At 48.1% G+C, this 70,517-nt stretch overlaps 1 protein-coding gene, 1 long non-coding RNA gene and 1 pseudogene across 2 annotated transcripts; 1 reads left to right on the top strand and 2 right to left on the bottom strand.

Moving 5' to 3' along the window:
- Window positions 1–14,213: 14,213 nt before the first annotated feature.
- Window positions 14,214–16,445, bottom strand: LOC134729554 (uncharacterized). Its single transcript, XR_010110767.1, has 2 exons — window positions 15,338–16,445; window positions 14,214–15,097 (listed from the first exon to the last, which is right to left on the bottom strand). It is a non-coding gene; the product is annotated as an uncharacterized LOC134729554 (long non-coding RNA).
- A 444-nt stretch (window positions 16,446–16,889) lies between these two features.
- MAPKAPK2 (MAPK activated protein kinase 2) lies at window positions 16,890–66,355 on the top strand. Its single transcript, XM_034945421.4, has 10 exons — window positions 16,890–17,494; window positions 60,803–60,942; window positions 61,128–61,192; window positions 61,489–61,568; window positions 62,065–62,191; window positions 62,776–62,851; window positions 63,226–63,350; window positions 63,722–63,807; window positions 63,921–64,001; window positions 64,659–66,355. The coding sequence occupies exons 1-10, from the start codon at window positions 17,216–17,218 to the stop codon at window positions 64,800–64,802; spliced, it is 1,203 nt and encodes a 400-aa protein (XP_034801312.1). The 5' UTR covers window positions 16,890–17,215; the 3' UTR covers window positions 64,803–66,355.
- LOC106634026 (small ribosomal subunit protein uS11-like) lies at window positions 27,783–28,282 on the bottom strand (annotated as a pseudogene).
- Window positions 66,356–70,517: the final 4,162 nt, after the last annotated feature.

The following is a 70,517-nucleotide window of genomic DNA, read 5'->3' as shown; positions in this document are numbered from 1 at the left end:
ATTATTGGGGGTGAGAGACAGTGAGGAGTCAAGGTTGACTACCAGCATCAGCCTTTGGCAACCAGATGGAGAGTGGTACCTTCTCTGAGTGGCAGGATGAAGGAGGGTGCATGTGTATGTGTACAGTGTAGATAGAGTCAGTTCTGTAGATATTGAACTTAAGCTGTCTGAAAATAGTAGTGAAAGTCCACTATGGGTATGAGTTTAAGAAAAGCATTTGGGTTGAATTTGTAAATTTGGGGGTCACGGGTGTAGATTAGCTGGTAGTTGAAACCTGGGAAATTGTATAAAATGATTAGTAAAGACAGTCAAGGGAGGAGCCCTGGAAAACCTCAACACTTTAGAGGGAGGTCGGGGAGAAGAGCAATTGAAGGAAACTGAGGAGAAGTGGGCAAGGATGGAGAAGTAGAATTCAGAGTGTGAGGTCCTGATAATCAAGGGATCCTGTGCTGCAAAGAGGCCCAGGACAGAGTTTTGAAGGAAGAAGGAAGGGTTGGGGCAAAGTGTGAAATTCAGCAGAGAGATCTAAACTGAGATGGTGAGCTAAGATAAGGAGATAGGAGTGAGTGGCCGAGGCAAAAGCCGAATTTCAGAAGAGTTGAGTGCTCAGGAGTTGAAGAAGTGGAGACAGGAAGTATAGTTAAATTGCTCCTGTAGTTGAGTTTGCTAGGAAAGGAACAAGAGGAAACCAGGCAGGTGTCAGGAAGAGGCAGGACAGCAGGCAAGAAATACTTAAAGATGTTACAGACAGGGGAAAGTGTCACTTGAGTGGAAATGGAGCAAATGCTGTTCCCTACTCAAAACCATCCCCCTCGCTTGTTGGGCCCCATGATGTGTCTGTAATCTCAGCACTTTGGGAGGTTCAGGCCGAAGGATCCCTTGAGCCCAGGAGTTTGAGTCCAGCGTGGACAACCCAGTTGAAGCTTCTTTCTCTAAAAAACAATACCAGAACCAAAAACCCATCCCCCTTTTCCTTCCTTGTGACAGAACCCATACCTGGTTCAGCAGGTGGGTAGCAAAGTGCCAGGGGAAGGTTGGTTCCTCCCCGACCTGGGGAACATTCTGGTTCTTTTGTGCAGCCATTGGTTTAGGAGTGGGCATGTGACCCACTTCTGGCCAATGGGACATTATGGGAAGCCAACTGAAGTTCTCTGGGAAATATTTTTCCCTTGATAAATACCATAATTTTGGAGGAAATTTTATTTATTTATTTATTTATTTATTTATTTATTTATTTATTTAAGACAGGGTCTCACTCTGTTGCCCAGGCTGGAGTGCAATGGTACGATCGCAGCTCAGCGTAGCCTTGATCTCCTGGGCTCAAGCAATCCTCCCACCTCAGCACCCCTGGAGCAGCTGGGACGAGGCACACACTACCACTCCCAGCTAATTGATTTTTATATTTTATAGAGACGAGGTCTCTGTATGTTGTCCAGGTTGGTCTTGGACTCCTGGCCTCAAGCGATCCTCATGCCTCAGCCTCCCAAGGGGCTGAGATTATAGGAGTGAGCCACTGAGCCCAGCCAAGACTTCAATTTTTTTTTAATTTTACTTTTATTTTTTATTTCACCCTTGCCTCTTTTCTTGCTCTGTTGAATCACGCCATGGGAAGATGTGAGACTTAGAGCTGTTGCAGCTGTCTTGCAACAATGAAATGATACGCTGAGCTGGATGGTGGAGAGGTCCTGTCTGCTGAGCATGGCAAAGCAGAGGACGGTCAGACCTGGATCCTTGATGGAGCTTGAGGACTTTGTTGAGCTGCTGAACAACCCGAGATCACCTCCCTTTAGTCTTGTTAAGAAACTATTAGCATCTTTATGATTTAAGCCATTGCCAGTTGTCTTTTCAGCTGCATGTGTCCTAACTGATATAGGATGGTTCTCATATTCTGGATCCAAGGTAATTTAGGCTGGTTTTTAAATGAGATTAGGGTACCAGTAAGACTTTTTGAAATGTTGAGGTAAACCATCTTTGACTGTGGTTTCTTCCCTAAAGTAGCACTCAAGGCCATCATTCTTTAAAACAATCCTGATTGTTTAAACAGACCAATTACTTTGCTATGGGTAGTGAAGATTATGGAAGTCAGGCCTTTCTGCCTTTTTTGGTTGAAGCCAAGTCAAACTAAGCCTTCCAAGCAAGAGACACCCATTTGTCCTCTCCACAGCTTCTCATAATTATTTCCATGCCTTATTGATACGTTGAGAAGTAAACCCTCCTAATTATTGCAATTGGCTACATTTTTATTGTAATATGAGATAAGACTTTGGATATCATGCTTTTCTCTAGAATTTAAGACAAAGGAACTCTCTAGACTGAGAGTTCAAAAGGCTGAGCTTTTGTCTAGAATGTGAGCCTAATGGGAAAGGCGAGATATTTGCAAGGGAGTCATTGCACGCGTACTCAGCAAGCACAGACTGCTCCTCTTGGGGCTACTGAGGAGGGCACAGGTGACTGGGAATGGAGTATCTGCCCTTGAGAAATTGACAACTTGGGAGAAAAAAAAGTCCTCAAAAGTGACGAATAAAAGCCCAAGTATAACAAGCATCATAAAGGATGGATTGGAAAAGCACGGGGTTGAAGGCAAGGAATCTAGTTAGTGAGCTAGTGGAATATTCTAGGTGAGAGAAATCTAGGGCAGTGGCAGGGGAGATGGAAAAGAGGGCAGGATACAGGAGGCCTCGCTGAGATAGAGTCAGCAAGAATTGCCAGCTGATTAGATGTGGGATGTGAGGAGAGGGGTGAATAAAAGGACAAGCCTCCTGAAACAACAGTGGGAGAGATTTTAACAAATCGTCTGTATTGTCTTCTAGGTATGGGGGGAGGATACGAAGACAAGAAAAACATCTAGATCATGGTTCTCAAACTTTCATTTAGCTGAGGAATATCTTCTTCAACAAAGCCATCTACATACAGCCAATATATTTGGGGTAGAATGTGTTTTTTTCCCTCCCCTTTCCTTGTTTAGGAGTTGGGCATGCACCAGGGTAGGATAACAGAAGACAGCACAATTGTTCTGTGCAATGATTCGGGGAGGTTCTATGCAGGGCCAGCTTCATGGGCATGCAAGCCATGCAGTTGCACAGGGACCTGCATTTATAAGGACCCTGTGTGGGTTTAATACTCACTTGGAATTCTCTTCTTTTTTTTCCGAGACGGAGTCTTGCTCTGTCACCCAGGCTGGAGTTCAGCGGCGCGATCTCCGCTCACAACAAGCTCCGCCTCCCGGGTTCATGGCCGTTCTCCTGCCTCAGCCTCCCAAGTAGCTGGGACTATAGGCGCCCGCCACCATGCCCGGCTAATTTTATTTTTTTTGTATTTTTAGTAGAGACGGGGTTTCACCGTGTTAGCCAGGATGGTCTTTATCTCCTGACCTCGTGATCCGCCCTCCTCGGCCTCCCAAAGTGCTGGGATTACAAGCATGAGCCACCGCGCCCAGCCTGGAATTCTTAATAATTTCTGAACAAGGTGCTATGCATGTTTATTTTGCACTGGGTCCGGCAAAGGAGCTAACTGGCCCTGAACAGAGGTAGGGAACTAAAGAAACTCGTCTTTTACAGGCTCGGAGATGCCAAGACAGCCAGGGTGGAAATGCATATGAATGATAATGTCCTAATAGTAGTAGTCTATTTCACAGGGTTGCTGCAAGTGTTGAATGAGAAAATATGTGGAAAGTGCTTAGAACAGTGTCTGGCACATAGGGAATGCTGTGGAAGTGTTTGATATCATTACTGTTCCCTCCTTGTACTGGTTCAACACCTGACAGCCTGAGGTTGATTATTCAAAGGGTCACAGTGGGCTTTTCTCATTTTGCCATTTCTAACCTGTCGCTCACCATCCAGCCCCAGGCTTATGATTGTCCTTTGGGGGAAAAACTCCAACAACAATAATTATCACAATAAATACATAGGTGAGATCACATCCTCTCTTGATCCTTAGTGTAGCTAGCTGGTGCTTCAGGGTGTGTCTGTGTGCTCTGTGTGTCTTTGTTTGTGTCTGAGAGGGAGGTTTTTTTTTTTTTCATTTAATTTTAATTCAATTAATTAGAGGCTCTCTCTGGTGGTTTCATTTTGTTTTTCTTTATCTGCCTTTTTGGTTCATATAGAGAGGACCCTGGAACCACCTGCTTCCTCCCTGCCACCGCATCTCCTCAGGTCCCCAGGGGAAGCCAGGATCTAAAGGATGACTGTGTCACCATTGTCATCAAGATAATGGCTCCCTCCCCCGCTTCCCTCCACTCCTATCTCATTCTCTTGAGCCTGTGGAGTGTTCAACCTTTGTCCCTCGAGTATAACCCTTTACTGACGATAAAAAATTAAAATACTGGCTCAACACCTCTACTCCACAAAGCTGTTGTCTTGACCAAAGTCTGAAAGCTGCCCCTCCTACCCCTATTCTAATCTTAGACATTCCCAGCACATTCTTAGTAAGAGGGAACTCTCTCTCATTGTCCTAGGATTTTAAGTCTGCAAGAACTACGCATTTTTTTTTTTCCTTAGCAGAAGCAGTTGTACTTTTTCCTGACAACTTTGCAAGTTCCCCATAAAGTTGGAAATTCCCTTCCTCGTTACAGCTCTTGATAGATGCAGAAGAAGCCTAGTCTGGTCCTGTCTTCTCTCCTGACCTGCTGTGTAACCCTGGGAAGTTAGCTTAAATGTTTTTGGGCCTCAGATCACAGAGATTAACTTGACTGGGGACAGACTGAAGGCTGAAAAGTGTTTGGGAATGATTTATTTTTAGAGGACCTTGGGAGAAGGGTTTTACAAATGTCTCTAAGGTAAGAATAGCCATTTGGGGAGTTACCAAGCCACTTAGATTCCCCCTCTTGAAAAAATGAGTTTAATAATTTCCATTGCTAATTTCTATGTCCCCACCCTTTCCTCCAAGCCTGCCTCCACCCTCAGCTGTTGATTGATGGAGTAGATGTGCTCTACTCCCCCTCCCACTGATGCACACACTTCTGGGAGGCCCTATATAAATAGAAGCCAAAGGCAAGGCTGCAGAATTATTATTATCATTATGATGATGATTATGTTTTCAGCATGAGAAACAGGAAGTGAAACTGACTAAAATGCCCAGTGATATGTGGCTGACCCTGTCTCCTCAGCTGGACCTAAAGGCAAAGGAGAAACTGGCCAAAGAAAACTGTAGCCCTGCCACAAGCTTTAACAACTTCTGGTGGTGTGTGTGTGTGTGTGTGTGCGTGCGTGTGTGTGTGTTACAAGGAGTGTCTTTAAATAAGCAGCTTCTAGAACTTGTGATCTTTCAACCTTATTTTTATGCCCAAGCTTCCCTCTTCATGTGATATCCTCAGAGTTCTTCCTTACTACTTCCTTCCCCATTTCCTAGAGAGAGCTTCTCACGGCTGTCAGAAGACGTTAAAGGAGAAGTCCAATGATTAATTACTTCCCACTACACATGCCTTATCTACCCAGGCCAGGTCTGAGCTGTGTGCCTTTCTTGATCACCAGGTCTGTCTCCAGGGCAGACATATTCCCTGGGCCCCCGAGGCCTTTCTTCCCTCTCCCTTCAGGGGGCCACGTTTTCTCTTCTGCCTCACTGCTTGAGGCTCCATCTGCTTGGTTGATTATTCATGTCCTTTGTCTTTTTCAGGAATCGATTATGGATAAATGGTAGTTAGAAAACAGGGCTTCAGGGCCGATGTAATTATCCCACTTTGACATTTCCATTTTCAGCACCATGGCCTCTGGAAACACTGACACAGTGAAAATGACCTGATTTTCATACTACCTTGTTAGTTCAACTTCCTAGGGAGAAAAAAGCAGGCAGCTATGTGGGGAGTAAATGAACCAAGTTGGTGTTTCAGAAACGCCTCCTCATTTGGACAATATTCTGAAAAAAAAAATGCATAGGAAACAGAAGAGAAAAAGGCATCTGCGGGGGATAGCAAAGAAAGAGAAAGAAAGAGCATTTCAGCTGTGCAGGGCATTGGGCTCACATTCTGGTCCCTGGGCCCACACCTTTTTTATGGCTTTCATACCAAGATCTCGAGCTAGATTAATAGATTATTGGAATTTTGGGTTGGGAAAAACATAACTGTCTTATTCTCGCTATAATTTTTTCTGAGCCTAGAATAGGGGGTCCAGCGAAGTCCACCCAGGAGCTGGGATGGAGGATGAGGATCATAACAAGGTACCTGATTGAGGAAGAACAACTCTAGTATGGAGCTTTATGCCCCAAATTGCAGCAGTTATGAGTCTTACTCCCTGCATAGGAGAACATGGTGGCCGAGAAGACAGGTGTTAGTTAGGTCCCGGCTTTCTGCATTCAAATCCCCACTCCAGACCTTACTTTAAGTTGCTTAAATTCAATGGGCCTCAGTTTCCTCATCTGGGCCCCTGGAAGGATATTAGTAACACCTATCTTGCAGGGTTGTTATGGGGCATTGATTGAATCAACACCTGGAATCACAGGCATTGTAGGAACATAATAGGTGCTCACTAAAAGAGAGCTATTACCGTGAACTTTTAAATTTGTCTTTGTCTATGTGCCATTCACCATCCTCCATTTCATCCATCCAGCAAAAATACAAATGCCATATTCTGTGATAGGCGCTGGGCAAGTCACCAGGGATAGACACAAAGCAGAATATAAATCTTGTCAGAGGATTTATCCTCCCCAGGTTTCTCTTATTTCTTAATCCAGAGCAGAACACATAACAAGTTTGAACCCAATTTTCACTGTTCCTTGGTCCTGTTCCTCACCCATTCTCTCCATTTGCTTTTTCTGCTTCCTTGCTCTTTCTTTCCCAACTCTGTAGGAAGATAGGCCCCAGGTGTCTCCGCCAAGGAAGGTCCCTGGAATCCTGCCAGGCTCTTCTAGGACTTGTCTTGGTGAGGGAGCCCTGGGAGGGGCAGGTCCCCAGGGAAGCCTGTTGCTCCTCTCACTCAGCAATCCCTCTTGGGCCAGGCTCCCCTTCCCAGGCCCTCAGCTCTCCCACAAGATCTCTGGGGAAGCTGGAAGAGGGCCACTAGGCCCTGTAATAACCACACTTCTTCATGGTAAACAAGAACCAGATTCCTGGGGAGTGACGCAGGCAGGAGCTCTGTGGCTGAGGCAGCTGTGATTATACCAAGACATGAAGAAACACCTCTTGCTCAGCCTTGGCCTGCTTGGGGAAGGCCCAGGAGAGAAGCTGCCCATGTGTCCCTCTTTGCTACCCTTCTAGTCATTCTTGGCCTGAATTACAGGGGCCTTGGCACCAATTGGCTCTGCAGACACAAGTGGGCAACCATCAGCCCCGATCTTCCAACCAGACTAGGTTCCTCCATCACCTCTCCTTTTCTAGGATTTTCCCCACTCTCTCCCCTACTCATGTGTCTGACTCCCACCCTTGGCTGTCATCCTGCACTCCCTGTGCCTTCCTTCTTGAGGGAGAATCATGCATGTCCCTCACCAATGCCAGTCGAAGCCTTAGGCTCCTGTGCAGAGGCCTTGATCCTGGGCACCCAGGAATGAAGCTGCCCTGAAGGGGCACTGGCCCACAGGCTGTCAAAGCTGGTCCAGGGCCTTCATCTTCACAATGTGACTTCTGAGTGTAGGATCAGGTCTCCTGGATGTTTAGGCCAAGCACAGTTCTTGCTAGTTCCTAGATGGAAGGTTGAACTGGCTTAAATACTTCCAGGATACACAAGAAACTGGGGCGGGGAACTGGGTGGCTGAGGGCTTGGGTGGCTGAGGGCTTAGTTGGCCAGGGAGACATTTTACAAGATGCCGTTTAGGGCTTTTGCATTTTGTAGCATGTGAATGTATTAAAAGTTTTCAAAAAAAAGAATTCTGTGATCTTGTAAACCTCTTGTATGTCAGATATAGAGAATTTCTGGCCCCTGTCCTCATGGTGGAAGGGAGAGTGGGATAGTTGTGTGGAAAAGGCCTCATTTGGGTCAGACTTCAGGCTTAGAAGGGGCTGACAAGGGCAGGTGAGCATCTGAATGACTTAGAATCTTGCACGAGGAGGATAGTGTTGTTGAGTGTGATGGTCCTGGAGGGAGGAGGATGGGCCTGAGCTTCTGTCCAGGCCTAGAAGTACATTTGACTTTCTGTGTCTATGAATTTGACTACTTAGGTACCTCAGATAAGTGGAATCATATAATATTTGTCTTTTTGTGTCTGGCTTATTTTATTAGCGCAATATTTGCAAGGTTAGTCCATGTTATGGCGTGTATCAGAATTTCCTTTTTTTTGAGATGGAGTCTTGCTCTGTCGCCTAGGCTGGAGTGGTATATATATATATATCTGTTCCATTCTTTTTGGTGTATCCCCAGAAGTGTAATTGCTAAATCATATGGTAATTCTATGTTTAATTTTTTGAGGACCTGCCATACTATTTCCACAACAGCTGCACCATTTTGCATTCTCACTGGCAGTGCACGAGAGTTCCAATTTCTCCACATTTTAGCTAACACTTATTTTCTGGGTTTGTTTTTATTTTAGTAATAGCCATTCCAATGGGGATAGCCTTGAGAAGGTTTAAGCATGGTGCCCTGGGGCTCATAAATGGGAGAGATATATGCAGGAAGCCCTCATCTAGATGGTGACATTTGACCTGGGCCTCTAAGCATGGGCAAGAATTCTCCAGGTGGAGGAGGAAAACCACATAGGAGAAAGGCTTAACAAAAAAAGGAACGGAGAGAGACAAGAAACTGCATGGCCTGTTTAGAGGCAGCAGGTGGTTAGCACCAGCAAGAAGATAGGGTTTGTAGGGGAGGGTGTCAAGTTGTATGGCTAGAGGCAGATTTAAGGGCTAGAAATTCCTCTCAGGCTTTGGACTCTGGTCAATAGGGAGCTATTGGTAATGTATGTGAAAGTGTTGTGCAAACTTCAATACAGTTTATAAATATAAGAATTTAGAATACAAAGGAGAGAAATGTTTTTAAAGAAACAAAGTGTGGCTGGGCATGGTGTCTCATGCCTGTAATCCCAGCACTTTGGGAGGCCAAGGCAGGCAGATCATTTGAGGTCAGGGATTTGAGACCAGCCTGGCCAACGTAGTGAAACCCTGTCTGTACTAAAGATACAAAAATTAGCCTGGTGTGGTTGCATGTGCCTGTAATCCCAGTTACTTGGGAGGCTGAGGCACAAGATAGAGAATCGCTTGAACCCGGGAGGCGGAAGTTGCAGTGAGCTGAGATCATGCCACTGCACTCCAGCCTGGGCAACAGAGCAAGACTCAGTCTCAAAAAAAGAAACAAAAGTACTAAGATCAATGCACAATGCCTGCTGTGTATTACACAATATGGAAGTAGTGTCTGGCATTCATCTAGGAGAATCTTGGGTACCCATGGTGCTGGCACTGCCCCATTCCCTCCCTGTCAGCTCCCAAATACAAGGCTAACCAAATAGCACAGAGGGCCTGCCCCTGTTGACCTCCCTGGGTCAGGAGGGCTCCTGTTGTCCATTAAGTGGGACAATCATGAAGCCATCACAATTCCCTGCAGCCTCAACCTTTTAGGCTCAAGCAATCCTCCCACCTCAGCCACCTGAGTAGCTGGGACTACAGGCTCCTGCCACCATCCCCAGCTATTTTTTTTTTTTTTTTGTATAAACAAGGTCTTGCTTTTTTGCCCAGACTGGTCTTGAACTCCTGGTCTCAAGTGATCCTCTTGCCTTGGCCTCCCAAAGTGCTGAGATAATAGGCATGAGCCACTGCACCCAGTGTACACTCTCGTGGTACAATAAATGTACACCAGAAGTTCTGAGAGCCTAGTTTGTCTTTTTCTTTTTTTTTTCTTTGAGATGGAGTCTCACTCTGTCGCCAGGGCTGAAGTGCAATGGTGTGATCTCCACTCACTGCAACCTCTGTCTCCTGGGTTCAAGTGATTTCTCCTGCCTCAGCCTCCCTAGTAGTTGAGACTACAGGCACACACCACCACGCCCAGCTAATTTTTGTATGTTTTGTAGAGACAGTTTTTTTGCCATGTTGGCCACGCTGGCCTCAAACTCCTGATCTCAAGTGGTCCACCTGCCTCAGCCTCCCAAAGTGCTGAGATTACAGGCGTGAGCCACTGCACCTGGGTTAAGAGCCTAGTTTTTAAAGTCACACACCTACCTGTCTATATGATGGTGTAGAGGTGGTCTTTGGAGGGAAGGGACAGATTGATCTGTACATGTCCCTTTTGTCTCTACAATGTTGTAGTTTTCACCACTTCATAAGCAATGTGGGAGGAAAAATTAGGTCCTACTTCGATCTGTCATGGAATGAACAAAAACAAAACAAAATATAGTGTGTATATATATATAGTGTATATATATAAGTGTATATATAGTGTATATATATAGTGTGTGTATATATAGTGTGTGTGTATATATGTATATACAATACACGTATGCTACATAAATTATCTCACATATACCTCAAATATTTAGGTACTTCCTCAAAAGTTTACAAATGCTAAGATTCCAAACCCATTAATGCTCAAATTACTCTATTCATTGCCTTTAACTGTCTGTCTTAGTGGTAGGGACAGTCTCTGGAAGTTCTGAGTAAGTTGCAGTTGCAGACTGTCTCCTTCTCCTGAGCCATGCACACAGGCTGGGATGGCTTCCCCAGGTCGGCCTGGCAGGTGTCAGCTAGCTGGACCACTTTCAAGAGCATTTAAGAACATAGGCTTTGACACATGTGGAAACAGATCTTCCCCATCTAGTTGTGTGATGACTGGCTGTTATTTAACCTTTCTGAGCCACGTTTTCACTGATCAAAATACTGGAAATACTACTACTTAGAGCATTGTTGAGAAGATTGAATGAGATGGTTAGTATGAAAGTACCTGCTGCATAGTAACTGCTCACATTTATAGAGGCCAAGTACTATGTGCCAGAAACCATTGAAAATGTTACTCCTGTATTTAATCTAGGGAATATTATTCCATCCTTCATTATACAAACAGTACAATGAAGTGCAGTTAAGTATAGTAGTGAATAATGAGGTGGGATTAGAACCCAGGATTTGATTCCACCATGCTCTGCTGCCTCAAAGTTATGTTCTCATGTGAAGCTATGGATCATTATACCCTTAGGAAATCTCTACCCATTCCACATATACATGTGTATATCTCTCCCCTACCTTTTCTACCCTTCCACTTCCATTTACTTATCTTAAGCAAGGGAGAAAAATCCAGGCATCACCAGGTCACCAGGTAAGAACCTGATGATCCTTTTGGTTGACCCACCTTGATTGTGTTCCTAGATAGTTCCCCCTTTCCTCTCCTCCTTTCCCAATCATTGTCCAGGCTGTTACTCATCTAAGTAGCAACTGATATGCCAGATATAAGCTAGGTTGGAGGGCAATGCTTTTAATACAAGGACAACAGCCTTGGAAGCCTTCTTGAATACAGGTGGATATTTGCCTCTCTTCCCTACATTTCCCATTGTAAACTGTGGATTTAGCATTAGACATCCTGGCCAGGTGTGGTGGCTCACGCCTGTAATCCCAGCACTTCAGGAGACCAAGGCGGGCGGATCACCTGAGGTCAGGAGTTCGAGAACAGCCTGATCAACATGGTGAAACCCCGTCTCTACTAAAAATACAAAAATTAGCCAGGTGTAGTGGCAGTTGCCTGTAATCCCAGCTACTCGGGAGGCTGAGCCAGGAGAATTGCTTGAACTCGGGAGACGGAGGTTGCAGTGAGCCAAGATCGCGTCATTGCACTCCAGCCTGGGCAACAAAGCAAGACTCCATCTCAAAAAAAAAAAAAAAAAAAAAAAAAAGAATTAGGCATACTGTAGTCCTAATTACTCTCATTTGTAGTCCCTTTGGACCATATTATGTCTGTTGATGTGCAGAGGTGAAGTTTCTGTTCCCCTTTGGGTACTTCCTTCTTTCTCTTTCTATTCGCATTCTTTGCCACTGCCCCAGCTGTTCCCTGCCGTGGCATTAAACTATCAAAGGATGAAGTGCAGATGAGGGCACGGAGGGCACCAAGGGCACCGTGGGTGGGGGAAGGATTTTTCCCCTCTGGGATGTCTTAACTAGGGCATTACCAATGGCACTTGCTATGGGTAGAATTCCTTTCTGTGAGGCAGCCGTTAACACCTTCAGAGAGAGCTAAGATAGAAGGGATGATAGAGGCCATCCTGACCAATATTTTGAGGTCATTTTCTGGGTCAGAAATTTTTGTGACTGAGTCTTATGTATATATATCTGTCACTTTTGCTTTGGGGGAATTTCTCATTTTATCACAGAAATACTAGCCTATGACATGAAGACTATTTCTCTCTGGCTCTAAGGCATTTTTCTTTCCAAGAGTGGGTTTTTAGTGGACAGAGCTTCTTCTGTAAATCATGCTCCTTCTTGCAATATTTTGTTTGCGGTACTAGCAGTGGATACAAAGGCTGCTTTATCTGTGTTCATGCACAGATCCGCCAGCCTGTGGATGATCCTCTCTCATCAAGAGAGTGTTAGCTGAAAATTTCCAAGAGATCCACCTCCATAAATTTCCACCCTCTGTCACTCGTTCATAATGCCACGTCATAGTAAAACAGGAAACTTTTATTCCATGATGGTGTGAAGGCTGTGTGGGGGAATCTTGAAGAGAAAGATTGTCACAATGTATCCTATCATATAACCCAGTCATGCAAATTAACATAGACCTATATTCTGTAACAGATTAGGCCAAGATGGAAGGAAATTGAGGTGTGGAAAATTTATGTTGCTCTAAAATGGAAAGAGTAGCCCATACCTCTTCAGGCAATTCCTGCCCAGAAATAGCAGATATCATATTTCTGACATTAAGAAGGATATGTGAGTGTATGTCTGCTCAGGATCTACAGTAAGGACCATGAGCATGGACTTTGGGTCAGAAAGATTTGGGTCCTGTCCTTCGCTAATGGAATGACTCTGAGAAAGTTATTTAATTTCTCTGGGACTCAGTTTTCTTGTTTATACAACAGATAAGTGAGGATAACAGTACAGACCTCATAGGGCTGTGTAAGAGTAGGATAAGGTTTGGCTGTGAATGATAGAAAACGTAGACCATCAGTCACTTCAACAAGGAGGCCATTTATTGTTCTTTCATATAAAAGTCTGGGTAGGTGGTCCATTGCTGATATGATGGATCCAGGTTCACCAGTATACAGACTCTTTCTGTCCTTTTGTTCTGTCTTCCTCAACCTGTAACCTCCACTTCACCATCCAAGATGGCTCCAGCTGTGAAATTTTTATTCCAGTCAGCAGGAAAGAAAAAAGAGAAGGAGAAGAAGAAGGACATACTTCTTTCCATAAACCACTTCCATTTACAAGTCATTGGTTATAACTGAATCTTATGAATGTAACCGGCTATAGTGGAGGCTGCTCAAGTGGGAAATGTAATTTTTATTCCAGGCAGTCTTGTGCTTAGCTAAATATGGGGTGCTCTTTGCTATCAAAGAGAGGAAAAAAAGGTGTTAGCCCACCCAACTAGCAATCTCAGCCACGGATCGTCATGAGATTTAAATGAGACAATGCAGGTAGAGGGATGAGCACAGTGTTGGGCACTCAGGAAGCACTCAAAAAACATTGTCATCGTCATCATCATCATCATCATCATCATCATCAACATCATCATCACCATCATCATGAGAAGGTGAGGAATACTTTGAAACTATGACAAGGCATTTTCTTATTTTAACCTGGTCTTGCTGCTAACATCACCCTTGGCCACCTCCCTTTTAAGGTGATTTGAGTTTCATCTTTTATGATACCTTTGAACATGCCTTCATGAAACAAAACTATATAAAAAGGAAAGCAAGGGAAAGGTGAACATAGGACTCAGGATGATGGGGTCTTGGGCCATGAAAATGGAGGGGTTGGGGGAGTGTGTGTGGAGGAATCATCTAGTTAGATGTAAATTATTGTCGAAGTTCTAGTTTTTATTTTGGGTAGTGGATTCACAGGTGCTTACTGCATTATTAAAAATAATTATTAACTAACAATAAAAGTGGAGCTGCATGGATCAATGATCCAATGACGAGAGTGTGTCATGAATCAAGGATTATAATTAATCCATTTCTATGTACCTGAGGTCCTTAAATTGTCTTTGTGTGTACTATATTGCATGGCATATGTGTTTGCATGTTAATAGTAGATAAAAATAGTACTTTCTATTTGCATAGACTTTCAAGTTTTGAAGCGCTTTTACACATCCATAAAAACTGTTTATTAAGTAGTTCATTACAGATGGCTAAGAGCCTGGTGTTACACAAATAGGACTTTGGACTGCTTCCTGTAGGAAAGTTTTTATTTTATCCTTGCACAAGCCCTACAAAGTAGGCAAGGCAGATGTTATTGTCACTATTTTGCAGATGAGAAGGAAGGAACTGAGAGAGCAAGGGGCTCTCATGAGGTTACATAGCGAGTCAGTATCAGAATGGAACTTAAGACTCAGGATCTCTTGGCCAGTGCTTCTGCATTTAGCACATCTCACTCCTCAATTATTCATCCACTAGGCGTTTATTCTGTTACATGGCACACTGTGCTTATGTGTTGTGTTCATATATGTGTGTGTTTTCTGGTGCTGTGTGTGCAGTTCATATAATCTCTATCCACTATGTATGTACCCTCAGAGTCCCTGTGTGCCCCCTAGGCCTATTTGGCTCTTGCAGCTCCGGGAGGACTCTCAGGTGGGAATTCAGTTGTCCTGTTATTCCTAGATCATTGGGCCTCACCATCTCCCTGGAGCTCCAGCTAGGTGGGAAAGCAGCTTTGATATCAGGAATAGATCCGTAGGCCATGAGCACAGAGCAGAGGAGCAAGCCAGCAATGTCTAAATAATGGTGATATTTAATATTTAATGATAATGTATAGTTTATGCTTTAGGATGTGTTCTCGTAATTACTATTTCATTGTATTCTCTCTCAGTCCCGAAAGTAGATTTTGTTGTTTTTTTCTTTTCTTTTTCAGATGCTGAGAGATGTTACATGTCTTGCTCAAGGTAACCCAGTTGGAGGACAGTCTTGGCTTCAGCTCATTTGTCTCTAGATCCTGTCATCTTACCACTGTGCCTTGCTGCCTCTGAAAAGGCAGAAGGAAGTTATTCTCTTTCTAGCTTTGTGGAGAAAAGCAGGTGATACCTCAACACCAAGCCATAGGGAGCCTCCAGTGACTCTGCAAAGAAAAAAAAGACCAACTCAGACTCCAGAGCAGCCCCACCAGAGCCTGAGCAGTTGGAGCCTTCCACCTTCCCACCCCTGCGTTCCTCTTGTCCTTGGGCATCTCCTGTGTGTGCTTCCGGAAGGTGATAGCAGTGCTATAGAAGTGGTGGAGTGAAGGTGTTTTCCTATCCCCGTGGCCTTAGATAGTGTCTTTGTCTTTGAAGAGTCAGGGGCATCTGGGGAGCTGTCTAACCGTATCTATCCTGTAGACTCGGGAGGAAGCTGCTGGCTGCTGTAGACAGAAGAGAATCCCTGTGCTTCGGGCTCCTAGGAAGGTGTCTGCCATCCTCTCTGTGCCACTGTTATCTGTCTTCTTCCCCACCAGATAACACCATCCACCGCTGCAGGGCTGAGCACGGCACCTTGTACATGGAGCTAAGCAGATGCTGCTTGAGAAGAGCATATGTTTGTGTCGGGGGAACCATGTCTCTCCTTGGTCCACAGAGCCCTGCCTGCCCCAGGAAAGGACAGCGTTGGGAGGGTAACTCCCACCCCTCACTCCTCCCCCTCATTCCTGCCTCCACAAGCATCTTCTGGGAAAGGTGAATGAGGGAAGAGACATTTGCACTTGTCCCTTACCTACCTAAGTTCTATCCCCAATGGCCACTTCTGGGGGTGTTGTCTTCTCTCTGGAGTTTTGGGGGACCTATTAGGGGGCATGTGTGGCCATAGGTCAAGCCTCATTCTCTAACTGGCCTTACCAAGACTTAAGCTGAGGTTTTGTGTTCACCTGTCTGGGTCGCTTGCCATTTCTCAAATGTTCTGCCAGTCAGAGGTGGGAGAGGTCGGCAGGGATGTACTTGGTCATCTCGAACCCCATCAGAATGTGTGTGGAGGCCTCCTGGCAGCTTCTATGCAGGGTCCAGCTAGATCCCTGGGCTTTTCCTGAGATACACGGGGCTAACCCACTTCTTACGGATTAATTTTTCCACATCGGAAATCAGAAGCCATTCCCCAGGGCCTCCCCTTCAGTTTCATTATCTCCTTTGACTCTGCCCACAACCTTTGAAAAGGTCTCGCTGTTCTTCCCACGGAGAGAGAGGTGCAAGGCTTGCTCAGCCTCACACAGCCAATCCGTGGCAAAGGATGGCGGGAATTCAGGTGGCCCCAATCTCAACCCATCCTCTTCCCACCCTGTATCCTTTTTAGTTTATTTACATGAAAACATGTTCAAAGGTATAATTACTAAAGTGCTCCTGGTTACACAATAATACGTCTTTACTGAAAAACAATAAATTAATGAGAAAAGAGATGCAAAAAACCTCAGAGGAAAATGTTGAAGTTAGGGAAATATTTAATACGCCCGCCTTTGGCTCACACCTTTTCCTGGGATGAATGACCCCTGTGATTCCAGCTCCCCCCCACCCCCCCGAGGTCTCATCTAGCGGGATACCTACGAGCCATCCCTCTCCTTGGAAATACACCCCTCTCCCAATTCGCTGCCGCTAAGAAGCCCAGACAATTGGAGAGGAGTGGATTTTCCATCTGAATTATGCAGCTCCTTTGACACGCCTCCCCTCTCCCTTTGCATAGCCTTGGTTAAGAACTAGCATTTCTTCGTCCCCTCTCCCTGTCCCCTCTCACTGTCCCCGAGGCAGCAGCCCCCAGCCTACTCCGCGATCCTCCCAGCTCCCGGCACCGCGCGTCCTCCCCTTTAAGGCCCGCCCCTCCCCCCACGCCACGCCTCCCCAGGCCCCGCCCCCCGCCCCTCCCCTTTAAGGACCGGCCCCGGACGCAGACGAGGCTGTGACGCGGCCGCCGGCCCGGGGCTGGGTACATTGTCGCGCGGCCGCTTCCCCCCGGCCGGGCCCCCGCCGCCCCACGGTCCCCAGAGCGCCAGGCCCCCGGGGGGAGGGAGGGAGGGCGCCGGGCCGGTGGGCGCCAGCGGCGCGCGGCGGGACCCACGGAGCCCCGCGACCCGCCGAGCCTGGAGCCGGGCCGGGTCGGGGAAGCCGGCTCCAGCCCGGAGCGAACTTCGCAGCCGGTCGGGGGGCGGCGGGGAGGGGGCCCGGAGCCGGAGGAGGGGGCGGCCGCGGGCACCCCCGCCTGTGCCCCCGCGTCCCCGGGCACCATGCTGTCCAACTCCCAGGGCCAGAGCCCGCCGGTGCCGTTCCCCGCCCCGGCCCCGCCGCCGCAGCCCCCCGCCCCTGCCCTGCCGCACCCCCCGGCGCAGCCGCCGCCGCCGCCCCCGCAGCAGTTCCCGCAGTTCCACGTCAAGTCCGGCCTGCAGATCAAGAAGAACGCCATCATCGATGACTACAAGGTCACCAGCCAGGTCCTGGGGCTGGGCATCAACGGCAAAGTTTTGCAGATCTTCAACAAGAGGACCCAGGAGAAATTCGCCCTCAAAGTAGGTCTGGGGCCCGGGGAGGGGAGGCGGGGCCGGTCCCGGGCCCTGGAGCTCCACGGCGTCGGGTGCCCGCCCCGGCCTGGGTCGCGGCGCGGGGCGGAGGGGTGGCCGCGGCGGGGCGGGGCGGGGCGGCCGGGCCGGGGGTGCCGAGTGCGGCGCGGGCGGCGGGTCCCAGCGCCCTCGCCTCCCTGACCGCTTCCGGCCGCTCCCGGGCGGGAGCCCTGGGACCCGCTCCCGGGGACTCAGGGGACCCTGCCATTTTGGGGTTTGAGCGGGATCCAGCCGAGTCAGAACGGTTGGCTTCGGGACTTCTGCTAATTTCACTCCATCTCAAGGAAGTGATTTTGGGGGTGGTGGTTCCCCGTCCTCTCCTCCCTCCTTTTTCTCTCTCTGCGGGCACAAAAGGCCCGTTACTCATTGAGCCGGTTGGTCGGTTGGTTTGGAGAAGTCGGATCGCAGAGGTTTATTTAGCCTCGCTCCTTATTTGGGAGCCGGAATGTGTGATTTCACTTCCCCGAGCCTCGCGAGGGCAGCCGGGCCGCCTTGGGGCGCGCCGGGCAGGAGGTGTGCGGCGGGAGGGTCCTGGGTGTCCCCCGGCTGCGGGGGCGGGATTGTTTGGATCCCGGAGCTGGCCCCCTCCCACGCCCGCGCGGGGCGGCTCCGGGGAGAGGCCGGCGGTGTCCGCGGCCCGGCTGATCATTGTGAACAGAGTCTGTAACCCGCGGCCGGGCCCGTGCTGATTCCGCCTCCTAGAGAGGGCCACTTGCTGTCCTGGACTCGCGCCGTGATGGGCAGTCTGAGGAAACATTATCCTTGAGCCGGGGGAGCCCATCCCTTTTCTTTCTTTAAGGGGTGTGGTGGTGGGGAGAATAAGGATTCAAGTGAGAATATCGACTTCAGAAGTTAAACACAATGGACTGGGAGGTCTCATGAGATGGGTGGGTCCGCAGTGAAGGGTGAGCCGGTCTTGCAGGGTCACCAACAAGGTTTTCCTCTCACAGGGGTTTCAGGTCAAACCAGTCTCTAAAGGTGACACCTCAGGTCTGTTTCCCCTGGGGTGCCTCAATGATTGGAGGAGGAGAAAAATACTTCCTGTGTTATATTTTTCTCTTCCCCTTCAGCCCCCACAGCGAGCTGTATTTCAGTTATCAAGTACAAAACTCAGAAATGTGGTATGGGTGGAACTATTGGAATATACGATCAGATGTTTTAAAAGAAACACCGGTACTTCGGGGTTGTACGGGGCAAGCATGTTCCATTTCTAGATTTTAAGGCCTCTAGAATTGTTTTCCTGCTGCTCTCATACTCAGCCCTGTCACAGTGCTTTGCTTTCTACTGTAAGTTATTGCTCTGGGATCTCGGTTGTTGTTTAGTATTGACTGTTGGAGAGGGGATAAGTATCTTCAACACTTCAACATTTGTGTCTTAGACTTCTCTTTCCCTACTCATAACTGAAGGGAAAGGAGGAGGAGGAGTTGTTTGGATTGAGCATGGCTCTGACCTTGGGGACTGGAGTTGGGTGAATGCAGTTTGACCACAGTTAACCTGTATCATTGAGGAAGTGACAGACGGTCTTTACAGGAGTGTTTGCTGTCCCCTCTGAGATACCATCTGCCTTCACCCATTAGTAGTTTGGGGACACTGGCTGTTCATTCTCTTGGATATTTGGAATATTATGTAAAGACTTCAGAACAAAAGCTCCCAACTTCTGCTCTGTATTCTGTTTAATAGACACACGCACAAAATCATCCTATAAAATGCTTTTGAGTGGCAATTCAGATTTCTCTTGTAACTAACGAGAGAGAGAGGTTTACATATTTTTCTACTTTGAATAGTTTTGGAAGGAAAAATCCAGCAGCGTGTTAAATAACACTCATAGTTTATCCCTCTCAGGTTAGAAGTGGGCGAAGAGTGAAGTCAGTCTGTTTTGACAGGCAGCCTGCTCCCAGATCTTTTAAGTTGACTCAACTGTTAAATTGTGGATTTCCCACACACGTCTTTGTGTTAAAACTTAATAATGGAGGAAGAAAGGAGAGACAAGGCATTTGGAGACTGACAGCAGTGTTAACAGCACTTCCATATCCAAATATTGGCTGAGACGTAATTACAGCTGTGGGGGGAATCTGGTTCAAAGAACGCTGTTCCAGAGACACACACCAAAGAGATTTCTAGATCTTGAATTTTGATTAACCTCAGGTGCTGAGTAGTGAAATGGTTTTCAAAACCAGGAGTCTAGTGATTATAAAGCAGGAGAGGAAGATGGAGTGGGGCAAGAGGGATTACCCCCTTGGGAAGGTGCCTGAGAAAAGGGGAGGAGACCTCTATTCTACAGTGTGCCGAGGCCAATGCTGGGGGGCTAGGGCAGAGCTGGAGGGCAGGAGCCCAGCCTCTGCTGGGGTTCAGAAGTCTGCTATGTTGCAGCCCCTAGAGTTGATGGGAGCTGGCAGCTGCTTAGTTGCTGTCCTCTCTGCCTATAGTCGGTGACCTATTAGCCCTGTTAAGTGAAATCAGCATTTGAAAAAGAGTCCCAGCTCACCCTGCTGCTTCTCTCCCTCCACCTCAGAGAGCTCCCATTTAAATGCTTTTGGTGGGTGCTTTGACCTCACCTCACCATCTCTCCTGGCTGCTTTTGCTAAGTTCTGAGTCATGCTTCCAGTCAGAGTTGCAAGGGACTTGAGAGGTCATTTTGTCCAGCCCCCTTATTTTGCAGAAGAGAAAACCAAGGCCCAGAGTGAGGGAGTGACTTGTTCAAGGTACCATAGCCATTCACTTGGCAGAGGCAGGATTGGAACCCAGGTTGCCTGACTCCCAGTCTCAGGCTTCTTCCCACTTCCTAACTGAGCCACGGGCTCAGGCACATGGCCACCTGCTGCTCCAGGGTGCCTCCAGCCTGAGGAGCTGTTCTGTCACCTCAGGCCCTGACTGACAAGAGGGGAGGTCAGCGAAGGGGGCTGGATGGGTATTTGCTGCTCCTGAGAACAGTCCCCAAAGTTGGAGGGGAACTTCAACAGTAGCTTCATGCATTTTTTTAACCACTCCCTCCCCCTTTTAAGAGAGTATTTGATAGACACCTTACTTACTATTTTTTGTACAAGAACATGGGAATTCTATTATTTTTATTTTTATTTTTTTTGAGACAGAGTCTTGCTCTGTCGCCCAGGTTAGAGTGCAGTAGCACGATCTTGGCTCACTGCAAGCTCTGCTTCCCAGGTCCACGCCATTCTGCCTCAGCCTCCTGAGTAGCTGGGACTACAGGCGCCCGTCACCATGCCCGGCTAATTTTTTGTATTTTTAGTAGAGATGGGGTTTCACTATGTTATTCAGGATGGTCTTGATCTCCTGACCTCGTGATCTGCCTGCCTCGGCCTGCCTAAGTGCTGGGATTACAGGCGTGAGCTACCGCGCCCGGCCTGTATTATTTCTTTGATAAGGACACCTAGTCTCAACCCACTTGTGTATTAATTAGTTGTATTCCCCGGGAGGGTTCCTCAGCTGCTTGCCGCTTCACTGTGTCATGGTGACCCTTAGGTGTTAGCTCAACAAATTTAATTAAAGACTGTATCGTTGTTCTCTGCTGTGCAACTCAGATTAGGTGAAGCATGTTACTGCTTTATAAAATATAGAATGTTGTCGTAACTTATCTCTGTGTATCTTTCCATTGCGTGGATTAGAGAAAACAAAGTCCTGTAGTTTCTTTTCCTTTCCTTTCTCCAGCAGTCCTCTCTCCCTAGGTCATGGAAGTGCCACGGCGATGTGGCTTCCTTTGTTCTGGTGAAGGGGAGATGATTGGAGCCTCTCATGATTATTCTGGATGCTGTTGGAGGGAAATGCCAGAGCTCCCACATCCCCACGGTACAGGCACCATCTCCTTTCCAACACACCTCATACTGTGTACCTGTGGAGGGCAAGACAGTTAGTGTGGCTAGGTGAGAGGCAGTGTCCCAAACTGGAGTTTGCTGGAGTTGTCACAAGGTTAGGAAAATTTCATTGACCAAGCCAGCCTCTTTTATATGCAATGTGGTTACAGGTAGGTAACAGTTTGCTGAGTATCTATCATAAGCTTAGTTGCATGGAGGATACACATGTAAAAAATGGCCTGTAAAATTTTGAGTCAAGAAACTTATTTAGAGAAGGTGAAATTAACACATGTAGGCTAGGGCTGCACTGTCCAATCTGGTAGCCACTACCCTCACATAGCTAATTAAATTAAAATTAATTAACATGAATGGATTAAACTAAATTAAATTTGAAAAATCAGTTGCTAGCCACACTTCAAGTGTTCAGTAAACATGTGGCTAATGGCTATTGAATTGAACAATGCAGAAGAACATTTTCATCCTTGCAGAACGTTCTCCTAGACTTTGTTGGTCTGGGAGCTAAATCGTGTGGCTGGGAATAGAGGAGCTTTGAAAGAGGGGAATCTGTGGTGACTCCAGGAGCTAAGGGAGGCTCCAGCTGGGGTCAGTGGGACATGGCTGTGCCTCCGAGGAGTGAGCAAGTCTGTGAGAGGTGTGGTGACATTGGCCTGGCTAGAACTGAGGGGAGAAACAGGAGGTCAGAGTGGTCAGGGGTTGGTGGCTCCAAATTGAAGCTAACTCATCTTGTGTCAAAGCAGGCTTTAAAGTGTTTGAGGGGCATGAAGGTGTCAAAAAAGGTTAGGAATCATTGAAGATGGGCTTACAGAATTATGAGGGAAGGGTCAGGTTTGTGGTTTCAGAGATCCTGTCCCTCCTGGCCCTAGCCCTGACCACTGGCTCCTGCAGCAGGGCCCTTGGCATCCACTGAGGCAAGATCGAAGCTGGGTCAGCTCACTGTCCTTTTTTACTTGTGAATTCTGGGCTTTGACTGAGCTTGGAGACAATCTCCAGCTAAGATATGGGATCAGTGGCTGACAGGAGGGGAGAGACAAGCAGTCCCTGGGCCTTAGGGCCAAATATTGGTGGGTGTCTAGGAAACAAAAGAAGCCCTTTGTGGGAGGAGGAAGGTATTGGGACCTGTGATGTTTCCGCTACTTGGGACCTGAGAGGTTGGGCCATCCATAATTGATGATTTTTCTTATGAAGCAGGTACAGGGGATTGGGAGGAGGGCCTGGAAGAGCCCAGCCTCAGAACTGCTGGAGGCAAACTTAATCCTTGGGCTAGGGGAGGGGCCAAAGCTCCTGTTACCCAGAGCCCAGGAGTGTGCTGAGTGGGTGCCAGGAGGAATGTCAGCCAAGATGGGGAAGAGCAGGGCACAGTCGTCTGCATCTGAGCCATTGCCCAGTTCCCAAGCAGCCTTGCCATGCTCTGAGCTGGGGTTCTTCCTGGTGGCGTGATGTCTGTGGTGCAGGATTCACTCTATTCTCCTACCTTTCCTCTACTTCAGGCCCTGCCAAGTGTCATGTGAGGTCTCTTTTCCCCCTCTTTTCCTTGCACTGTATCTTTCCAGATGGTTCTGCATCCTGGAGGGAGGTGGATGGGCAGAGAAGAGTTGTTCTTTGCAGGGACTGCAGCTTTTCTTGGTAATGGTTTGAGGCCCAGTGGCAAAGCAACCCACACTTCATAGTAACTTAGAACCCACACTCCCTGGTCATCTTTCTTGACTCCTTGCACATCACTGAGGAAGAAGCTGGCCTAGTGCAGAAAGGTTCAGTGGCATGTCCAAGGTCTTACATGGTGTCAGCATCCGAGCCACATCTTGAGACCTGGTTCCCTGGGACCTGCTCTTGGTCTGGGCCCCTTTGGTTTTTGGTTGCTAGAAGACTGTAGACCTGGTGGAGCAAAACTGAGCTCCACTAACGCATCAGCTAGGATCTTTCCACATGGGTTACCTTGTAAATGGGGGCATTGGTGAAGAGAAGGGGCCATGTCACTGGACAGTGTAATAACGTATGGCAGTTATAGAACCCAAATCAGATTGCTGTGTACCTTTTCTAGTTTTTAGGAAAACACTGGTATTTTGTATTTTAAGATATATATATATATATATATATATACACACACACACGCACACACACACAGATATAGATATGTAGAGATGAGCTTGTTACCATGGGTTATGTGCTAGATAAGAAAGCAAAAATAAGTGCATACATAAATAGAAAGCTTCCAGTGTTTGTATGCTGCTAACAAGTTACATGACCTTGAATAGGTCAGCTAAACTTTCCAGGCCTCATTGCACAGAGGGTCGGCTCGAGCAGCTTCTGAGCACCGGCAGGGTGAGGCAGTAGAAGGCGGTGAGGCAGTAGAAGGCGGTGCTGCAGGCCAGAGGTGGAGGGCAGGCAGGATAGCTTGCTGACTTGCTCCGGGTCTGACCATCAGCAGTATCTGGGTCAGCACAGATGCCCTTTCATAAGCTTAGTGCCTGGCTCCAGGGCAGCCTGTGTCCAGTTAATGAATAATCATCACTGACCAGCTGCTCCTTCTCTTGTGTGAAGACTTAGAAAGTGTTCTAGCTGGTGACTCGGCAGAGAGGATAGACTACGTAATTTAGCAGGGTGTGCATCTTCTCTTTCCTTAAAATCAGAAGAATCACAGTGTAGTGGTGGTGCAAAGTAGAGATGAGGAACTCTATTCCCTGTTTGAGATTCCTCTCTCATTTCAAGTTATGGGGCATTTGAGGGCCACTGTGATTTCTGGTGCAGGCTGTGCCCTGTGCACAGGGATCTGGTTGAGGAGCTAAGCGAAGGCTGAAGTCTAGCCACTGTCTCCTTGCTTGGCTTTGTCTTTGTGTGTGGCTGGGTTCTTTCAAAGGAGTGCCTTCTAATTCACCAAAGGTATGGTTATGGATTAGGGGTTGTTCTTAGGTTAGAGTTGGGGACTGATTCACAGAGCTGATGAGGAAATTAGGATTTACATTCAGGTGACCCTCAGCCCCTCAGACCGGGCTGAGTAAGAAGAGATATCAGGAATCCAAGGAAGCAGGAGGAAAAGGGGTTGCCTGGTGATGTCTGTTCTCTTTCCTCCTCTTCCTGCCCATGCAAGGCTAGAGCAGCTGTTTCAGCCCCGGAGGTTTGGACTGTGGGGTCCTGTGTGCTGGGCCATCAGGTTTGGTGGGAGGAGGAAGAAAGCCACAGTAGAAGGAGACATAAAGTTGGGCTGGGCCTCTGGCAGTGAAAGGTTCTTGGGGTCTTTATTCTCTGATCAGTAAACACCTCTGTGTGCCAGAATGAGCTGGGACAAGGCCCCAAGGTCAGCCCATATTTGTATCTGGTGTTCTCCTCCAAGACCAGCCAAGCTGTGTGCTCATTCTGCTGGGAACCTGAGCCCTCCAAAAGGGTCATATGAAAGGGCATCTTATTCTTGAGGGACGTTTCCAAGCATCTCTGTGGCCAGTGTCCATCCAGGACTCATCTTATAGGTGAAGAGTGGTGGCCAGAGGCGGAAGCTAGTGGCCACCCGATGGGAGCCTTTTCTGTTTCAGAGCATATGAGGGAGCTGAGGGAGCTGTACTGTTGATGCCTTCTCTCTGGCTCATCTCCATGAAGATTCTTTTGAACCAGAAGCAAAGGTGAAGTCTCTTTGAGGGGAGGGGCTGAACAGGAGATCTACTGACTGTCCCCCTGCCGACTCCTCCACTTTCGTCCTCCGGCGGGGCTCCTTATCCTCCTGCTTGTCTACAGGGAGAAGATCGAGTTGATCGTTTGCTGCCATTTTAATGATCCACATTGTTAGGAGGCTCTCAGTACACACCGGACCTTAGCAGCCTGGCCTCCTGCCCAGGGCCCAGAACTGTTACTCAGCCCCTCTGCCGAACAGCTAAAAATAAACCTGCCACTGCTGCAGTCTCCTCTCACAGCCAGGCCCTGTTAGCTGTCCCAGTGCTTCCTGCCACACCGCTGACCTGTTTCTCTCACTTTCTGCTGATATTCTCCCTGCTTGCCCCTTTCTCTTCCAGCCTGAGCTTGGTAGGTGATTTGGGGCTAACTCACTCTTCTGAGTGCTGGGAGACGTGCTATGGTTTTTATGTCTTCAGGTGTCTAGATTTGTGTGTATGAAAGCTCTGTGAAGCTGTCCTGCTTATTCCCCAGTAGGGAAAGGGTTAGACAAAAAGGAGAGTGACCAAGCTCATCAGAGTGGATCAGACCTTCTACTGTGCTCGCCTCCAGCCCTGGCTTCCTCCAGTTTTACCTCCAAGCAGGCCTCTTTGCCAGAGTTACCTGGTTATGGTAACAGAGTTACCATAGTTATATGCTAGGACAGCCCCACATGTGCAGTCTGCCCCAGGCCTTCAACCCGACTGCCCTGTCACTGAGCATGCTACCTACCGTGTACTCCTGCCCTGTTGCTACGTTATATTCTCCACCTCCGCAGTGTGAGGCTTTGGGCTACCACATTCAAAAGTGTGACCTCATCTTGTCAGCTTCCAAGAATAACTGGGCCCTGGCTCTCAGGATCTCCTTCCTGAGTCAGGCCATGGCACCTCTGGCCCTTCCAGCTCAGCCACATGCAGAATGTCACCGAGTGCATGGGTTTCTTCTACCTCTTGACTGCAGTATTGATGTGTGTCCATGGAGGTGTGGCCTCTTCCTCTACTCCCCAGGGATCCTGGAGACTTGTGGAGCAAGATGAGGAAAGAGGCTCAGGTAGCTAGAATATTTGCTTAGCTGATAGATACTGGGCAGAGTCTGACATTGGCATTCTGTTCTTCAGCGTGGCGTTAGTATTCTTTCTGATTTTTTCTAATCCCTAGACAGGTGTTGATACTAATCGTGGCCTAGGAGGGCTCTATGTCTGCTTTCAGGAATTATGGTTTATTTGGGGGAAGGGGTGTATGGTGGAGAGTGATGGCAATGACAACCAAGACATAGGACTTGAGGAACCCACTGCCTTCAGCTAGAGTTACATACTCTGACCATGTGTCGATGGCCTCCTTCTCCCACCTCTCCCCTGGGGCCACATTTCCTCTGCAAGGAAAGATTTATCTGCCAGGGCCCATTGGCCTGTGCAGAGGAAGAGTTGGGCATAGTTGCTAAGTGTTTATTTTTAACTCTGACAGAAGGAGCCCCTGTCCTCAGAATAGCCATACCCTCTGTCTTTCCCTATCCCGACTACCTTCCTTGGCTTCTGTGATTCCTAGAAGAAGGTTAGTAGGATTCTAAAGGCCAGGCTTCACGGGAGCTGGAGAAGGGTAGCTTCTCTAAGTGAGGAATCTGCAGGTTGCTCGTCATGCTTGGCTTCTGCAGAGCTCAAAGGGTCCTGCGGGGAGAGCCCTGGACACTAAAGGCCATGTGTCTGGAACTTGGAGAATTCTAGGAATGCAGGTGACCTGATGAGGAGGCTGCATGTGCCCTGCAGCTCAGAGCAGCCTGGCTGCACAGCTGAGTTGGACAGCCCAGCAAGGGGTCATCCCATACCTTCTACATCCTTACAGGCACCCAGATCTCTGGCAGATGGGGAGGCCACAGGGAGAAAATGAGCATATGTAGTAACCTGCCCTGGAAACGCTTGCGCTTGCAGACACGCCAAGTGCTGTCATTCCCTCTGACTGCCAGGCTCACGAGCATCATGTTCTTTCCAGCAGAGCCCACCTGGGACTCTTAGTGACTTCATACCCTTTGTGTTCTCTTCCTCTGATGTGCTTTAGTGACCTGTGCTCACAGAGAGGAGGAGGAAGGGTGGCAGTGCCCCCTCTCCTGGGTCTCAAACTCTCCTGACTTTATGCATTTGATTTGGCTACCTGGGCTCGGATACTTTAAAAGAAAATAAAATTAGGTTTGAGGTGTAACCAGAGAGGGAAGGAATAGAGAGTAGTAGGGGGTGGGATGGGTGGTTGAAACATGTGGCTAACTCTGAGAACCCTCAGCTATGGAAGGAAGGTCTTGCCCCCATGATTCTTCGGCGTGCAGTAGGGGGTTAGTTTGCCCAGAGCCCAGCTCTGATCATGTAGCTTCCCAGCTTAAGCCCTTCAGTGGGTCTCTCTGCCTGCAGAATACATGAGATATCCACATCTTTCCCAGATCTGGCCCTGATCTGTTTTTTTTTTTTTTTTTGGAACACATGCTTTTTTTTTCTCCCCGGCTTAAGTGGCTTATATATGTTGTTTCTTTAACAGAACTGTGCTTTCCACCCCCACACCTTAGCATCTATCCATCTGCATCTTCTCTGTACCATGCCTGTCCCCCGTCCTGTCCGTATCTACCTGTTCCACCCTGCACAGATACTGCTTTTCCAGAGCCTTTCGCACCAAAAGTGGGTCTTCCCATCCTTCCCCACCAAACTTGCTGATACACTCTTACCTTTTATTTCTCTGTTTAAGTGCATTTCTCCATGTGCAAGGCATCTCTCTCTCTCTCTCTCTTTTTTTAAACAGGAAGGCAATTTATTAACGGAAAATATTTGAGGAGTCCTGTGCACAGTGACCATGGCAACCCCCCTTCCTGCGGGTGCTGTCAGAGGGGTTGGGAGTGACGTCCTCAATCTGTCCGATCTTCATACCTGAGCGGGCAAGGGCCCTGAGGGCCACCTGGGCCCCAGGTCCAGGGGTCTTGGTTCTACTTCCTCCTATGGTTCGGAGTTCGATGTGTAGGGCAGTGATACCCAGCTCTGGGCCACATCCCGGGCAGCCAACATAGCAGCATGTGGTGAGGATTCATCTCAGCCTGCCTTCACCTTCATCCTACCAGTCACACGGCAGATTATTTCTTTGCCAGAAAGATCAGTGACATGGACAAAAGTGTCATTGAAGGATGCAAAGATATGGCAGACACCAAATACATTCTCTCCTTCAGCCACCTGAGGTCTGAGGCTGATGACCTGTTCTTCCTTCTTTTCCTTCCCCTTTCAAGGTGCCATTTCTGCATGTTGTTTCCAGACTCCGCACAGGAACGCAAGGCACCTCTTTAGATATCGGATTGGACTGTAAATCCCTTGAAAACCTACATCTTTATTATTTTTGTGTCCTCTTATTTTCATGTAGTGACCGTATGTCCTCATTAAAAAACTCAGGCCAGGCATGGTGGCTCACGCCTGTAATCTCAGTGCTTTGGAAGGACAAGTGGGATGATCTTTTGAACTCAGGAGTTTGATATCAGCCTGGGCAACATAACAAGACCCCATCTCTACAAAAAATTAAAAAGGTTAGCCAGCTGTGGTGGCACATACCCATAGTCTCAGCTACTCAGGAGGCTGAGGTGGGAGGATCACTTGAGCCCAGGAAGTCACGGTTACAGTGAGCTATGGTCATGTCAGTGCACTCCAGCCTGGGTGACAGAGCGAGACCCCGTCTCTGAAAAAAGAATCCTAGAGTATTTTGGCACTGTGCATTATATGCATTATACTTAGCTGCTGAATAAAGGTGTGATAACTGAGTAATAGTGGATGCCACCGATATTAAATGTGATGTACTAGAGGTAATCCTCAGAGTCAGGGACTGTGGCAGCCCCGGGAGTGGGATAGTACTGGGCTGTGCTCTCTGAGACTGAGCTGGGGTAGAGTGATGATCTCTCACATTGTCTGTTCTCATTCTTCTGCTGCTGAAAAGCTGCTCTTAGACAGTCTTCTGAGCATTTCTTCCCTCTACCCACTTGGATCTGCTGACTCAAGCAGGCACCTTCTATTTCTGCTTACAGAGTTCTCATTCTTACAAGGACCCTGACCACAGTTTCTCATTGATGCCTCTCCTCCTTCTCCCTGTTCCAGGGCCCCTCCTATTCCTGTTCAGTCATGGAGATGACCCTTTTGCCCTTTGGAGAACTTTAACTGAGGGAGGGACAGATGTGGAGCTTGCCAACTTTCCTACAGCTCCTGGCATTTTCTAGTTAGCTACAGACACGGCACAGACACACAGATGCAGTCCATTGTTTTCTATCTGCTGGTCCTGCTCCTGTGTGTTGCAAGAGGGACCAGTGTTAAACACTGTATTAGTTCATTTTGTGTTGCACTAAAGGAGTATCTGAGACTGGGTAATTTATAGAGAAAAGAGGTTTATTGCTCACAGTTCTGCAGGCTGTACAAGGATCATGGCACCAGCATCTGCTTCTGGTGAGGACCTCAGGAAGCTTTTGCTCATGGGGGAAGTTGAAGGGGGAGCAGGCATGTCACATGTTGAGAAGAGGGAGCATGGGGGTGGGGGAGGCCCTCGACTCTTTTTAACAACCAGATCTTCTATGAACTCAGAGCGAGAACTCACTGCCACAAGGAGGGCACCAAGCCATTCATGAGGGATCTGCCCCCAAGACCCAAACATCTCCCACCGGGCCCCACCTCCAACACTGGGGATCATACTTCAACATGAGATTTGGAGGGGCCAAATATCCAAACTATATCAAGTACCCAGTTGCTGGGACTGAGGTCAAAGGTTTGAACCTCATGGGGCTGCTTAACTCCATGCCACAACAGATTTACACAAGAAAGAGAACCTGACACTAGACTGGAATCTGGGAGACCTGGCTACTAACTCTACCTATGTGGCCCCAAGCAAGTCCTAGGACCTGTCTGGGCCTCATTCAGTTTCCTCATTGTAAATCAACAGGACTAGACTTGACCTTGAAGGACTCCTGCACCGAAAGCCTTTCATCACTGTTGTTGCATCCGCACTGCTGGGAAAATAACCTGATGCTGGGAAACAAGTGGTCGGCCTGGGTCCCAGGGAGCCTCGGGGACTAAGAGCCATCATCTCTGTCCTCAGTTTCTGCAGGACAGTGTTACTTCACCTTTTTCCTGGCTGCAGTGTTTTTATTCATTCAGCCAATGTTTATAAATGTTTATTGTTCTCCATGCCTGCCTCCTGTCTTCCCTGCTGACTGGCCATCAGGAGGCCCAGATGGCAGGATTAGATTGGAATGGCAGAACAGTCAAGGGTCATCCTCTTGGGTTTAGACCCCTTTAATACCTCTGCTGTATGAGATGAGAAGAATTTAGAACATTGATTCCTTCTAGCAGCTTAGACTAGACCCCTGCCTTTCTAAGCAGGATTTGCCTGTGGGTACCTTCTATACCCTTGAGATCCAAAGCAACTTACTACTCAAGAAAATTAATTAGCAATGCCAAGAGTGACTTGTACAGCTCCCCTAAGGATAGCTCAAAACAGCAGATAGACTTTGATACAATATAACAAATTTCTATTATTCAGATCACTGTAGGAAACTTAGCAACTCTGTGAAGGTTTCCCAGACTAATAACAAGTCTTTATTGAGCAGATACTATGTATCAAGCATTGTGTTAGGTGTTTTACTTACATTCTTGTTAATCCTTAAAATAACCCTTTTACTGCAAAGTGAAAGTCCCCAATTTACAGAAGAAACATGTTCATGTACAGAATAATTCCTTAGCAATTATTTATTGAGCACCTACTAAGTGCTAAGCATTATCTTGGGCTCTGGATATACATCAGTATATAAAACAGACAAAAAAGCTATTTGGGGGGTGGGAAGGGGGACCAGGTAGAGGAATAGCAAGTGCAAAGGCAAAAGCCTGAGGCTTATTAATAAGTGTGTCTAACTCTAAAACCTAGGCTCCCTCCAGCTCACAGTATTGCCTCTCTAATGGTCCTTTGTGACTCCATTATAATTGGGTACTTAGATGACCTAGCAATTTTAAGTTTATCCAATATTTATGGGATACTTATTTTGTGCAAATTGCTACGATGAGATGAATAAGTTGTAGGCCCTGCCTTTGGAAACATACAGTTTAGAGGAACGAACACCCGTGTGTATAAAAATGAATGAAAGACTTCCTCTCAAAATCCAGATCTTACCATTTCTTGCATTTTTGTCATTTGACCCTTGTAGGCCAGATGGTGTGGTTCCTCGTTTTGTATCTGAAGGAAGAGTTTCAGGGAGTGGGTGGGGGGTAAGTGTCTGGGCACCAGGGTGGCCAATAAAGGGTGCAGAGACACATGATGGGCTCTTCAAGGTGGGAGGGAGTAGAGGGTGGGATCACTGCCTGGCATAGGCAGAGGATACTTCATGGACATATACCTGTGACACAGCCAGGGGAGGGTGCAGATGAAAATACGTCCAGTGGGGATGGTTTCTAAGGAGAAGTGTGAGGAACTCCACTGGGGGCTCTGTATTTTGTCTGGCTGAGGAGGGAGAGATGCTGCCTCTCCAGGAATCTGGTAATAGGCAATGCTTGAGATTGGTGTGAACCAACGCATCACATAGAGCCAGGAGAAGTCACGAAGGAGGCAAGAAAAAGAAATGGCTGGGCTAAAGCTGTGGCAGAGCCCTTTTTATCCTCCTTTGGGCCCTCATATGGCTTCTCTTTTGGTCTGAAGAATCTCATCCTTCTTGAGTTTAGCCTTCTAGGTGAAGGAGTGGGCAGACTGCATGCAGGAAGACAGGGAGGCCGTGTTTGTGTCCTTCAGCTCAGGAGCTGAGAGAACAGAGGTCAGGGCTTGGGATGGAGCTGACCGTTAGTGCAGATGGGAAAGTGAAGCAATGGGTCGGGTCTGTTTGTTCCTGAGCATGTCCTGTGACAAAGGAAGTTGCAACATGTCTGTCTGTCTTTCTCTCTCTTTTTCTTTTCTCCTTTCTTTTCGTTTCTTTCTCTCTCTCTCTCTTCTTTTTTTCTCTTTTTTTCTTCTTCTTACTTTTTTTTTTTTTTTTTTTAAATAAAGAAAGAAGCAGGTAAAACCATCTTCCAGAAAATGCCAGAAAGAATATCTAGTCTGTGATGGGTGGTTCTTGCCCCTCCCCCTGCAATGCTTTTCCTGTGTAGTTTTTCTTTTGTCCTTCCTTTCCCATCCATACTTTCCTCTCTCCTTTCCTCTGAGAGATTGTGTCTCTGCAGCAGGCCAGCTGTGTCTCCAAAGGGAAGTAGTCAGTGCTTGGACTGAGGGAACCTTGAGAGAGAATCCTCTCCTTTGTCCTCCAGGTGAGAGAGCTGTTGCATCCACTCACACCTGGAAGGTTGCTGGTCTCCTCTCGCTGGACACTGAGAGCTGTTTAAATTTGACAGGTGGTTCCTGATTCCCACCTGGCATTTTTTGCTGCTGCACAGGTCTGTGTTGTGTCTCAGAAGGCTGAGGGGATACTTACTTCTCAACTCAGATAACCACCTTGTTGGTAGATTCAGTGTGTGTCTGTGTCAAGGCAGATGCTGGGAAAAAAGGGCCCAGAATGTGTGTGGGAGGTAGAAATCAAGGCTAGAAGACCACACATGTTAATCTGGAGTACTTGGTCAGGTTTGATTTTGGCCTGTGTGCTATAGCTGGGCAAGAAGCCAGTTGTGTTTGGAAGTGTACAGATGATCTATTTTCCTGATGAAACCTTTTGAGGTCTGGAATAAACATAGCTTGCTTTCTCTCTTTCCCTCTTTTGAGATTCAATTTCTCTCCCTTGGACTTCTATACCCTAGTAGAGCCAAAAGTTCCAGTACAAACCAGTTTTGAGACTCCAGCATTAGTCAACTAAGGGATGTTGTAGGTCATCCCTGAGAACGAGGGCTGCTTGCTCTGGGGAAGCTGGGAAATGGCACCAGGTGTCAGGCCCTGCTGCCCAGGATGGGATGACAGCTGCTGGTGTTAATTACGTTTCTGGGCAGAACAGGGTAAAGTCCTTAGGGGTGAGAATTTTTGTTTAGGCACTGTGTTCCCTGTACCTGTTGCCTCTGGTACAGCTGCTGCAGAGCCCCTCCTTTCCTGCAGTCTTCTTTGAATTTAATCTCCCTGTGATCCAGTGCATCTCTTCAGACTGGAGGTGAGCCCAGAGGAGTGGTGGAGGGAGTGGGGCCAGAATTTACTTGTTTGCCTGGATCCCACTGAGAATACAGAAGCTCTCTTTCACGAGAAGCTGTGCTGGCCTCTGTGGTACCCACTGGCCATATGTGACTATTAAAATTAAAATTAAGTATTAATAAAATTTAAAATTCAGTTCCTCAGTAGTGCCAGCCACATTTTAAGTGCTCAGTGGTTAGCTAGTGGCCACGGTTTTATGTGGTACAGATAGAGAACATTTTATCATCACAGAATAGTCTCTTAGACAATGCAAGATTCTGAGATAATTTTTCTAATCCTGGTAGACACTTAGCTGGAAGGGGATTTGAGGAAGGGTACAGGGAGAGGTTTTGAAGCCCAGGTGAGAGGGCAAGTAGAAGGTATTCATTTAGAAAAGGATCTTAAAAAGTATTTAGTTTGTAGGGCCAGGTGCAGTGGCTCATACCTATAATCCCAGCAGTTCATGAGGCTGAGGCAGGCAAATTGCTTGAGCCCAGGAGTTCGAGACCAGCCTGAGCAACATGAGGAAACACTGTCTCTACAAAAAATACAAAAATTAGCCGGGTGTGGTGGCGTACACACATGGTTCGATCTACTCAGGAGGCTGAGGTGGGAGGATCACTTGAGCCTGGGAGGCCAAGGCTGCAGAGAGCCATTATTGCACTGCACTCCAGCCTGGGCAACAGAATGAGACCCTGTCTCAAAAAAAAAAAAAAAAAAAAAAAAGGAGGAGTTCACCTTGTTGAGGACTACATCCTAAGAGATGGTCACCTGGCCCAGTGGCTCCCAAACCAGGATGATTGTTAGACTCACTTGTGGGTAGCATTTCAAGATACAGATTCCTGGGCACCACTCTTTGTGTCTAGTTGAATCCAAGACTCTTCAGAGGAGGTAACCTGGAATGTGCATTTTTAATGTGCTCCCCAAGTGATAATTATCTGGGTTTGGCAACCACCAACCTATCATACCTGTGCTTAAATTCTTCCAATGGTAAGGAGCTTATCCCTTTTCAAGAAAACCTTACCATTAAGGAAAAATTTGCTGTTGTTAAAGTTCTGTGTTTTTCGAATCTTGAGATTTGGTTCTTTGAGGTCATGAAATCCTTTGGTGCTCATTGCATCTTTAGAGCCTCGCAGAACCATCATCTTCATCCTTGCACTCAGTCTTCAGCAGATATTTGAGGGCAGCTGTGGTGTGGTCCCTGTCACTCCAAGTCATGGCACGCGTCAGAGTGCTTGATCTGCCAAGGGCTCTAGGGAGATGCAGAGATGCAACATCATTCCAGGATCCTTCCAATTGTCAGGCCTTGCTGAGAGCCAGAGGAAAGGTCTGAATCTCAGTGGAGCCCTACAGGGACAGCCCAAGGGCTATCCAGCCGGTGAGGGCCATGTGTGTGTCTGCCTCTCTGCATCCTGCTCCGTAGGGAAGAGTCCCTGCTTCTTTGCATGTTAGCACTTGTTAACACCGACCTGGTTTTCTTCAGAGGCATTGAGAGATTCAGCCATCCATTCCCGGTAATGACAAATGTCATTTCTGTTTAGAGACCTTCAGTAGCCTCCCTTCACTTCCAGTGTAAAATTCAAACTCCTGAACGTGGCATTCAAACAAGCTGGTTTGTCCTGCCTTCCACACTTTGCCTTCCAGGAGAGCACTCCTTCCCGCTCTGCCGTGCATTTATCTGCTTCCACATCTTCTCTTGGATCTTACATTTGCTTATCTTCAGTTTTTTCTGGTAGAACTGTATTTATCCTTCAAGGCTCATAATAGATTTTACCCCCTTACTCCCCTGCCCAATTCCAGGCAGAACTGCCTCCCTCCTCTGCCCTAGTGAGGGTTCATTCTGCCTGCATGACTGCTATGCACTCGAATTACAGCCCCCTGCCAGGCCCTCCCTGCTAGACCAAGCTCCATGCGGACAAGAACTATGTCTTACTTGCTTGATATCCCCAAGTGCAAGCAAGCACCAGTGCTGGAGCCTCCTTTTCCTGCATTGGCATTCTTACCCTCAGTGGCCCAGAGCTCATCAGCTCCAATGAGAAAAGTGCTACTTAGCAGCTGATAATTAACAGACAGGACGTGAGGTTTGGCTGCCTCAGAGGCAAAACTGGTATTTAAACAATAAGGTTTTTAAAAATCAAGCATTAAAGTGTCAGCTTCAGAAGCAGCTACTTCCAAACATAATCCTGCCCAGTTAGAGAAGACAAATGGAATAATGAGTGGAACCAAAGATTTCTCTCTAGCCTTGAGAAGAGTCCAGGGGAAAGAGGCCTGGGTGGCGTATTGGCAGGAGATTGGAAAAGGGGCCTTCATATTTCTTTTCTCTGGAATGGGGCTGGAGCTGCTTGGAGAGCAGGTGGGAGGTGCTTCCTTAGAAAGGGCTGTCTGTGTTCTCTTCCATTCCCAATTTCTATAGATTGGACTAGTTTTGCCAAGTGAGCAAGCAAGAAAAACTGGGAAACAGAGGGTAGGCATCAACCCTGGCATTTATCCTAAGGTGATGCAGCACACACTTGTATTCAGCGATAGAGACTTTTCCGTAATGCCTGGTAATATCTCATTGTATTTTCTTCTGATGCTCCTGGGGGCAGGAGGGGAGAGCTGACATCAGAGCCTCCTCCCTTCTACATCACAACCAGAGCATGAGGAATTCCCCAGCCCCTTGAGGTACCCAGACACTAACCACAATCTCCATCTCTGCTGAAGGCGTTCTAAGAAACATGCAGGCCAGGAACAGTCAGTGGCTTCAGAGCAGGGGCAGCCTGCTAAAGAGGCAGAGGCTTCTTGTGAGGGCGGGGAGCTTGAGAGTGCCCTGCACCCCATCCTGGGGGAGGTGAGCATCTGCTTCTGGGTTCAGCTGCCTGCGGAAGTCAGTGGGAGACACCCTTTCAGGGTCTGCTTCATTATGAATGAAGCAAAAAGCCTATCCCAGGAAATCACAGAGGCTGATGGGTATACCCCAGGGTACACAGGCTATATTTTTCCAATCCAAAGTGAGGGTCTATCTGATAGTTTTTCCTGGGGTTGGGGAGGGGTCCTACTTTCAGATCCAAAAGAAAATCTGAGATATGTCATTTGAATATGAATGCACTAGACTTTCTGGGAAATGTTGAAGATTTACGCCTGTCTGAGTGTCTCTCACTCGTTGTTACCTGTCCATTTGTTACCTGGCCCACGGATGGAGGAGGTCGGATGGGGTCTCCCAGGGTCCTCTTGCTGGGCAAGCTTGGCGGGCATCCTGCTTTTCCTTTCAGGTTGCTGGAATTAGTGGTGGTGGTGGCTCAGCTCACCCAGACCATGTGTGATGGTTATGGTGGTGACTTCTCACTGACTGCTGATGTGTACAGTACATTGAAAGCAGTCACCCAACTTCCTTTATAGCCAGATACAAAACAGTGCCTGAGGTCCAGGGTCGGGGAGGACTTGATGAGGGAATAAAACCAGCCGGCTCATCTAGGGGCTGATATCTGTCCGTGGTGACATAAGCACACATGATCTGCAGTCAAGGTTGACTTGAGGGTGTGCATGGGTTCAGTCCCTTTTATGAAGTCTAATGGTCCTTCCAGAAGCTTCATCATCATTTGAACTGAATAAGTGAAGATGAGTGCACCACAAGTGTGTGTGTGCACTTCTTAATCTGTCCATTCATCTGTTCACTGCAGGCTTATTGAGGGAGAAACATTTAAGCAAGGTATTTCTTGTGTACTCCAAGTGGTAGGAGAGCTATGTTCAGGGAACTGGGTGAACTTCGAAGAAGGAGCCGCCCGTTTCTCCAAGTGCAGCGCCAGTCCCGAGACACTCTGTGATCACCTAAACTGGGGAACAGTCTGCAATGCACATTACTGAATTAAAAGCTCTGAGAAGTTCTACAGTGAAAGAATCTGTTTAACTTTGTTTAACCTAGTGCTTCTGCCATCTATATGACCCCTTTTTACTTAGCACTTATTAACATCCTACGGAATACTATTTGAGAAATGGCAACAGCCCCCCTTCTCTGGGAGAACTGTTCAGTGATTCAGAGCAAAAGTCACCTGACTCTGGGTCAGCACAAGTTGGAGAGGTTTGAAAAAGGTGTATGTATGTTTGCATGTGTATGTACGGTGGGTTGGGGGGAGGGGTGTGGCAGAGGAGGGGCCCCGGCAGGTGGCTTCTATTGAAGTCAGCTCTGTCTGCCTCCCTGTTGGCTTTGTGCTTCTGGAGAAGCTTTTGTCCTGGCATGAAAACACTGAATAGCAGCTGCATCTGTCATGCCTGGGAAGCAGCAATGTGCAGCATGGGGGTGCATGAGTAGACACTCCTGCTGGAGAGCCAGGCTGCCGAGAGTGCCTGGGTATTGGACAAGGGAGAGGCTGGTGATTCTGAGGCAGCTGCTTGCTAATCCTGGAAGCAGAGGGGAACAAGATTTAGCTCCCTTATCTCTCTGCCTTCTCCTTTCCGATGGGTGCAATTGTGTTGACTCTTGAGGGACAGCCAGGAAGAAGCAGGTGGGCTGGATGCTTTCTCCTTTCTCCACCAACCCAAGGGCATCTGGAGGGTGGACCAGGGCAGAAAGGCGATTAGCTCTCCGTTACCCAGGGGAGCTGAGACAAAGGCATTTTGGGTTAAATTCAAGGAGGAATTCAGAATTGTGAACTGGATTTATGGAAGTTTGTGGAGTTTGAAAATTCGAGAGTCCTGGCTGGACTTGTGCTTGGAACGTTGGTCGGAGGTGGATATGAATGATGGGTCCTGCAGATGGCCGACTCCTGAGAAATGACTGGGAGGCTTTACTGGATTTTTCGCTTGGAACAAACCCAGGCTTAGGGAATTCCCGGAGCCTGTTGCAGGCCTCAACACCCTTCTGGTGCAGCTTCGCTGTGAGGCAGTGGTTATTTCTCAGGAAACTGGCAACTGGGAGTAAATGGGAGTGTGGGGTGGGAATCAGCTACTCTTCCTGAGGATTATACACTTCCAGTGTAATTAAGGCGGGGTCAGGATTTCCTATCTCTCATTTATTTATTTATTTATTTATTTATTTATTTATTTATTTATTTATTTATTTATTTGCTTAATCTTAAAAGGCTGCTTTTCCCCTCCTGGTCTTCCCACAGGGACAGGAGTTAGTCTGTTCCCAGAAGGAGCTAGGGGAGGTGTCCTTCATCTCCCATTCCTTCTTGCCCTCTCCCTGCCTTTCCCTGGCCACAGCCACAGAGACCCAGAGTCACTCAGATGGGGGAGGAGCAAAGCCAGTCCCTCTGATCATTGCCCCTTTGTTAGTGGAGAAAGGGCAGATGCTGCTCTGCAGTTATCCCGACCACCCTGCAGGACGTCTGGGTGGGCCGGGCTTTGGTTTGGGAATCAGGAGTATTAGCTGCAGCTGCCAACTGGGCTTGTACTTGCAGACTCCCAGGCTCCAGGCTCTCTGGAGGGGACCAGCAGCTCTGACCCCCGTGGGCTTGCTGTGGTCCCCAGGGAGCAAGCCCTTGCCAAGAACCTCTGAGCTCACCGAGGCGGGTATGGGGTAAGGATGGAGAAGGCCTGAGGAGCAGAAGTGTGCAGATGACTCCCTCCTTCCCCTCAGCTGGGTATGCATCACCACTGCTGGGAAGACGTTCAGGCCACTTCTAGACAAATCGGTCATGATGGAAATTTTTTCTTGCCCGTGGGTGGGGCTTTACTTGTTCAGAAGTGGCTTCAGATGTGCTCTTTCTAGGTCCTGGCTTGAGTGCTGAGCATTTACCTGCAGCCCCTCGGGGCTAGAAGGCAGGGCAGTGTCTGAGCCCCTTCCCTATCCCTTGGGGCTAGAAGGCAGGGCAGTGTCTGAGCCCCTTCCCTACCCCTCATTCATTCTCTCCCCTCACCTGTCATTCCATCCATCAGCCCCGAACAGCTTGGCAGCCTTGCGGCTCCAGCTGGAGCTTAGTAGGCATGTAGTTGGAGGAGGGAACGGCACTGCAGCCACGCTCTTCTCTCTCCCACAGGTCTTCTTCTTCTTGGGCCTCCACTTCCTGTCAGGGCCCTGCTTGCAGCTGTGGCACATCTGGACCTAGGCGGGGTATCCTATTGTCCTGCATGATGAGGATCCCAGATTTCCCCTAGGTGATGACCACAGTCATTCCAGGGTGGGAGCAGGACTTCCCCCACCCCCAGGCACTCCAGAGACTTCCTCCAGGCCCCCACTAAGCAGTCTGTCCCCAACTCCATCTCTCCCCCATGGAGAATGGTGGGAAGGAAGTTCTGCCAGAGGTTGTTTTTGGTTTGTGAGGTAATAGACTTTGGTTTGAGAAACATACATCTCTCCCTCTTCTTTAAGATGTGAAGCCAGAAGCACCAGACTCTGGTTTCCTTGGAAACCAGAGCAGCAAAGGTAGAGAAAAAAGGGGCTGGTTGTAGGCACTGAAATTGGGGAGGATTCTCTGGATCCCAGCACTTTTCTGGGGAATCCACATGGTCTGCCCTGGGCCCTGGGTTGTAGCCCTCACTGTGTTAACGGACTGTGTAACCTTGGTAAAATGCCTGCAACTCTCTGCACCTTAGTTTCCGCCAAGATGCCTAAGGTGGGGAACATGTTGGCTCCACTCAGATTCTGTGCCCCAGAGACCTGCTGGGTGTGTGTGGGGGTTTGGGGGTAGGGCATGGGGCTCCTGCTCACTGATTTAGCATTTACTGTGGCTAAACTACAAAGTGGACAGTCCACATGCAGACAGTTGAGAGCTACTTGCACCCAGGTCCTTTCTTTGAGAATACAGTGATGTAACAGGAGACTTCTTGCATTTTGCCTGTGTGAAACCAGCTGGATTTTGCTGAAGCTGTAATTGTGTCTCTACATTCTTTGATTCCTGTCTAAAAAAAATGGTTTCCACAAATGCTGTGAAGAATAGACTGACAGAGCTGGAAAGCGTTAAGTAGGGATCCTTTAAACAGATCCTTACATTGTACATTGATCCCTTCAACCAAAGCCAGAGAGGGGCAGGGACTTACTTGCTCTGATCACACAGTCAGAACAAGAACTAACAACAGTAAAGGTCTGGGTAGCAGCCTCACATATGCTAAGATTCCCTGTTGGCTAAGTTTGTCTGTTCCCAGGTCACCCTGGCCTTTTGCAATTCTGCCCTCCGCAGGCCCCTGTGTTGGCTGAAACCAGCCCTCTTCTTCCCCTTGCGCTTTCCTCCTGTGACCTCCCAGCCACCTCTTGTTTCCCCTGTGGTGTTCCCCACCTGTTGTTACTTCCTATTCCTCCTCACAACTTTTTATTATGAAACATTTCAGATGTGCAGCAAACTGGAAAGAATTGTACAGTGAACATGATTATACCAAACCACCCAGATTCTACCATTAGCCTCTTACTATGTTTACTTTATCATGTCTCTACGGTTTCAATCTCTCTATCCATTGACCAGTCCATCTCATTTTGGGGATGCATTTTGTAGTAAATTGCAGACATCAATGTACTTTACCCCTAGACATCTCAGCATACATAGGCATTAATTCGAGTTCAATATTTGTTCATGCATTTTTTTGATGATAATATTTATATTAACAGTGAAAAATGCACAACTCTTAAGGTATCACCTGATAAGCTTTGATAAATGCCTCTATCTGTGCAACCCAAACCTCTGTCAACTATAGAACAAAAAGTTTTATTACCTAGTTAATTCCCTTGTGTTGTTTCCCAATCATCCCAACACATACCCCCTCACAAGTGATCACAGTTCTGATGTTTTCTCACTGTAGATTAGTTTTGCTTTTTCTGGAACCTCATATAAATGGGATAATCAGTATGAACTCTCTCTTTTGTGTGAATTTCATCTGCATGGTGACATGTATCAGTAGTTTGTTATGCTGAGCAGTATTCCATTGTATAGATATGATAAAATTTGCTTCTCCATTCCCCTGTTGATGGACATTTGGGCTGTGTCCAGTTTTGGGCTATGATGAATAAAGCTCCTGTTAACATTCTTGCACAAGTCTTGTTGTGGACGTAATGTTTTCATTTCTCCTGGGTAAATAACGAGGAGTGTGATTGCCGGGTTACAGGAGGCTGTTACTTATTGTTCCTATCTGACTCTCTGCCCTGCCCTCTCATTGTACTGTGCACCCAATTATTTTAGGACTGTTATCACATCCAGTCCCTCAGTTGCTCCTTCAGGGTTTCTCTTCTTCTGGCAAATAACCCTAGTTTATTGAACTGTTGCTCTTATGTTATGCTCCTCAGATCTTTTATATCCTGGTTGTCCTCCTCTGGAAGTATAATACTCTTTTACAGATGTGTTGCCCAGAACTGAGTTCTCGCTGCTCGATGTGATCTACATGTGGATTCTAGGTATGGGAGAAATATAGAGTGTGGGTGCATTTGGATCCCTGTCTTGAGCTAGGTACTTGATCTGTGAGCTGAAGGAAATATTAACTTTTTGGCAGCCACTTCATGGCATCAGATCAGATGAGTTAATGTTTGTAAAAAATACCACAAATCTAAGGTCATATTAAGATATCCATTGAGCTTGAAGTCAGTCCGAGCCTCTGATACTAATGGCATTTATTGTGAACTTTCTACTTGCCATTGTGTCATTTAGTTTTTGCCTACCACTTGGTGAGAAAGGTACTATTCAAATTAGCTTAATAAAAACTCCTTGATTTAAAACTAGGGTACTTAGCTTTGGCACTGTTGACCTTTTGGACCAGATAAGCCTTTGTTTGTTGTGGGGGATTGTCCTGTGCTTTGTAGGAGTTAGCAGCATCCCTGGCCTCTACCCACTTGATGCCAGTTGCAACCATCTACCCATGCCCCCAAGTTATGACAACAGAAAATGCCTTCAGACATTGCCAAACGTCCCCTGGGGGGCAAATTAACACCAGGTTGAGAACTATTCCCAAGGTGTAGAGCTTAGTCACTGAGAAAAAATTTAAACAATATAGCTCTTCCTGAAAGGTAATCACTGCCAGCTCTTTAGCATATATACTTACAGATTATGCTCTTTCTATGGACAGTCCTCATTTTTCATGGTTCTAATCTGTGTGAATTTCAGTTACTATGGTTTGGTTAAATAACATCAGTCCTCGAAGAATTTGGCTCAAATTTGAGTTGCCAGGATATATGTATTACAAGTAACTGCATGCAGTACAAACTTTGCTGTTAGCTCTTCAGTCCACAGATCACTATGTACATAACAGATGCTCTTCATGGTCACTGACTAATCATGTTTCTTCTTAAAGAGTCTTTTGGTGATTGGTCACTGCCTATCTGTTCACTTCACATGCAGACAGGAAAGTGTGTAGTTGTGTTGCCTCCCTGTCTCCTAGTGAGAAACTCATGTGACATTTTACAAAAATGGACAATTGATGAGGGAATTGGCCAAGAAAGATGAAATTTCAAATGAAATGTGGTAATGCTGGTAGTGAATTTCAAGCCAAACGTAATGGAATTATATAGACTAAATAGCTGACTGTGGGAATGTCAACACTGTCACTGTTCAAGACTACATATACAGCCTGGGAAACTCAGTGAAGGTGGCATGTCAGCATAAATGAGGAAAGTGGTTTGATGAAAAGGATGAAGAGGTCCCAGAGGAGGTGACACTACAGAAGGAAACTTCACATTAAAGGCACCTTGAAGATATTTCACAACATTGAAAGTGCAAAGGATAAAACGTTAGAAGCAGATCCAAACTTAGAAAGGAGTATGACAATTTGCAAAGGCATATGAAAGATACTCATTCCATATTGGATGTTAAACAACAAGAAGGCAAGTGCTGTTCAAATTACTCTGGATAAGGTTTTTACAAAGCAATAAAACACTCATTCTCAGTGACGCTAATGTTTTAGAGTATACACAATAAATAGTTTTACTGTTTTCTCATTTCCTTATTTATAATTTGACAGCAAGAGAGTTTTTAATGTTTTGACCGAAATTTTTAAATGTCATGGAAAAATCATAATTTTCCTCATTGGTGATTAGGGTTGCTTTGCATGGTCATTTTTATGGTTCCGCATTACTGTGCAAAGCAAGAACTGCCTGTATTTTACAAAAAGTGTGGGTGAATACACATGCACACACCATGCTTTTTCTCTTTTTAAAACATTTTACAAAATGGGATCAGACTATATGTATCAAATTACAACTTGCTTTTTTCATGGAAGTTTTTTTGTTTGTTTGTTTGTTTGTTTGTGAGACACCATCTCTCTGTCGCCCAGGCTGGAGCGCAGTGGCGCTATCTCAGCCCACTGCAACCTCCACCTCTCGGAGTTCAAGTGATTCTCATGCCTCAGCCTCCCAAGTAGCTGGTACCACAGGTGCGTACCACCACACCCAGCTAATTTTTGTGTTTTTAATAGAGATGGGGTTTCGCCATGTTGGCTAGGCTGGTCTCGAACTCCTGACCTCAAGTGACCCGCCCACCTCGGCCTCCCAGACTGCTGGGATTACAGGTGTGAGCCACTGTGCCCAGCCAGAAGAATGTATTTTTGAAGAACTTTTGATTTCAGTATGTCTTAATCTACCTCATTCTTTTTTTTTTTTTTTTTTTTTTTATGTTTTTGAGACAGGTCTCACTCTGTCCCCCATGCTGGAGTTCAGTGGTGTGATCTCTGCTCAGTGAAACCCCTGCCTCCCAGGCTCAAGTGATCCTCATGTCTCAGCTTCCCAAGTAGCTAGGACTACTGGCCTGTGCCACCACACCCAGCTAGTTTTATCTGTATTTTATTCGTAGAGACAGGGTTTTGCCATGTTGCCCAGGTTGGTCTCAAACTCCTGGGCTCAAGTGATCCATCTGCCTCGGCCTCTCAAAGTGCTGGGATTACAGGTGTGAGTCACTGTACCTGGCCCCGTTGTCTGTTAACAGGTGTTTAGTTTATTTCCTTCTGTCCCCTAATTTGAAATAATGCTAAAGTGAATATTTTTGATGGATACTATCATAAACTCCATTTAATCGATGAGTTCAATGGAGATTTAGAATGTGAAGTAACTGGCTAAGGTCAGGCAGCTACTAAGCTTTAGAGCTGGTGTTTGAACTTGGGGCAGTGTAATTTCAGAGCCCTTGCTTTTAATCACAATGCTTTACACCTTCTCTTCCTTGTTCTTAGAAGCAGCTTTTAACAACGACAACCAATAATAAAAAAAAAGATCTTACTGAGTCAGGTACAATTCTAAGTGCAATTATATTGTTATTATTCACTAAATAACAACCTGCGAGTTAGATAATGTTGTTATCCCTGTATTACAGTGAAGGAAACCGGAGGTATAAGAAGGTTAGGAAAGGTGCTCAGGGCCCACAGCTGTTTAATGGAGGAGCTGGGACTGCCCCCATGCAGCCTGGCTTCAGAACCTTGGCTCTCATTCATGTTATAAAGATGTGACTAGAGAAAAGTCTCTTTCATCCTGTGCTGTTGAAGATGGGTTTTTTTTTTGTTGTTGTTGTTAGTTTTGGCGTATATTTTCTCCTACTGTAATCTTTTAAAAATCTACTACCTAGCACAGACTGCCTCTCCCATTGTTTTCTTAGGGGGTGTCACTTGGAAGTTTGATAAGCTTACTGCCTACTATGTCTTTAGTCAGCTTGTTGGTAAAATATTAATACTAGGCAAAGCCAGTCTGGTGTGGTGGCTCATGCTTGCTGTAATCCCAGTATTTTGGGAGGCCGAGGTGGGTGAATGACTTGAGGTCAGGAGTTTGAGACCAGCCTGGCCAATGTGGTGAAACCCCATCTGTACTAAAAATATAAAAATTTGCTGAGTGTGGTGGTGGGCGCCTGTAGTCCCAGCTACTCAGGAGGCTGAGGCACGAGAATCTCTTGGACCCGGGAGGTGGAGGTTTCAGTGAGCTGAGATCGTGCCACTGCATTCCAGCCTGGGCGACAGAGTGAGACTCCATCACACACACACACACACACACACACACACACACACACACACACACTAATAGGTTTGCCACTGAAGTTGTTCTTTGGGTTTAGTCAACAAGTAGATACTTATTGAACACCTCCTAAATGCCATGTACCGGGTCTAGGATTTGAAATCAAAAGATGAACAAGACATTGTCCCAGCCTCCAAGAGGTACATGGTCCACAGTGAGAAGAGAAACCGTTTTATAAATCCCACTGGTGAGTGCTGAAGTAGGAGTTTAGCAAGAGTCTGTGGGCACAGAGAGGCAGAGGGGCTGACTCTGCCTGGAAGTGGTCAGAGAGGTTTCACAGAGGAGGTGACATTGCCATGGTTCTTACAGACGTGAAGTCATGACAAGGCCTGGCTTGCCTGAGGTCAGGAAGTGCATTGTAGCTTCAATATAGGGGATGTGTTGGGAGGTTAGTGTAGCGATGATGTGGATAGGAGCTAGGGAAGACTAAGTTAGGGAATTTGGATTTTATCATGTCAGCCAGTGGAGATGTTTAAGGAGGAAAATGTCCTGCTCAGCTTTGCCTTTCAGCATGTGACCCAAGATGTACTGGGATGGAGTAAGTCTCCCTTCTAGAAACCAGTTAGAAAACACAGAAGAGTAGGCCATGCACGGTGGCTCATGCCTGTAATCCTAGTACTTTCGGAGGCCGAGGTGGACAGATCACTTGAGGTCAGGAGATTGAGACCAGCCTGGCCAACATGTGAAACCCCGTCTCTACCAAAAAATAAAAAGTTAGCCAGGCGTGGTGGTGCATGTCTGTAGTCCCAGCTAGTCAGGTGCTTGAGGTGGGAGAATTGCTTGAACCCAAGAGGTGGAGTTTGCAGTGAGCTGAAATCATGCCACTGCACTCCAGCCTGGGGGACAGAATGAGACCCTGTCTCAAAAAGAGAAAGCACACAAGAGAAAAGGGGGCTGCAACCCAGTAAGCGATAGCAGGACTGGAAAAGGAAAGATGGATTTGGGAGATCTTCCCAGAGACAAAATTGGATTGCTTCTGTGGGTGACGGAGGGAGAGAGTCTGAGGATGAGTACTCAAGATTTATATCTGGGAGCCTGGCTAGATAGTGATGTCATTGCCGTTTACCGAGATCTGGGAGCAAATTCAAGGGGGCCGTGAGTTCAGTTTGGTGCGTGTTCAGCAGCCTGTCCTAGATCCACCAAACAGCACTTTATTACTGGCCATTTATAACAACTGCAAATATTATCTAAATGCCTTGTCATCTCACTGCCTCCTCCTTTGTCATCCCTAAGGTCTGGGCAGGAGACTGTGTTCATATACTTCATAGAGGTCCAGACCCCTTGCGTCTGGCATTCCTTTGGTCTATAATTCAGTAAACTCTGCTAAAAAGGAAACGAGACTAGCTTGCTGTGGCCTCTTAAGCGACCCAGGGTAGCTTGTGATGGTTCAGATTATGATTTGTTCTAGAGCTTTTCCAGAGGCAGATGTTGAGGAGTTTATCCTATTTGTCCCCTTCCCTTTAAACAAACAAAAGTGCCGGCTGGACGCAGTGGCTCATGCCGGTAATCCCAGCATTTTGAGAGGCTGAGGCAGGCGGATCACCTGAGGTCAGGAATTCGAAACTAAGCCTGGCCAGCATGGTGAAACCCTGTCTCTACTTAAAAAAAAAAAAATTAGTCGGGTGTGGTGGTGGGAGCCTATAATCCCAGCCACTCGGGAGGCTGAGGTGGGAGAATCGCTTGAATCTGGGAGGTGGAGATTGCAGTGAGCTGAGATCACACCATTGCACTCCAGCCTGGGTAGCAGAGTGAAACTCCGTCACAAAAAAAAAAAAAAAAAAAGAAGTCCCAACCCCCCAGTTTTTTATATCCTCTTAGTCATCATAGTTTATTAACAGTTTTGTTTACATATTGCTTCTTTTTCCCTCTTGGCTAGACTGTGAACCTTGAAGCCCTGTGAGCTTGGTCTAGTGCCTGGAGCATTGTGGGTACCAGGTTTCGAGAGAATGTGTGCTGCCAGAAAGCAGATCTTTGCCACCTCCTCTCCCCTCAGCTCCTGAACCACTGCCAGCAGTGGTTCTGGAATCAACCTGTACTTTCCTTCTGCATCCTGGGATGTAATTCTGGGTGATTATAAGTTGGTTTATGGTCTAGCTTAGATTTGAGGCTTCTCTTGAGAGAGAGCATGTGTGTAAATGTTTAGCTTGTTCTAGTCTGTAGAACATTCTCCTTCATAGAAAAGATGGGAAATACTGGAGATGAAAATTCCCCATTCTCTGTCATTTTGTGTGTTAGAGTCTCTGTCCCCATCCCAGGGCCACTTCCTCCCTGGTTCTTCTTACGGCTTTGGATGTAGCTTGAAGACATGCTCCTAGTAGCTCTTGCATTTTCACAAGCTCTGCTTGTTGTGTTTAGTGAGCGCAGACTACTCCCTTCGGGCCTGTCCTGGCTCATGGGCAGTTGCTCGTGTCTTTGCACACATCCTTTACTGTCTCAGCTCTTCACTTCTCCCTGACATTTGTGGCTGCCTCCTCCTGGTTTCTTCTTTAGGCGATTATTGTGTTTTAGATGATCAGAATTCACTTTTTAGAGACTTGGACCTTGTCTTTCAAAATGCATTCCCTTTTGGGATCTCTGCCCATCATACTCCTTGGTCTCAACATCTAAATATTGTTTTTTTTTTTTCTTTTTCTTTCTTTCTTTTTTTTTTTGAGATAGGGTCTCACTCTGTTGCCCAGGCTGAAGTGCAGTGGTACGATCATTGGCTCACTGCAACCTTGACCTCCTGGGCTCAGTGATCTTCCTGCCTCAGCCTCCTGAGTAGCTGGGGCCACAGGCTAGTGCCACCATGCCCCGCTAATTTTTTAAATTATTCATAGAGACGGGGTCTCCCTATGTTGCCCAGGCTGGTCTTGAACTCCTCCTTCTCCTTTTTGTATCCTCTTAGTCATCAAGCCATCCTCCTGCCTCAGCCTCCCAAAGTGCTGGGATTTCAGTGTGATCCACCGCGCCTGACCTGAATATTGGTTTTTTTGAAGTCTAGGCTAAACAACTGTTTTTGTCTCAGTTTTTTTTTTTTTTTTTTAATTTCCCTCCTTTGAACTCTGAATTGACAAGCTTACTTCCTCCCAATGTGGTGTTCTTGTTATTATTGTTTTTGCTAGCTGAAGTTTTTTTTGTTTTTTTTTTTTTTAAACAGAATTTACTAGGTTTTTCTTCCTGGTCAGAAGTAAGTTCAGGGTAATAGTTCCCTTCCTTGTATCTTCAGCTGTGTGAAAGGTGATGTAGAGTGAGTATTTATCAGGTGCCCTGCTCGTAGCAGAAGGCATGACCTTGACTTCTCTCTCACAGTCACCTTGTGTTTGTGTTGGTGGCTTGAACTCACTCTTGTGTCTGGGCCATTTCTCTCACTGTGTAGGAAAGAGTGGTTCCTGTCTTCTCCCTGGCCATGTAGTCTGCTGTGTGTCACCACAACAATCATCTATCTTCCGGTTCTTTTTCCTTCTCTCCTCACCCAGTTGTCTCCAGTCTTAGGCATGTGGAATTGTGTACTGGGTGGGGGATGTGTGTGTGTGGGCTGCCCTCTTGATTTGTAGGATCCTTCTCTTCCTCCACATTCTCTGTCAACTCTCCTCCACCCCCTGTGAGATCTGTGGACTCAGGTATACGTTGCTGTGAGTCTCATTCTGCTCAGCTGGGGTGATGAAGGTGAGATTGCTTTTGTCGCTTCAAAGTAAAATTTTAGATTTGCTTTGGCAGCCGCACAGGGTCATATGCATGGGGGCTGCTTAGGCCAGAGGCACAGTGTTCCTGACCTCCTTCCGTCTTACTTTCTCTTGCTAGTTTGTCCATCTCTGTGGATTTTTTAAAGTAGATACTAGATACCTAGATACTACTAAGAACATGATCTTTCTCTTCTTGCCACTTGGATTTTAGCTTAAAGCCAACTTGGAACATTTAGGGTGTTTCCTTCCTACCACTGTCTGCCTGGTCTCCTAGGGAAAGATGCCTTGTATCTTGTTCTGGTGTACAGTCTGCCCATTTAATTGGCAAGTGTTTATTGTGACTCTTTTCCACTGGGCTCTGGCCCCAGGCCTGATGCGAATAGGGCAGGCCTGTGAACAGAGCAAAGACGAGTCACTTAGGAGGGGACGAGAGAGGCCAGCGGTAAACTAATATTACCAGCTCAGGGTTTATTTGTCAAAGCCTCCTTTGTTGTGAATAAAAGGTTAGATCTGAATTGGGTCTGAGTCCTGGCTTTATTACCTACTAGCCATGTGGCCTTGGGCAAATTATTAATACTTCCTTGGGCCTTGGTTGCCGCACCTGTACGATGGAGTCAGCAATGGATCCTGTTCTGTAGGGCTGCTAGGAAGCTTCAATATAGCAATATTTGCTATATATAAAGTGCACCTGGTACATGATTGATGCGGTTGAAATGAAAATTCCTCTTTCTCTTTCAATGCCATTTGCTGGAAGAAACAGAAATATCTCTGTCCCCATCTTTCAGTTTCCTACCCAAGACTCCTGTGTGGTTGACATCACTGCTGTGTGCAGTGTTCATGTCCATATAAGTCAGAAGTGGTTTGCAGCAGTGGTTTGGGGCTTTGGGGCCTCTGCTTGCTCCTTATCAATTCTTAGGGTTACATCCTCTGGGAAGATGCCAGGCCTGGTCAAGTGTGGCCTCTGACCTAGAGTTATGCAAGGCCTCTCTTCCTCCTGTGGCCAGTGTGAAATTTCTCATCTGTGCTCTCCTGCCTCTAGCAGGAAGGTTGGCCTACATTTGGGGCACATCTCTGTCACTGTCTCAGGCCAGGGGTTCAAATATAAGACCTGAATCATACTGCACCTCAGAACCCAAACCCTTTCACTTAATTTTTTTTTTTTAATTTCATTCAGATGGTAAAGGTTCAAACAATACATAGAGATATAAAACAGAAAGAAAAAAAAATACACGCCTCTCTCTAGTACCTATTCCCCAGTAGTCAACACTGCTACCTTTTTTTTGCGGGGGAGGTAAATTCCTCCAGAAAAAAACTTAAACATCTACAATTTCATATATCCTCTCCCCTCTTCCCTAAAAAACAAAACAATAACAACAAAACTATACAAATGGGATTATGCTATATATTCTGTTCAGTACTTTTTTGTTTTTGAAAATTTAAAAAATATGCAAAAGAAGAAAATGTCATCCATATTACTACCACTTATAATTAACCACTAATTAACTTTTTGGTGTGTTTGCTTCTTGTCTTTATGAATATACTTTAAAAGCTACTTAAGTAAGGTGGAAGCAGTTCTGTTTAAAAAATTAGGATGTTGCCCGGGCGCTGTGGCTTACGCCTGTAATCCCAGCACTTTGGGAGGCCGAGGCGGGCAGATCACGAGGTCAGGAGATCGAGACCATCCTGAATAACATGGTGAAACCCTGTCTCTACTAAAAAATACAAAAAATTAGCCAGGCATGGTGGTGGGCGCCTGTAGTCCCAGCTACTTGGGAGGCTGAGGCAGGAGAATGACGTGAACCCGGGAGGCAGAGCTTGCAGTGAGCCAAGATCATGCCACTGCAGCTCCAGCCTGGGCGACAGAGCAAGACTCCATCTCAAAAAAAAAAAAAAAAAAAAAAAAAAAATTGGATGTTAAAGATAAAGCCAAAGTATTATATCATCTTGGTCCTTATCTGCTTTCCCATTTAATAGCATCCTGCTCTCCCCGTCGCCGTGGATGGGGAGCTGCCTCTTTCTTCTACGACACCGCACGTTTTCCATTGTATGGATTTGCTGTCATTTCATTTATCTGACCACCCTCTTATTGGTAGGCATTTAGGTTATTACCAGTTTTTTTGCCATTAAAATGCTTTATGAATATAATGTGTAGGATGGTTTCTTGCTGGGTAATTACTGAGTCCAAGGTTTGAACATTTACAATTTTGATAGACATGGCCAAATACCTCCCCAAAAATACTAGTTTATTTCTCTACCAACTGAATGTGTAAGAGAGTGCCTTTTCTCCCCAGATCTTTGCATAAACCTGGGAGTTTGATTTTGGTCAAACATTAAAATTTTTTTTTTTGCCAGTCTGGTGAAATTATCATCTTTTTTATAAACATTTCTCTTTGAGCTACACTGAGTGTCTTCCATTCAGCCATCTGTGTTTCTCTTGCTTTGAACTGCCTGTTCTTATCGTTTGGCCATTTTTATATTAGGTTGTTGATCTTCAACAATTGATTTGCCTGAGTTAAGTTAGCCTTTTATCCATCATGTGTTGGAAATATTTTAAAGATTTGTCATCTACAGTGCGATTTTTAGGCCTCTTGACTTTTTGTTGAGCCCTAGGCTTTTGTGACTGCCTGTGACAGCTCTGGAGAGGGGGCCGACAGGCGCAGTGGCCCGCAGTCGAGCCAGGCCCCATCTTCTGGGCAGTGACGCGTGGTTGTTTTAAGGCTTTTGGTACTGGGGTTCCCCGTTGTAAGTTTTAGCTTTGTTTTGGGTAGGGACTTTTCCCCCTCATATTAATGAACATTAATAACAAATAGAGACTTGCTTTTGCCTCCCAACCAAGTGTTTGGGAATGTGTGCACCCACGTGAAGGGTCTGTGTGGTATCTTTATCTCATCAACCTTCTAAGGCTTTTAAAACCTGTTGTTAGATTTATGTTTAGATCATGGTTCTAGGGGAGAACCATCGTCACTCCTCATTGAGCTTTGCAGAGGCTCTGAAAGGAGGACATACTCTCTTCCCCAATCAATGTAGAGGAACGTCAGTAGTTCAGCCAAGATTGCTCTATCTGCCACCTCTTATGCTTCCAAGCTGGGCTAATTGAGAAGTGTGACATCTTGCTCCAGCCTATAAGCAGCTGTCTGTAATTTTGAGAGATGAGAAGGATTCTCCCTTAAACCATTGCTGCTTTTGTGGCAGCATCTTATTTCTTTCCTTTGCAGCACAAATCACAGTGTATAATTAAAACTATTTTCTTTGAGCTTGTTTTTGGTGTACCTCCTGCACTAAAATGTTAAGTTCTGTGGCGGTCATGGGGCTTATTTGTCATGTTCTCTGTTATACCCTTGGCATCCTCTAAACCAGTGCGTGGCACATGCTAGGCACTCCGGGGTTTCACTGAGTGATCCATTCTGTTAGGATGGGATCAAGTGCTCATGTGTCTCCTCCTGTGTCCCTCTCTGGCTCCAGATCTTCCACCTGGCAGAGTTTCCGGAAGCCCCAGAGATATGCTCCATGGCCATAGGGCCTGAGGCGTGGATGGCTGCCCTCTGACTAAAATTCAGAGAGCTAAGCTTGTCTCTTTAAAAAGTAACATAGACTAATTGTAAATCACCTAGAAAATACAGACATAATAAAGGAAATTAAATCTGTGATTCTGTCTTTCAGAGATCATTACCATTAACAACTCATTGAGTCTTAATGCCTTTATTGTTTTTGTTTTGTTTTGTTTTGTTTTGTTTTGTTTTTGAGACAGAGTCTCACTCTGTTGCCCATGCTGGAGTGCAGGCTCCCTACAACCTCCGCTTCCTGGGTTCAAGTGATTTTCCCACCTCAGCCTCCCAAGTAGCTGGGATTGCTTACAGGTGCGTGCCACCATGCCTGGCTAATTTTTTTGTATTTTTTGATAGAGACAGGCTTTCAGCATGTTGGCCACGCTGGTCATGAACTTCTGACTTCAAGTAATCTGCCCGCCTTGGCCTCCCAAAGTGCTGGGGTTATAGATGTGAGCCACTATGGCCAGCCCCTATGCCTTTATTTTTTTTATATACAGATCCGATAAATATCCATATAGCACTGAGTTTATGCTGTACATAAGGGTTTGTAACTTTCACTTACCATCAGACATGTTTTGATAATGAAATTTAAAGAAAGTACACATTGGGATTTGGGATGCAGAAGAAAAAATAGGATAGTATTCTAGACAATGACAGTGATGATACCTGAGAATCTAGTAGACACTCAGGAATCCACATTTCCCCATTTAATATTCATCTGAAACACCATTTTAGTGGCTGTAGATTGTGTAGCTAAACTCACTTTTACATAAAACAACCTCTGTTACTTATCTCTGGGCCTTAAGTTTGTGATATAGTTTGGATGTTTGTTTCTTCCAAATCTCATGTTGAAGTGTAATCCCCAGTGTGGGAGGTGGGGCCTGGTGGGAGGTGTTTGGGCCATGGGGGTAGGTCCCTCGTGAATGGCTTGGTGCTGTTCTTAAGATAGTGAGTTCTTAGGAGATCTGGTTGTTTAAAAGTGGGTGGCACCCCGCCCCTGTTGCTCCTGCTCTTGCCATGTGACATCCCTGCTCCCCCTTCACCTTCCACCATGATTGTAAGCTTCCTGAGGCCTCACTAAAAGCAGATACTAGTGCCAAGCTTGTACCAGCTGCAGAACTATAAGCCAGTTATATCTTTTATTTACAGATTACCCAGTCTCAGGTATTTCTTAATAGCAACGCAAAGTAGACTAATAAGTTTGTTAGCTATTTCTAGTAAAGGTAAATAACTCTTGAGATGTGTATTTTCTTAAAGATATGTCTATGATTAATACCTGAGGATGAAATTCTAAAAGTAGAATTTTAACATCAAAGGGTTTGCACTTTAAGGCATTTTCAGCCTCCATTTCTGGCTGTTGCTGTTGTGGACAGTCTTGGGCAGATTTTGAACTCTGCCTTACTGTGGGGTGGTGGAAAGGAGGCTTTAGGAGCAGCCAGAGCAGGGTTCAAACTCCAGCCCTGCCAGGGACAACTGGCCAAAAGGTCGTGAACTAATGACTCAGTGAGTTTTCTCATTTATAAAATAGGATGTTTCCTCCCAGGGTGGGGGTGAAGTGGGTGAGATGACCCATTTGAAGCACAGTGGACCCTTGAACAGTGCAAGGGTTGGGGCACTGACCCCTGAGCAGTCAATTCACATAAAACTTTTGATCTGAGTTGGGCAGATCACCTGAGATTAGGAGTTCGAGACCAGCGTGACCAACATGGAGAAACCCTGTCTCTACTAAAAATACAAAATTAGCCGGGCATGGTGGCACACGCCTGTAATCCCAGCTACTCGGGAGGCAGAGGCAGGAGAATCACTTGAACCCGGGAGGTGGAGATTGCGGTGAGCCGAGATCGCACCATTGCACTCCAGCCTGGGTAATGAGAGTGAAACTCTATTTCAAAAATAAAATAAAATAAAATAAAATAAAAAGGCCAGGCATGGTGGCTCATGCCTGTAATCCCAGCACTTTGGGAGGCCGAGGTGGGCGGATCACGAGGTCAGGAGATCGAGACCATCCTGGCTAACACGGTGAAACCCCGTCCCTACTAAAAATAGAAAAAATTAGCCAGGCGTGGTGGTGGGCACCTGTGGTCCCAGCTACTCGGGAGGCTGAGGCAGGAGAATGGCGTGAACCCGGGAGGCGGAGCTTGCAGTGAGCGGAGATCGTGCCACTGCACTCCAGCCGGGCCAACAGGGCGAGACTCCGTCTCAAAAACAAAAACAAAAACAAAAACAAACAAAACAAAGAAACAAAAGAAAACTTTTGATTCCCCTAGAACTACTATTAAATAATAGCCTACTGTTGACCCGAAGCCTTACTGATTACATAGTTGATTAACACATATTTTGTCTGTTACATGTATTATATCTTTATTCTTGAATAAAATAAGCTAAAGAAAATAAGCATCGTTAAGAAAATCACTTTGAGTAGGCTGAGGAAGAGGAGGAGGAAGAGGAAGGGTTGGTCTTGCTGCTGCAGGGCTGGCAGAAGTGGAAGAAAATCCCTGTATAAATGGATCCACGCAGTTCAAACCTGGGTTGTTCAAGGGCCAACAGTACTTAGCAGCCATTTAGCACAGAGCACTGCCAGCCCCCCCTCGGCCTGCAGCCTGCTCCAGCACCTTGCTAAGAGGTTGCTGAGGCTCACCTGCAGCAGCTGCCCTCCCGAGTCCTCTTTCCTTTACACCCCTCAGAGCACCCAGGCCAGCCACCCTCCATGTGGTGCAGCAGAGGCGCCGGTGGTCCAGGAACCAGAGTGGGAGGCCCTGGCCTGGAGGCACGATGGGTTAGTGTATGACACACGTGGCTTTCCCCCGACCCCCAGCTGCCTCCTGGGAGTGAAGAGGAGGTCTTGTTTGACAACACATACCGCACCACACACCCACAACACACTTGGTGCCAGAATCAGCCTTTTGCATCGCTCTTGGCGCTGAATCAGAGTCTGTCTTGGGGAGGGATGTCTTCCTTCTCTCATTACATGCGCCCAGCTTAGGTGGTGTAGTGAGGGAGTGTACAGGGCTGGGATGCCACAGCCTGCTTTCCTCCCCGTGTCCTGGGGTCCCCCGTCTGTCCAGTGCCCAGAGCTATTAATAACACCTTCATTGAAATGGGTGTAATGGAATCCCAGTTGCCCACCCCAGTGGGACTCCAACACATGGGGAGTGGGGAGCAGAATAATAATAGCAAACACGGATGCAGTACTTATTACGTGCCAAGCGTTATTCTTAGTTATTTACATCATGCACATCTATTAACTCATCTCGTATAGCAAGCCCATGAGGTGGGGACTATTACTGTCCTATTAATGGATAAGGGAACCAAGGCACAAAGGGGTTGGAAACTTTTCCCAGTTCACATAGCTAGTGAGCAGTGGCGCTTGTGAAGGGGGTCCTCCTGAGGGCCTGGGGCCTGCTCCTTCCCAGTCTTGTCTTCATGTCCACCTTGCTGACGAGTGGCACATCAGGCCCTGGGTGCCGGCTGCTTTCCTGTCCTCTGGCTTAGCCAGGCTTCTAATGCTGACCACTCCTGAGTCTTTCCATGTGGCTCCACAATGGCAGACTCGCAGGAGGAGATGAGGGGAACCATGCATACCTTGAATAGGGGGAGGGGTCCTGTCCTTCTTCCCCTCAGGTTCTAGAAGAGACAGAGAGGCATGGGACTGTATTTAGGCAGCTCCCGCAGCTCCCTCACTGCCGCTGTCCTAGAGCTTCCTTCCCAGGCAATGGGCTCTGTGGCTTGGCCCCCTGCCCCTGCCACAGTTGGCAGGGGGCCTTGCCTGTTGCGTTGCAGCTGAGCACACGCAATCATTAACCTTTTCTACATGTAAGAGAATTTCAGGCACAAACTGTGTGGGGCTGAGGTGAGTCACAGTGTTGGACCGGGGCTTAGTTTGGGCTTAAAATATTTCACAATTCCTCCAGGCATTCCTTGACTAATGATCTGTGGCTTTTTAGTGGGAAGACCCTTCCTTCTTCTAGTCTCCAGTACTCAGAGCATGGTTCAGGGCCTGTTGGCCTTCACTGCCCATGGCCATGCCCATGCCCAAGGAGCGGGGGCCTTGGCTTCTGGGTGGACCTGCCGCCTCGCTCTGCTGGTGGCCTCTGGCAGTGCCCTAGGAGTGCTGCTTTCCTTCCCTGTCTCTTCTTTGGCTTGGAGTGCAGGCCACCTCCCCTGCTGTTCTTTACTTAGCCCTGTACTCCAGATTAGCACATTCTTGGTTTCCTCTCTCCAGGCCTTCTGCGCTCCACACTTGTCCACAGAGCCACTTTGGCACTTCAGGGCTGTGCCCCCAGGACATCAGCCAGCCTGCCTTGCCCATCTGAAGGGCTTTCATTGCTTGGGTTGATTTTCCTATCCAGTCAGGGATTTCTGATAAACATGTGCCTGGATGGATGTCAATGACCAGTCTTTTTTTTTTTTTTTTTTTTTTTGTTAAATTTAATTTAAGTTCTGGAATACAAATGCAGGATGTGCAATGACCAGTTTTCATGGGAAATTCTTGCTAAGTTTCTCTAAGAAATTTAAAATACTACCTTTTCCAATTTATTTCAGGATGGAAAGGACAGCTCACCCTCAGTCACTGGGGGAGAGAGTTTAGTAGGGAGAAGAAGCAACAGAATGAGGGGGTGTTAGCTCAGAAGTTCCTAACCACTAGGTGGGGGAAGGAAGAGGGGAGGGAGTAAACAGAAATCAAATTAGATCTTGCCCATTAGAAACTCAGTTAGGTTGGGCAGATAAGGCATAAATATGCAAAACGGTAAATTTTTTCAAAGTGAAAACTACCCTATATAGAGTTTCTGAAGCACCTTCAAGGATATTATTTCACGAAGTTGAATCTAATTTTACAGATGAGGAAACCGTTTCCAGAAAGATAGGTGGGCTTGCGTGACACAAGCTAGGAAGTGCAGAACTGGGATTCAAAATGCATGCGATTGCAAAGCCTAGGTTCACTGTGCTACATCCGTCTCCTCTAATGGGTAGAGAGTTTGTGCAAGTCTGGAAGTGTGATGTGAACCTAGCCCTTCTTGCACAAACTCTCCTTTGCCTTGTGCCACGCACTCCTAATGTGTTTAGGGCAGAAAGTGCGGAAGTTGCAGTGAGCGCTTGGAATTCAGGGGGTGCTAAGGAGCATGCATTTAGATTTGGATCTTGGTGCATCCTCACTTAGCACAGCTCTGGTTGGCAGATGTCCTGGTGGTCGTCACTGGGCTGAAGACAGAAACCCAGCCTACAATCTTGGTGATAACTTGTGCTGGTTACATCCACATGCTCCAAGCTCAACTCAGTGGTGACGGAGGAACCCCCCTGTACTGTGGCATTAATGGTACTGGTTGACAGTGATGAATGCCTTTCTGATAATAAAGCACTTTTAGAGGTATTATTTCATTAGATGCTCATAATGTTTATATGAGGGGGAGGCTAGGCAGGTATCATCGCTCCTAAATGCATGTGGCACAGGCTCTGAAAGGTAGACCTCTCTGTGAGGCTGTGCAAGAAGAAATTGACAAATTTCAGACTGGGCCAAGTCTTCCCTGATTGTAACTCTACAACCAGGCATTGCTTCTGAGTAAATCTGACAACTTTGATTCTTCTCCTCTGGGCTCCAGTTCCTGTGTGCCTGTAGGGGGCGATCGAGGTTCTTTCTGCTTGGCTGCTCTGGAAACCTTGTTCCTCCTGAACCCTTTGAATTTAGCACTCTTACAGCATGTAATCTCACTGGATTTTAAGGATTTTCTGTGTATCCCCTCATATCTTCTTCTGCCCCCCACTAGCCTAGGCTTTTCCAGATCAGGACTGCTCTATTTGGTTTTGACATTCAGTGCAATGCATGGCCCATAGTAGGAGCTCAGTAAATGCTTGCTGGATTGAATTATATACAAAGGAAATTGGCCAGTGCCTTCTCTTGCTCCCCTTAGAGCATGGGAAAGTAAACTTTTTTCCTGGTACATCCAAATGAATGAAGTTGAAGGCTGGGCATGGTGGCTCACACCTGTAATCCCAGCACATTGGGAGGCCAAGGTGGGGTATCACTTGAGACCAGGAGTTCGAGACCAGCCTGGCCAACATGGCGAAACCCGGTCTCTACTAAAAATACCAAAAAATTAGCCAGACGTGGTGGCTCACACCTGTAATCCCAGCTACTCAGGAGGCTGAAGTGGGAGAATTGTTTGAACCCGGGAGGCGGAGGTTACAGTGAGCCAAGATTGTGCCACTGCACTCCAGCCTGGGCAACAGAGCGAGACTCTGTCTCAGAAACAAACAAACAAACAAACCCTAATGATGTTGAAAGTGGCAGAACTCAAGACCCATGCGGTGTCCTCATATGGCCACAAGGTGGCAGTGTGACCTCCTGGGAACCTTGCCTCCTGCAACTATTGGCTCCGGCCACCTGTTACTCCATGGGAGAGACCAAGTTATCTAGTCATTGATTCCTTCTAGTCACCTGTTTGGGGAATTGCCTCTGCAAAGTCAGTCTGAGAAATCTTGGCTTCCAGCCTCCTCTAAAAGCTGGGTGGTGTGGTGGAAAGACTTGGTCTTTGGAGTCTACCAGGCCTGGATTCCAACCTTGGCTCTGCCTTTTCTCAGAAACTTAGCCTTGGGCATGCTACTTCTCTGAGCCTCAGCTTCCCCATCCTGTAAAATGGCAAATGTACAGTTAGGAAAAACCCAACATATCATGGGCCATAGCATAAATGTATGCCAGCATTCTTGTTGGAAATGCTCGTTTGCCCTTCCCTTCCCTCTGCAAGCTGGCTCCATCATGGCCATCTGATCTTATTTGCAAGCTTCAGACACTTTCCAGCAGGTTCTTAGGCCTCCCTGCTGTATCACCCCAGCTCCACTCCATCTCGGTCAGTCAGCACCTGCTTCCCACGTTTCCCTCTGCCTGCATGCCTTCCCTCTGCCTGTCCATTTCCTTCCCAGCATGTCTCTTGGACAGCCCAGCCCTCTGAATGTCCAAAGCAGTTGGAGTGTGGACTGTGTAGGGCTCATCTTGACTTCCCATGAAGATGCTAAATCTGTGAGTGTCCTTGTCTTAATTATTTTGGCACCTGCGCTTGCACTTAGACAATTGGTGATAAAAATGACAGCTATTAGTGAGTGCATGTCAGATACTCTGTGAGGTGCTTTGTGGAAATATTTCATTTAATCCTCACAACAAATCTGTGAAACAGAAGCCATTATCCATCCCCACTTTACAAAGGAAGGGTAGATCAGGATGCTTTCGGCTCCAAGCAATAGACAATTTCATGAAAAGCAGCTTAAACAGTAAGAAGAGTTTATTATCTTGTCAAAAAGAAGTACTGAGGGATCCATGGTGATGGCAGCGAGGATCCAGGTGATTGCCATTTCTCCTGGTTGCCTTCCTCAGTGCATTGGTTTATCCTCTTAGGCCCCCCCTTACTGGTAATAATGTGACTGTCATGGTCCCAGGTGCCATATGCAGGAGAGATGATGTAGGTTTCTTGTGCTCTCTTTAAGAAACCTCTTAGCAGATTTCTTTTTTTTTTGAGATGGAGTCTTGCTCTGTTGCCCAGGCTGGAGTGCAGTGGCGTGATCTCGGCTCGCTGCAAGCTCCACCTCTCAGGGTTCACGCCATTCTCCTGCCTCAGCCTCCTGAGTAGTTGGGGCTACAGGCGCCTGCCACCACGCCTGGCTAATTTTTTTTGTATTGTTAGTAGGGACGGGGTTTCACCATGTTAGCCAGGATGGTCTTGATCTCCTGACCTCGTGATCTGCCTGCCTCGGCCTCCCAAAGTGCTGGGATTACAGGCACGAGCCACCGTGCCCGGCAGCAGATTTCTTACAAGGCTCTTGGCCAGTTGAGTTGTAGGCTTGTTCCCAAGCCAGTCACTAGCAAAGGGACTGGAATTAATGAGACTGGCTTAGACAGGTCAAGATTGAACCCCTGAGGCTGGTGAGAAGCCAGCCTCCTTTAATACCCCTAGCCAACTGGTCCAGGGAGAAGAAGGGGCGTCAGTGAGGTTCGACGAGTTAAGTAACTTGCTCAAGCTTGGAAATCTAGTAATAACTGGATTCATACTGGCATCCGGCTGACTTCCAAGGCCATCTGTTGCCAGGTTGAAGTCAACTACAGAGGTAGAGAGAATGTTGCTCTGGATTTGTTGTGCTGGGTCTGAGTAATTGCTGAGGGGCCTTTTCCTATGGACTCTGGAGTCTCTCTTCTCTCTAGCCCCCTTTCCAATACTGTATTGGTTTTTCTCAGTCTGCCTTTCTCCCCGAAGCCCCTTCACCCCCTGCTTCCCAGTACCTGAGTGCTGCCTGCCTTCCACAGTAGACTTTATGGCCTAAGCTGGAGACAGGTCTAAGCTGGACCGAATGGCCTGAGGGCTGATCTCAGTGTAGCTGTCAAGGCCCCAAGAGAGTCATCGTGAGATTTCATATAGAGCAGATAAGGAACTGCAGAGGCCTCAGGAAATGTGCCAAGGGGGCTGGTAGTGGGGGGCCAGCAGGAGTGGGGGGTTTGTGGTATGTCGGTGGCGATGTCAGGGCATGCGGGCCAGGGGCTTAGAGCAGGCCCATGTGACAGCGCAGTTACTCAGAAAGCTGTTTGGCCTGCAGATGCTTCAGGACTGCCCCAAGGCCCGCAGGGAGGTGGAGCTGCACTGGCGGGCCTCCCAGTGCCCGCACATTGTACGGATCGTGGATGTGTACGAGAATCTGTACGCAGGGAGGAAGTGCCTGCTGATTGTCATGGAATGGTAAGCAGCCACTGTTCTAGTCCCGGCCCAGCCTGTTCCCACTCCTCACTCAGGCACCTTGCCCTCTGAGGACAGCCCAGGGATGGGCCTGAAGCCTGGAATGTAAACACTTGATTTTTTGGGGGGCAGTGGAGAGTGGCGGCGGGCTGTTGTGTTCTCTGGATCTCACTGTGGCTTCATTTCAGTTTGGACGGTGGAGAACTCTTTAGCCGAATCCAGGATCGAGGAGACCAGGCATTCACAGAAAGAGGTAGAAAGGGTCTGTTGTGGGAGCACGTGCAGGCAGGCAGGGCAGTGGGGGTCTGAAGGGGGCCTTTGCAGTGCCTGCTCTTGGGGAAGGGTGCTGAGGCTGCTGCCCCCTCCAGCATGCTGCAAGGGGTGCCTCAGCTGACCAGGGCAGCTCCTGGTGGCTTTGTTTCTGGGGTGGGTGGTGGCTGTGGGGAGCCTCAGGCTGCACAGAGGTGGGACCCGGTGCACTGGGTTTTCAAGCCTAATGATGTGTCTTTGTGACTTTCTTTCCCACTCACTCTTCCCTCCCCTCTACAGAAGCATCCGAAATCATGAAGAGCATTGGTGAGGCCATCCAGTATCTGCATTCAATCAACATTGCCCATCGGGATGTCAAGGTGCCAGCTGTTCATAACCCTGAGCCCGAGTGCTGTGGGGGGCAACAAAGGGGCCGTGGCCACCCCAGAGATGGTTGCCAGGCCACCCTGCATCCTTGCTGCCTGGTTCCTGAGCATGCCATTCTCTGCCTTGTAGGGCCTTGCCCTCTCTGCCCATGGGCAAACCCCTAAACCCAGTAGTGAAGCATTCTCTGGCCCCACTCAGCCCTGTGGTTCTCCTCAGGCAGAACCCTCCAGTCACACTCTTGGTTTCTCTGTTCCTGTGGTGTTTACTGCGGGTTCTGTGTGTCAGTCTGTTATCTCCAGGCACTCTGGAAACCCTGCAGAGGCAGGCACCTGCCCATAGAGAGCTGCCACTCCTCGTAGTGGGCAGTGCCCAGGATAGGCAAATGGTTGCTGGATGAGTAGAGGAAGGGAGGAACCAGGATCCTTTTCGTTTCTGATAGCCCCTCCCAGGTCCAGCAGGGTTGCTATTTTTCTGTCTCTCTTTCTGTAGCCTGAGAATCTCTTATACACCTCCAAAAGGCCCAACGCCATCCTGAAACTCACTGACTTTGGCTTTGCCAAGGAAACCACCAGCCACAACTCTTTGACCACTCCTTGTTATACACCATACTATGTGGGTAAGTCCACAGGGGGCCCAGGGACCTAGGTTTTTCCCAGAACTTTTCTCAGCCCCTCCTCTTGGCTATCTGGGGGGCCGCAAATCCTAGGAGAGTTGTGTCTGTATGGCCCCTTCTGGTGCTGGTTCTGCTGGGACCTGCTGAGAAGTAGGGCTTGTCAGAGCGAAGCTACAGTTGAGGAATTGTAGGAAAGGATCTGCTGGGATCTTTCTGAGAAGAGCCATGGTTTCCATCAGATTCTCCGTGGAGTCTGGACTCAGGTCTTGTTCTGGAGCCACAGCTGATTGGCATGGAAGAAGCTTTCAAAGCATGTTCAGAGCATCTGTGAAATTAAATGAACAGCATGGGTCTGAAAGTCTCCTGCAGTTCAGGATTTTTAGAATCTTAAGATCCTAGTTCCAGGTTCCTCATGGAGGAGGATGTTCTGTTCCAGTCCCTGGGCTGGGCTTTGGCTCTTCCTTCTGTGCCCCAACTGCTGCCACCTCATGCTGAAAGGTTGGGATGGGGAGCATCTTTCACAGAAAAACTGAGTGGATCACAGGGTTCTGAGGGCCGGCCCACCCATGTTGACCTTTGATTTGCAGCTCCAGAAGTGCTGGGTCCAGAGAAGTACGACAAGTCCTGTGACATGTGGTCCCTGGGTGTCATCATGTACATCCTGTGAGTGTGCTGGGGAGGGGGCTGGGTGGGGCAGGGAGTCAGGGCGGCCTGTACTTCTCCAGGACAAGAGGAAGAGGCAGACGTTAGCATTCCCCTTTCTACAGGGGAGTCCCCTGCATGCCCCTTCTCTCAGTTCCGATAGCTAAGTGGCGGGTGTAAACCAGCTCATGGGCTGGAAAGTGTGCGCCTTAGATACTTGCTATGCTGGATTCCCGGGCCCCGGGCTTGACTTTGTATATTGTGCCTGTGTCAATAAGCCCTGATTTCTCTGTGACCTTTACAAGGAGAAGAGCCTGTTTCTCATCCTGTTCCTGGTACAGGGCCACTAAGTAACAGCTGTTCTGTCTCCCACTTCCTTCCTCCTGTTGATGCAGGCTGTGTGGGTATCCCCCCTTCTACTCCAACCATGGCCTTGCCATCTCTCCGGGCATGAAGACTCGCATCCGAATGGGCCAGTATGAATTTCCCAACCCAGAATGGTCAGAAGTATCAGAGGAAGGTAAGAACCCAGGCTTTCAGGACAAGGGGAAGAGCCCGTGTGTGTGTGTGTATGTGTGTACACGCAGACACATGTATGGGCCTCCATCTCATGTGCGTGGTGTAACTGTGGGTTAGCACCTATGCCCACGCCTGCGGGGTGTGTCCTGCTTCATTTTGCCTGTGTGGAGGGCTGGAGGCAGGGCCGAGGCTGTGGGGCTGTGCAGGGCCTATCAAGTGGTACAGCCGTAATGGTCCTTGGGGCCAGTTGCTCCGGCAGCCTGCCTCCATGCACCCCCTCTTTGAACCTGGTTTCCCCATGAAAACTGGGGAAAGGAGCAGGCCAGGGAGAGTGACCCCTGAGCTGTCACTGCCCCCTGTCCCACCCCACAGTGAAGATGCTCATTCGGAATCTGCTGAAAACAGAGCCCACCCAGAGAATGACCATCACCGAGTTTATGAACCACCCTTGGATCATGGTAAGCTCGGCAGGCTGGGGAGCCTTGGGTCTCACGGGACTATTCCACAGGACAGAGTCTTAGCCAGGACCCTACCCCAGGCTTTCACTCGGACCCCTTTTCTCTCTTCTCAGCAATCAACAAAGGTCCCTCAAACCCCACTGCACACCAGCCGGGTCCTGAAGGAGGACAAGGAGCGGTGGGAGGATGTCAAGGTGAGGGGCACCACTGGGTGAGAGGGGCTCCAGGTGGGGTGGGCGGCTTGCGGGGAGTGCCCAGGTGTGAGGCGTCGTGCTGGTGGGGGAGAGCTTGATTCTGCCTCTCTCATCCCAGGGGTGTCTTCATGACAAGAACAGCAACCAGGCCACCTGGCTGACCAGGTTGTGAGCAGAGGATTCTGTGTTCCTGTCCAAACTCAGTGCTGTTTCTTAGAATCCTTTTATTCCCTGGGTCTCTAATGGGACCTTAAAGACCATCTGGTATCATCTTCTCATTTTGCAGAAGAGAAACTGAGGCCCAGAGGCGGGGGGCAGTCTGCTCAAGGTCACGCAGCTGGTGACTGGTTGGGGCAGACCGGACCCAGGTTTCCTGACTCCTGGCCCAAGTCTCTTCCTCCTATCCTGCAGGATCACTGGGGGGCTCTCAGGGAACAGCAGCAGTGCCATAGCCAGGCTCTCTGCTGCCCCGCGCTGGGGTGAGGCTGCCGTTGTCAGCGTGGACCACTAACCAGCCCGTCTTCTCTCTCTGCTCCCACCCTTGCCGCCCTCACCCTGCCCCCTTGTTGTCTCTGTCTCTCACGTCTCTCTTCTGCTGTCTCTCCTACCTGTCTTCTGGCTCTCTCTGTACCCTTCCTGGTGCTGCTGTGCCCCCAGGAGGAGATGACCAGTGCCTTGGCCACAATGCGCGTTGACTACGAGCAGATCAAGATAAAAAAGATTGAAGATGCATCCAACCCTCTGCTGCTGAAGAGGCGGAAGAAAGCTCGGGCCCTGGAGGCTGCGGCTCTGGCCCACTGAGCCACCGCGACCTCCTGCCCACGGGAGGACAAGCAATAACTCTCTACAGGAATATATTTTTAAAACGAAGAGACAGAACTGTCCACATCTGCCTCCTCTCCTCCTCAGCTGCTTGGAGCCTGGAACTGCATCAGTGACTGAATTCTGCCTTGGTTCTGGCCACCCCAGAGTGGGAGAGGCTGGGAGGTTGGGAGGCTGTGGAGAGAAGTGAGCAAGGTGCTCTTGAACCTGTGCTCATTTTGCAATTTTATCAGTAATTTGACTTAGAGTTTTTATGAAACCTCTTTTGTTGTCCTTGCCCCACTCCTCTCCACCAGACGCCTTCCTCTCTGGATACTGCAAAGGCTTGTGGTTTGTTAGAGGGTATTTGTGGAAACTGTCATAGGGATTGTCCCTGTGTTGTCCCATCTGCCCTCCCTGTTTCTCCACAACAGCCTGGGGTTGTCCCCGCTGGCTCAGGCGTTCTGGGAGCTCAAGGCCACCTTGGAGGAGGATGCCACGCACTTCCTCTCTTGGAGCCCTCAGACATCTCCAGTGTGCCAGACAAATAGGAGTGAGTGTATGTGTGTGTGTGTGTGCACACGTGTGTATGAGTGTGCAGATCTGTGCCTGGGATCGTGCATTTGAGGGGCCAGGGGCAGGCAGGGCTGCAGAGGGAGACGGCCCTGCTGGGGCTTAGGAACCTTCTCCCTTCTTGGGTCTGCCCTGCCCATACTGAGCCTGCCAAAGTGCCTGGGAAGTCCACCCAGATTCTGAAACAGGCCCTCTGTGGCCTGTCTCTATTAGCTGGGTTCCGGGAGGCAGAGAGGAGTGACCGGGCACTGGCACAGCGATCAGGAAGACTGGACCCCCAGCCCCCAGGGCCCCCCTCCCCCCACTTAGTGCTGGTCCTAGGTCCTCTGAGGCACTCATCTACTGAATGACCTCTCTACTTCCCCTTCTTGCCATTATTAACCCATTTTTGTTTATTTTCCTTAAATTTTTAGCCATTTCTCCATGGGCCGCCGCCCAGCTCATGTAGGTGAGCCTGGGCAGCTTCTGTTGGCAGAGCTTTTGCATTTCCTGTGTTTGTCCTGGGTTCTGGGGCATCAGCCAGCTACCCCTTGTGGGCAAAGGCAGGGCCACTTTTGAAGTCTTCCCTCAGATTTCCATTGTGTGGCCTGGTGGGTCAGGGGGAGTCTTTGCACCAAAGATGTCCTGACTTTGCCCCCTTGCCCATCAGCCATTTGCCATCACCCCAAACAACTCAGCTTCGGGGCTGGTGAGGGGAGGGGCCTCCCCCAGCACAGATGAGGAGCAGCTGGGGTAGGCTGTCTGTGCCATGGCCCCCCACTCCCCCTTCCCTTGGAGGGAGAGGTGGCAGGAATACTTCACCTTTCCTCTCCCTCAGGGGCAGGTGGTGGAGGGGTGCCCAGGGTCGTCTTTGTGTATGGGGTAAGGCGCTGGGTGCCTGCAGCGCCTCCCTTGTCTCAGATGGTGTGTCCAGCACTCCATTGTTGTAAACTGTTGTTTTGTATGAGCGAAATTGTCTTTACTAAACAGATTTAATAGTTGAGAGTTTTTCTTTCTCTTTCTTCCTGGGGCTCAGGCCCTACCCCCCACCGCCTCTATGTGCAGAGGGGTTTTGTTGGGTGGTGAGGGTGTGGGTTGGGGGTCCTGGGAGAGGAGCGGAGGGCCTCCTGGGCGAGCAGGAGCCAGCACCTCATTGGTGAGGACCTGGGCAGGATGTGTGTAGGGCATCCTTAAAGCAGGACAGGGAGGCTGCAAGGGCTCAAGCCCATCTTCTTTTGCCAAATGCAGAATCAGGAGCCAAGCTCTTTTTGGCATATGATTCTTTGACCTACATAGCCACCACCAGGTGCTGGCACCTTTAGCCTGCGAAAGCCAGCTGGTATAGGGTCCAGGGAAGAGGGGGTGCTGGTGAATTTGGTTGAAATCCTGGTAAAGATACCAGGGGAGCAGGTTAGTGTAGTACCGGCACTCTCCAGGAGGCGGTGATAGGGGTCAGGCAGAAACCAAAGGCTCTACCTCGGAGCTAGAAGAGACTTCATGGTTCCTGTGGCCCATTCTCAGTGCACAGATGAGAAGACTGAAGCCCAGAGCTGGGGCCACATGATGACTTGACCTGCAGCAGAGCCTAAAGTAGAAACTGGGCTACCTGCCCCATTTCAGTCCCTCCGGGTCAGATGGGAAAATAGCACATCCTTCACTGTGTCACCCGCATTTTCTTATGTGACCCTCAGAGCTGCCGCAAGAGACAGTACGGGGCGGCTGCTGATTGCTGTTTTATGTGTGAGGAAAGTGACTGAGAAGGTGGGATGATGTGCCACAGTTGCATGGTGGGATTGGAACTCAGATCCCTCTCCCCGCTGGAGGAGAGACCTGCTTGTCCCCTTTGCTGCCAGAAGGACCATGTCTCCACCCTCAGCTCCTGGGAACAGCGGGCCCTGGACCTCCCCTTCATGACAGTGGGTTGCTGAGGTTGGTTCTCGCCTTGAGACACTACTCATCACTCTAAAATCACAGCTCAAAACAAACCAGCATGGGGGTTTGCTTTCAGAGAAATCCACTTATTTTGTCTGCACTTATGAAGGTGTTAGAAGCAATAACCCGAGAAGGAGGAATAAGGGGTGCTAGGAGGGAGTCAGGGAGAGAAGGAGAGGAAGTTGTCAGAGTTCTGCTATCTTTAGAAGCTGTATTAGTTTCCTGTTAACAAAGCTTCTGCCATATTAATTTTATGGCTTAAAACAACACAAATTTATGATATTCCTGTTCTGTAGGTCAGGAGTGTGATAGGGTCTCACTAGGCTGGCTGGAGTCCAGGTCTCAGCAGGGCTGCATTCCTCTTTGGAGGGTGTTTCCTTGCCTTTATCAATTCTAGGGGCTTCCTGCATTCCTTGGGTCATGACCCCCTTTCTCCATCTTCAACCACAACCTTGCATTTTTCTGATCCTTCTGTGGTCACTTCTCTGACCCAGCTGCTGTGATAAGATTGAGCCCACCCAGATAATCCAGGATAATCTCCTCATTGCAGGGCCCTTAACCGTAATCCCATCTGCAAAGTCCCCTTTGCCATGTAAGGGAACATAGCCACAGTCTGGGGACCAAGACATGGGCATCACTGGGGGGCCAGGATTCTGCCACAGAGGCCCGTTGCACAGCCTTCTTGGCCTCATGCCCAACGTTGGCCCTTGTGTTTTGCTTCCTTCCCTGACTCAGCCCATTTCAGGAGGATGCTTTTGTGGTCAGCAAGGATTCAGGCTGGGGTTGGCTTTCAGGGAAAATGGCTGGGGCGAAGGGCCAGGAGGGGTCTGGCATGGTTAGTGGGGTCTTGCTACAGCTTTTCACCCCCATGCCCATGTCCCTGATCTTCCATGCTGGCATCGCCCTGCGAGTCCCTGTCTCTAGGGAGAGCTTAACACCTCTGCTAAATGCCTGGGTGGGATGGCAATGGAAACTTTTGTCCCTAAGGGCAGATGCTGGCTTGCATGGGTTCAGGAGCAGGTGTGCTTCTTGAACACCCTTAAGTAGTGTGAGATGTAAAGAGGAGCATAGAGACACTCCTGGGCCCCTGCCAAGTACCGATGCTGGGCTCTTCCCCTCCATCTCTTCATTATCAGAACCCTCTGAGGTAGTCAGTCTCGTTTCCAGCTTACCTGTAAGAAACTCCAGCTCAGAGGAGTAAAGGGACTCGCCCAGCATCACACAGCTAGTCAGGGATTCTGACCTGGATCTCCTGTTTCCAAGTTTAGAGCTTCTTTAAGAAAGCCCATGGACATCGTCTTGGTAAGGGAGTGCAGAGGGGGCGGGGAGGAGAGGAGATATGAGGCTGGATTCCACTCCACTGAGGAAGGTCTAGTTTTCTTTGCTATAGAATGAGGGTGATAGTCCTAGGCCTGTGGCTGTTTTAAGGATTCAGTGAGATGGTGGATTTATTTATTTATCTGAGACAGAGTCTTACTCCATCACCCATGCTGGAGTGCAGTTGTGTGATCTTGGCTCACTGCAACCTCCGCCTCCCAGGTTCAAGGAATTCCCCTGCCTCGGCCTCCTGAGTAGCTAGAATTACAGGCACATACCACCATGCCCAGCTAATTTTTGTATTTTTAGAAGAGATGAGGTTTTACCATGTTGGCCAGGCTGGTCTCGAACTCCTGATCTCCAGTGATCCGGCCACCTCAGCCTCCCAAAAAGTGCTGGGCTTACAGGCATGAGCCACTGTGCCCAGCCTAGATGGTGGATTTAAATGCTTCCTAAAATGCCAGCTGCCAGGTGGCCTTTATCACCAGGAGGGTCCCACCCCTCAGTGCGCTGCTCAGCAGTGGGAGCACAGGGAGCCCCAGGCTTGGAGTCGAGTCAGTGGCCTAGGCCTGGTCCATGCTCCTGCCCTGAGCTTCACGGTGGGTCTCTGTGCCTTGGGGTGAGCAGGCAGTTGGGTTGGTAAACAATAACAGTAAATTTGGGGTTTTCCTTTGACTGGGTTGGAGACAGGAAATGCAGGAGGCTGTGAGTGACGAGTGGGTAGAGTGGGTAGCAGGTAGGTCGGGTAGGTCGGGCCTGCTCAGGGTGTGAAGGAAATTCAGTTATTCAAGGGAGGAGGGTGAGGGTGGTGAGGCTGGGGAAAGTGGCTGGCCCACTTACTGGTGAATATAAACAAACCCTCTGGGCACTCCCCAGGTGGGGCAGAGTGGGGACAGGGGAGGCTTTGAGGGGCAGCCACCGCATCCTCAGCCCTGAGAATGCAGCTCCTTTCGGGCTCTGTCTCTGGAAGCCTACATTTAGGGGCTCCAGCCGCCCCTGGGTCCTTTTGCTCACTTCATCTTCCTGTCGTCTCCCTGCACTCAGTCAGAACAGTGTGGCTCCCCAGCATACTCGACCACTAGATAATCCAGGCACTTGGTGTATGTCCTGTGCTTTGGGAGAAACAAATGAAGTGTAGGGCACAGTTCCTGCCCTTGAGAACCTAGTTGGGGAGATACAAAATGCCTGTGTGCAGCAGCAAGTGGCTTTGTCTTTCCTTTCCCTGTACCCACAGGCCTGGACACATTAGGGGCTGTTCCAGACTGAGAACAATGTGTCATTCAAGCCCAGGTGGCATAGGGCAGCCTCTTAGGGCCCCAGAGGTTTTCAGATGAGCATGAGTGAGGTGAAAAAACCAAAATGACAAAATAAACCACACCTTGGATCCTCGTCCTCTGGACGAAGATCTCACATCCATGCCTTGTTGGGGAGGATTTCAGTCCTCCCCAGCCCAGGCATGTGAAGATTAAATGAGGCTGTGCCAAGACTTGGAAAGGTGGGGGAAGTGCAACTCGTGTGGAAAGATAGGACTGCCCCCTGGGCTCTGGGCCACCATTCAGACAGGTCAGTGCCTTGGCCTTTTCAGCCTAGGCTGCTCTTTTAAAAGAAGACCTTCAGCCACTATCCAAGAGTAAAAATGTCACATTTTCAACATTCAGCTCATCTTGAGCACCTCCTCTGTGTCATGCCCAGTGCTTAGGACTTTGGAGACACACAGATGAGTCCAGAAGTGGGTCTAGCCTTTGTGGAGCTCAGCACAGAGAAGTGGCGGGCATCGCTGTAACAGAAGGAGAACTGATGCTCTCCAGAACAGGAGCAGAAGTGGTTGGAGTGCATAAGGTGGAGCTATTCTGTTAGAGACCCAGGAGAGCTTCCTAGCAGCCCTTCAAGCTGGCACCTGACTGACAGTTTTGA

Source organism: Pan paniscus, chromosome 1 (genome assembly GCF_029289425.2).
Source record: "Pan paniscus chromosome 1, NHGRI_mPanPan1-v2.0_pri, whole genome shotgun sequence".
In the NCBI taxonomy this organism is placed as follows: domain Eukaryota; kingdom Metazoa; phylum Chordata; class Mammalia; order Primates; family Hominidae; genus Pan; species Pan paniscus.
This window is presented reverse-complemented; position numbering and strand designations above follow the sequence as displayed.

Coding starts and splice junctions, on each gene's coding strand:
- MAPKAPK2 (XM_034945421.4), top strand. CDS start 17,216: ATGCTGTCCAACTCCCAGGGCCAGAGCCCGCCGGTGCCGTTCCCCGCC. Junction 61,193..61,488: donor CCAGGCATTCACAGAAAGAG/GTAGAAAGGGTC, acceptor TCCCCTCTACAG/AAGCATCCGAAATCATGAAG. Junction 63,808..63,920: donor TGAACCACCCTTGGATCATG/GTAAGCTCGGCA, acceptor CTCTCTTCTCAG/CAATCAACAAAGGTCCCTCA.